The 70,788-nt window shown below is 50.4% G+C and overlaps 1 protein-coding gene across 1 annotated transcript; it reads left to right on the top strand.

Annotated features, from left to right (window-relative positions):
• The first annotated feature begins 2,154 nt into the window (after window positions 1–2,154).
• On the top strand, window positions 2,155–45,031 carry SFRP1 (secreted frizzled related protein 1). Its single transcript, XM_068970120.1, has 3 exons — window positions 2,155–2,680; window positions 7,331–7,408; window positions 41,634–45,031. Exons 1-3 carry the CDS (start codon window positions 2,155–2,157, stop codon window positions 41,954–41,956), a joined length of 927 nt encoding a protein of 308 aa, XP_068826221.1. The 3' UTR covers window positions 41,957–45,031.
• The last annotated feature ends 25,757 nt before the right edge of the window (window positions 45,032–70,788 follow it).

The raw sequence follows: 70,788 nt of genomic DNA on the forward strand, positions 1-70,788 counted from the left end.
CATCCAGAGGGGATGTTATCTGCTAACACAACTCTTTGCAGGGAGTGAGTAAACAGACACATTTGCCTTGGGACCGAGGGCCTGCCTCGAGGAGAGAAAAGGACCCCTACCAAACTGCATTTTTCTCTAACTGCCCCTTGAATTGAGACACAGTTGCCTGGTTTCCTGTGGTCTCTTCTGTGTCTGTGAGGAATGTCTTCCCCAGCTTCTGGGCTGAGCATTACCAATTGTTTAGGGATTAACCCTTTGCCACCCGAAGGCGTCTCCCCCCATCTCTTTCCCTCCACACTGCCGCTCTTGCTTTAGAGCACCGTTCATCAGCTTAGAAGTGATGGAGAAGCTGACCACTGGCACACGCTCCCTGGGTGCACAGTGGCATCACTATATCTTTAGGCGCAGGACTGCTTTAAGAGCCTCTCTTCATTGAAAAACTCCAGTCGTTTGACTTGGAATCTGTCCATCAAGAAATTTGGTCTGCAGGGTCCAAAGTCAGCTTCCCCCAGCAAGGCGGCGCTCCTCTGGTGTCTGCCTTCAGCTCTGGGCTCTGTGGCCCATTTGCCACCTGAGGTAGTGCCACGCCACTCAGATGCGGTCTGCAGCCTTCTCTGCGCCCCGTCTCCACCCCACATTTCGGGACATAAGCAGTGTGGAGACCCAGCCAACCTCAGGGACAGCTGTTGCTCTTGCCTGTCCCTGGAGTTGGTCCTGGTCACACTCCCAGCTTTCTGGAGCTTGGGCCTCATTACAAAGAATCCCCGGGACTCTGAGGCGGAGGGTGGCAGGGGGACCACCCTCTGTTCTGGGGTGGTGGTGCGGGGCGGCGGGGAGTGGGCTGGATGGAAAGAATGGGCTGTTTCTGCTGGGACTTTTCTCTAGCCTTCTGTCTGAACAGGAACCCTTGGTTTTTGACTTGAGGTTCCTGGGCCGGCTCTGAATGTAGCATGTGTGCCTGAGTGATGGACTTGATATTTACACAAGCCACGCTGATAAGTGCACATGTGTTTTTAATGTTTTGGCTTTCTAGACCACAAACATGTCAATGTGCATATGAGTGCACACACAGACGTGCTGTCGGGCTGGGCCTTGAGCGGGGCTCTTTTTTCCCTTCTTCTTTTTCTTAAAAAAAAAAAAACAAACTAAAGAAAAAGAAAACCAAAGCCAAAAAAACAAAACCCAACTGTCCTCCCCAAATCAACACCTTTGTGCGCACCCTTCTCTTCCACACTGCCTCGGGACTGTCGGAGGGCCATCATCCGTTGTCTCACCTGGAAACGCAGCTGCCTTTTAAAGCCAGCAAACAGCCGGTCTCCACCTTCGCCGGGTCTTCGCGGGAACCGAGCCCCACCGGCCGGGAATGGAAAGGCAGACCTCCCTCGGTACAGTCTTCCTGAGCCCCGGTCCGTCGGCAACGGCCCCTTTCCGTACTGCAGCCAGAGAACAACACCGAGAAAGCAGGCTGCTGCTGCGTTAAGTTAGGAAAAGTGACAAAAAGAAAAAAAAAAAGTGTTGATTAGCTCATGGACTTGCAAGTACTGTTAAGCGTCCTTGCTTTCCTGAGATCTGACTCGAGCTAGCTGCAGCGTTGCGCATCCTTTTAACCCTCCGCACACTTCTCTCCATCCCCTCTCTCCCTTCCTTTTTTCTTTCTTTCTTTTTTTGTCTTTTCCTCGTTCCCCCCCCACCCCTTGTTCCTTCTTTTATTTATTTATTTATTTAGGTTTTGTTTTTTAAGGGGTGTTGACCTGCGCTGAGTTCTGGGGAGCCGAGCCCTCCCGCCCGCGAGCCGATTGGCCGGCGGCGCGGGTGACTGACGGGCGGGCCCGGAGCGCTCCCGGCGGCCGGCGCTGATTGGCCCGCGCGGCTCGGAGGGCTCGGCCGCGGGAGCGCCGGGCACTCGGGTCCCGCCGCCTCGGGCGCTTGGGCCGCACTCGGGCCGCGCGCTCGCCTCCCCGCGCAGCTCTCCTGGGCCGCCCCGCCAGCGCCGGGCAGGAGCGCGCGGCCGCCCAGTTGGGCGCGGGTGCGGACGGCGCCTTTTGTCCCCGGAGCCGGGGGGTGGTGCGGAGTGGGGCGGGTGGGCTCCTGCAAGTTCGCGGCGGGACGCGCGCGGGGAGACCACCGAGGACGCCCCGCGTCGCGGGGGCCGGGGCGCCGAGCATGGGCGGCGGGCGCTGGGCCGCGGCGGGCGCGCTGCTGGCGCTGGCCGCCGGGCTCCTGGCCGCGGGCTCGGCCAGCGAGTACGACTACGTGAGCTTCCAGTCGGACATCGGCGCCTACCAGAGCGGGCGCTTCTACACCAAGCCGCCGCAGTGCGTGGACATCCCGGCCGACCTGCGGCTGTGCCACAACGTGGGCTACAAGAGGATGGTGCTGCCCAACCTGCTGGAACACGAGACGATGGCCGAGGTGAAGCAGCAGGCCAGCAGCTGGGTGCCCCTGCTCAACAAGAACTGCCACATCGGCACCCAGGTTTTCCTGTGCTCGCTCTTCGCGCCCGTCTGCCTGGACCGGCCCATCTACCCGTGCCGCTGGCTCTGCGAGGCCGTGCGCGACTCGTGCGAGCCGGTCATGCAGTTCTTCGGCTTCTACTGGCCCGAGATGCTCAAGTGCGACAAGTTTCCCGAGGGCGACGTCTGCATCGCCATGACCCCGCCCAACGCCACCGAGGCCTCCAAGCCCCAAGGTGAGGCGGGGGTCCCCCGGGCTGCGTCCCGGGCCTGGGGGACGTGCCCTCGGCCCTGCCCGACGCCCTCGAGAAGTCCGAGGTGGTGCCCGGCTGGGCAGCCCCGTGCGCGCACCCGCTGCGGGTCGTGGAGCCGCTGCCCTGGGAATCCAGTTTCCAGGAAACAAAGCTTTAGCTCCGGGTCCCAGGAGAGCGCTTTTCTCCCCTGGGAGGGAAGCGAGTCCCCATCGGAGCTTTGAACCCCGTAGACGAGATGCCCCCGGGGCTGGGGGCGGGAAACACAACCCAAACTCTAAATCTGGGAAGCTCTGGAGGGCCGAGCAAATGCTAAGGTGCAGCTTTGTTTATATTAGATTCGAGGAGGATTTTTTAAAAATCGCTTTTCTTAGCTAGTCATTCAGCCCAAGTAGCTCCTGGACTGGTGCAAAAAGAGCCGAGGAAAAAAGTTTAGAAACTGCAAGGCTGTTTCCTCCTTTCAGGTAACAGCTTCGGGGGACTTGAGGGAGGGGGGTGGATGGAAAGACTCTTCTCCCCCATTCTTGCATACCCCCTGCTTCTCTCATTCACACAAATCCTCAGGTAATTAGGAAGATACAATTGTCATTAGCTCATTGTTCCGCTCTCCTTGGGGAGCGGGACCGCAAATTGAAGACTTTCCTAACAGCCCCAGAGAAGGGCAGGAGGTTGTTCTCAGAACCCCCTCCTGCCTAAAGGGCAGCTCTTGACGGGGGAGGAAGGCACATCACCACGCCACCCCCCACCCCCAGGCCACAAGACAGAGCAAAACAAGTTAACAAGCCAAAAAGAAAAAAAAGAAAATCCCCAATAAATCAACACTCCAGCACCCTCGCCTGACTTTGAGAGAAATGAATTCAACCCCGACCTCTTCGGAAGCAGAGTTGAGGTTCAAAGAGCTGCCAGTAATCAGAGAGGGGGAGCCGTGTGCCCAGGGCACCCAGCACAGGGCCCCCGTCTCTAGGGCTTTTGGAGGACAGGGCTTAAGGTTGTGTGTGTGTTGGGGGGCGGTGGCGGGGGAGGGGGCGGTGGAAAAACCTGTTGCTCGCTGGCTCAGCTTATCTCCAAGTGATGCCGGAGGAGGAATGTCTCCTGCGGGGCAGGCTCCCCAGAGTGAGGGTGGGGTAGTCCGGGGAAGGGCACCCTGAAACTTGAATGCCTTTGCTTATTTCAGGGAGGGCGGAGATAAGTCCAGAGTGGGGGATGTGGAGATGGGCTCAGTGGTTGGACAGGGCAGCAGCTCGAGGTCTGGGCCCCGTGCTCGCCCTTTCTGGAGGTCTGCACAGGGTTCACCTTCGGGGAGATGCTGCTGGTACCTGGAGCAGACTAAGCCCTTGGTGTTTCGTCTGGATAGAACCCACGGGATTTTCCTTCTCCTCTCCTGGGAGAGAAGCCCAGCCCTAACCCCAGAGACCTCAGCCAGCTCTGCTGGGGCAGAGCCCACCCCCAGCTGCTCCTGTCTGGTACAAGAGGCGACAGAAACCTTCCGAGAGGGACTGGCAGGTGGGGAGACTGGCTGGGGTGCCTTCTTATGCACGGACAAGAATCCTCTTGGCTCGACCACCCGCCCCCCCCCCCCCCCAGAGACAGGGGTGGTTGAGGGAAGGGAGACCAAAATCCATGCTATCTTCTTGGAGCCATTTACTCCTTGGCTGCCGCCCCCCTTGGCCCCCTCCCTAAGTCTGCCCTTTGCACCGTCTCCCCTCCTCCCTCCATCCCAGGAGTGCTCAGGTAGCCCCTTCTGGATCAGCCACACAGCCGTGAAGGGGCCAGTCTGGGGTGGAACTTGGAACCTGGTTCTCCCCACCGTGTTTTTGGTGACAGGTTCTGAGGGAGGCACTGCTCCTACCTGGGACTGTAGCCCCCTCAGTGGAAGGAACCCCCAAAAGGCATCCCCTGGGGCTGCTGTCAGCTGAGCCTGGAGGTGGGAGGGATGTGTGTGTGCAAGCAGGTCAGGGGGAGAGACCAGACTCCTGGTCCTCATCCCTTACGGCTCGTGTCTCCAGAATAAGAACTGGTACTTCTGGAGGCGACCAAGTCCACATGCTTGACTTTTATTCTTTATTTCTTTTTATTCTCTAAAATTAAAATGGGATTTTCAAAGCAGTGACATGTTTCCGAATGCCGGCTGGCTGGCTTCTGTTCACATACGGAGGCAAGTACTATTTAGGGTACTGGCGCTGGCCTTTGGGGCCACACGTCATTTAAGATCAACTTGATAATGAGATGAGTCAAAGGAGGCTCCCCGCACCCGCAAAAAGCCGAGGCTCAAGCTGCTTTAGCATCGATTATGGGAGAGGCAATTTTGTCATTCCTCCTCCCTGCCAGGTTTTACTGATCAAGCTCCGGGAAGGAGCACATACTTTTAGTTCTATTTTGTTGTTGTTTAGGCATGTTGTGCGTTAAATCAGCCTGACTGTTTTGTTTCTGATTTCAGTGTTGCACTCCTCTTCCCCTTAAATATTGATGAAACACAACACCTTTTGGTTTTTGCTTCTTTCACTTGAAACCTTTTAAATGCCTCTAAAAACAGCCATCCCATCCTGCCTCTCTGGTGGATGACTGGGTGGGTTTGATTTTTTGTCCTCAGGCTGCCTGCTGCCACCCCCCTCTGCCCTCTGCCCCTGCACAGTCCAGAGAGGCCACAGATTAATATTGCCTTTCAGAGCTGGCTGTAAGAAAAGTTGAGGCGGGCTGGGGAACATGCACTGAGCTCATCCCAGCCACCTCCTGCCCCCCGGGAGATGCTGAGGGCCAGACGTGGCGATGGGACTGAGAACAATGCCCGAGTGGCGTGCAGAGCCCTGGGCTGCCAGTCAAGTCGGGGAACTCAGGGTGTCCAGACCAGGTGGTGTGAGTGAGCCGAGGGCACCCGGTGTTTGCATTCGGATAGTCCTGCCCTGCTGCTTGTTTGGCCAGAGTATAGTCATTGAACTTTGCCCCGCGATAACTTCTGTTAATTTTTTTAACCCAAATAAGGAAAGCCCCCCCAGCACAGTCCACACTCCCCAGCCAGGTACCACGGTCCTTCCCATATATGGTGGGACTGCCTTTCCATTTTTCTCCCCATGGAAGCCAGAATCAGAATGCAGAATTCCGGGTAAGTGTTTCCCTTTTATCAGAAACGCGACCTCTGGAATCCAATCTTAAGTTCCGGCTGAGAAGCACAGTTCCAGCCTCTGGGTCTAAAGATGGTCCCACTGTCTTTCGTTTGGAGCACGGCAGTGGTTCCTGCTGCCGAAGGAGTCTGGCCAGCGCGTAGCCCTGGGCCTAGCGTCAAGGTGGGAGAGGGGTCTGCCAGCAAAGACGAAAGCGTGTGGCCTCTGCTGGGCCTCACAGGGACCCTGCCTGGAAGCGGGATGTGGTCAGGCACCCCCTCCCAGGTGCTGGGGGACCAGCTGTGTCCCCGGGGGTGGCACCGGCCCCGGAGTGCTGTAGTTGACTCCCTGTCCACCGTGGGAGGCTCTGCCCATTTCTCTGGACCACAGAAGTGCTCCAAGGCGCAGGAGATGCGGCCATAGGAGCCACGGGGGTGGGGGTGGGGGGTGGGGAGAGGGGAGGAAGCGCCTTGACGGGAGTGGAGGTGCTCAGCCCACCGTCCTCCTTTGTGACTTCCCCAAAGCTTGTGGCCTCCGCTGCTGTGCTGCGTGGAGGCCCCTTAAGATGTGCCCAAGCTTTCCTACATCCTGGATAAACCCCCAAGATGTCTGATAGATGATGGAGGCGATGCTGATGCTGACGGCGGGATGGTGGGATGGTGGTGGTGGCGGCAGTGACAAGCCGCCTCCCCTTCTGGTGATTCCACTGGGTGGCTTTCTCCCAGCTCTTCCACAGGAAAGCCCTTTACCTCCCAGGGGAGGGGCCCCTCCAGCATCTGCAGCATTTGGCCAGGAGGATCCACTGGCCCTGGCTTCCAAAGCCTCCTCCCCCTGGGGCCTAGTCGCCTCCAGTTCCCCCCATGCCTGCGGCACACACACCTCCTCTTCAAAGTACTTCACGGTGTGAAAACGCCAACAGAGGGTCTCCCTGTCCCACTCGGTCCTTCCATTTGGCAGCAGGGCCCCCCCGGCCCCCACCCAGCTCCTCCTGCTCCCCGCCCTGCAGGATCTTGCTGCAGCAGCCCTTTTGGACTGGGGTGTTCAGGGCCTTGGTTGGACTTTGTCAGTTTGGCTGATTTTCTTTCTTGGCTCATGGAGAGCTGGTCAGATGGATCGGGGAGTTTGGGAACACGAATAGGGCAGGAATCAGGCAGGTATTTCAAGGGGAGGAGAGAAAACAGGAGACAAGCAAACAAATAAACTAGGGTAGAAGTGTTTGGTTACAAGTCGGCTTTCCCCAGGGACCCACCACATCAAGACACGATTCACAGGACCCGCCCCGTTGAGCCCCAGATGATGTTGATCTGAATAGCTGTACTATATTCAGTAGCCCTAGTCCCTGAATTTTCAAGGAACCCAATGTCTGCCTGGGTTTCCAGGACTCGTCTTTTCTGGGACCGCCCTTCAGAAATTCCAGAAGACAGTTACCCCCTTCCAGCCTGGTCCCGAGGCTGATCTCTGTCTGCCCCGGGGGCAGTTCCTCCAGCATCCTTGCCTCCCCATCACTCAGCTCCTGTCCTCCCCTTTCCTTTCCTAGGCACGACCGTGTGTCCTCCATGTGACAACGAGCTGAAATCGGAAGCCATAATCGAGCATCTCTGTGCCAGCGAGTTTGGTAAGAAAGTGGCCCAGGCTGCCTCCGGGAGGCTGGGCATCCCTGGCTCCTCCTGATCTGTGTCCCTGGAGCAGAGCCTTTCGGAGCTTCTTTTTGGAGATATGTGTTCTCTCCCTCCATCCTCCCCAGACAGCTGCTTTTCTCAGGCGGATGGAGACTAGATAGGGTGGGGAACTGGCTGCTTTTATGAAAAGTCAAACTTGGCTTCTGCCTTTCCGTGTGTGGGATCACTGGATGGGTTTGGAGGGACCTTCTCTGGGCGTAGAGGGAGGCAGATTTGGGGTGAGCTGGGGGAAACCAGGCTGCTGGGCTGGCTTCCCGCATGGCTCTTTTTCCGTCCACCCCTAGGTGTCAGCACCACGCCGCCCAGGATCGGGGAGGGGGGGTGGTCATTGGTGTTTAGGGCCCTGGGGGCAGGGGCTCTCAGGAACTTCTTGGCAAGTAAAATGACATCCCCACAGTGGGGGGAATTTCCCTCCCTTCTTCCCAAATCTCTCTGGGTTGAAAGGGATTCTGGGTCCACATTTGCAGCCCCAGGAAGAGGGCTGGATGTGGGCCCGGGGCCTGATCTCAGAGGACCTTCCAAGGGTGGCCCCTGTCGTCTGCTCCTCAGAAGACAGAGCCTCAGACACCTCGGAAGTGTGTCCTCTGGGAAAGTAGATGTGAACGGCATCCTTCTGAAGGGTGGGCTCCCTTCAGCCTGCCTCTATTTTGTATGGAGCTGACATATAAAATAGAGGCGGCCGGGGCTGTTTTGCTAAGGACAGGTTCTTATGATTCCAGCCATGGTGTCCCGAGGCTGGATTTGTTGCAGAATTCCTCCCAGGAAACATGTAATGGGCTTCCCTGGTGGGTGGCTCAGACAGTAAAGAGTGTCTGCAGTGCAGGTGACCTGGGTTTGATCCCTGGGTTGGAAAGATCCCCTGGAGGAGGGCATGGCAGCCCACTCCAGTATCCTTGCCTGGAGAATCCCATGGACAGAGGAGCCTGGTGAGCTACAGTCCGTGGGGGTCACAAAAAGTCAGACACGACTGAGTGACTGAATACTCAGGGCTGTTTTGCTAAGGACAGGTTCTCACAATTCCAGCCATGGTGTCCCCGAGGCTGGATCTCTTATAGAATTCCTCCCAGGAAAAGTGTAAATGGTAGGTAAAGGAAATCTTTGTGTCTATCCAGGGCTACCTATTGTGGGTTTTCATTAACCAAGCATAGTAATGCACATGAATGGGCCTTATGCTAGCAAAGTGCCGTTGGAGAGCTGCACACATGTAAAGCTGAAGGAAAGGGTACGTGTGACATTTGTAGTCTCAGGGTACTTGTCACTGTGACTGCAGGCAGGAGTTGGCCCGAGAGCTCCTTGAGAATGCACATGGTTTTCATGCCCCATTTCTGCATTAAGTATCTCTACCTGCCTCTTTGGTTCTTGGTGGACGAGCTCTAGGAAGGTGTGTCTACCTTGCCTTCTGCCGCTTGTGTTTGAGTCACATCCTTTGTTCTGTTTGCCATTTTAAATGAATTTCAAATAAATTGTAAGAGAGCACCTGCAGCAGTGTTTGCAAACTCTGATGACCCTCCTTCTGTCCGACCGGGGTGACAGTTGCTTCCTGAGGCTCACATTCTTGCTCCATCCAGGGGACCCCAATGCCTACGAGGCTGGCGGGTCTGCATGGCCCTAACCTGCCGGAGTGACAAGCTTTCCTTCCACAGATGGCGCAAGATTCCTTCCCAAAGAGGCATTTGGGCATTGAGTAAAAGGCCATAAATAAAATCTCTCAGAAGTCCTCACCAGAAACCTTTTGCTGCAAAGGGTAGAGGGGAGGGACAGGAAGAATCAGCTTGCGTGCGGCCGTGATCCCAAAGCATCTTTCCTTGGGCGGGGGTTGGTGGGGGGGGTGTGTGAGAGTGGGTGGGGGTGGGGGACCGGGGTGGGGGTGGGGCGGAGGGGTTGGATAATACTCAGCGGCTGCTTTTAGATTTCACCTACCCCCTTCTGATAGTGTAAATCACCACACTCTGAGAAGTTGACTCCCTGATGTTTGAGCAAATCCAGGGAATCCTATTAGAGCCGTTTCTGAAACGTGGTGTATGAGCGGATGCTTGATGCCGGGATCCCATCTCCCGGGACCCAGTGTGCGAAGGAGGCGGTGTCCAGTCACTGATTCATGCGTCCAGTCGGTCATTCAGCATTTCTCGAGCTCAGAGCTCTGTGCTAGACTCCATGTACCCAAATATGGACCTAGCATAGCTGAAGATTTAATTTTTAAAAATTTCATTTTTAATTCCGACCACACATGAATCGGTGATTTCCTAGAGAATCGTAGAGACATATAACTCGCAGCCTGAAAGGGGCGCTGTTGGCGATGCAGGGCAAAGGATGTTCCGGCGCTTTGGGAAGAGAATCGGTTGTCTTTCTGCTCTGATTCCCTGGAACTCGCCAACCTGAGTTTGTTGAGGGGCTTTGTGGCAGCTCGTTAATCTAGAGTCATTCCCTAGGTGTAGGCTGAAGAGGCAAACCTTGGGAAAGAATGTGAATGTGAAAGCTGACATTTGAGTGAAGGGCAGGGGTCTCAGGGGCTGGGGTAACCCACCTGGGGAGATGACTCCTCCCCACGCCACAGTGGGTGCCAGTGGGTTCCTTCTGGGTCGGCTGGCCACCTGCTCCCTGCAGCGTGCAGGCGAGTGTCTCTTATTTTAGTAACCAGTCTGGGCTTGGCCAATCTGATTAACAGTTTGGCACTGTGTTCCTTTCGCCTAAAGATGGTTTCCTTCTTGAGTGCCTAGAACTTTGGAGTTCTCCTGGGTCCTCTGGGTCATCCTATCAAGTCCACTTATTTCACAAAGAAGGAATCTGACCTGCTCCCCTGGTGTTCTCTTTCTGACACGCTGCCTTTCCCACTTAAGATGAACAGCCTCGGGGCTGGACGCCAGACTTCCCTATCTGGATGCAGGAGAGACTTTTATGTTTGTGTGTGTGTGTGTGTGTGTGTGTGTGTGTGTGTGTGTGTGTGTATTGTATTCTCAGAAGGCAATAGAGAGGATTTTTTTTTTCTCTCTCTCTCTCTCTGCAGGGGCTGAGTTCAGCTCTGCCCTTCTCAGCACCCTGGAGGATGCAGCCTTGTTGAGAAACTTGTTTCCTAGCTCAGTTCATTTCAAGTGAGGGAGGCAGTCAGCCACGCTGATGGGATTCAGTTAGGAGACAAAGAAATGCAGCGAGGCAAGCTGATACACAGCCGAGAAGAAAAAGAATGCTTTACTCCCCACTCGAGGGATCAAACTTTGCATTAAACGGCCTTGACATCCCCGGTGGGAAGACGTCAGCTTGTTGGAAGGCTCTTTGGGAGCTCGGGGAACGAGGGATCCATTCCTTTGGGGTCAGTACTCCCGAGCCCTCTCCTGCCAGCGGTCATCCTCAGACTCCTTACCCGGCCCATTACTGCCTCCCCGGGAGGTGCGATTCTAACTCTCTGGCAGTTCTGCCTGCCCCCCTCTACACTGTACCTCCCGCAGTTGAGAGTACATTTCCACCCACCCCCCCTCCCCCGCCCCCCGCGACCCGCCTCACCGACAGGGAAAGGCCTCAGTAGAAACACCTGTGGGCTGATGCTCAGGAATGCAGCTGGATCAGCCCGGATCAAGCCCCAGATGTGTGGCAGCCCAAAGTTAGCTGGGGAAGAGGTTCTGAATTAGCTTGGCAGCCAGGGTGCCTGCTGGGCTCCATTCAGGACGCCTGGCCCCCGCCACTTGCTCTATCTCTGCTTTTCCCGCTCCGTGACAACAGGGTGCTGCTGTTTTCTCCTCGACGGGGTCAATATATTATTTGCGAGCTGCCACACTTAGTAATCCTGCTGTTAACAACTCAGCACCCATAACCATCTTTCCTTCAGCCCAGCTTATCCCAGGGGATGAGAGGGTCTGATTTATGATGGCTGTGGGGCTAGGACCACCCCCTCCCCCGGCTCTGGCCACTCCAGCTTCTGGATCTGTAAACACCCTTAAGCTTTTCTGGTCGAAACGGGCAGAAAGCATCATATACTTCTGCTAAGATAGTTCACAGCTTCCTCTTGTGCTGGCTTTTCTGAGATTTCAGGTGGCTGCTTGGTTAGTCCAGTATTTTCTGGCTGTGGAAAAAGATTTCTTGGCCCCCCTAGAAATTTTTCTTGCCTTCTGAACATTTTTTTTCATTTATATGTTTCTCATAAAGAGTAAAACTGTACATTGTAACACTGCTGCTGCTGCTAAGCCGCTTCAGTCTTGTCCGACTGTGTGCGACCCCATAGACGGCAGCCCACCAGGCTCTGCCGTCCATGGGGTTTTCCAGGCAAGAGTACTGGAGTAGGGTGCCATTGCCTTCTCCAACATTGCAACCCTAAACTGAGTCAAAGAGGAAAGAAAAAAAAAAAAGGCTCTCACTGTTAGCAGTTGGGAGTATTTCCTAGAAGAAACATTCTCGGCGGTTCCTGGACCTTCACTAATTCGTTCTCACTCTGCCGCATTCTGCTTTCAAGGTGTCTTGGCTGGGCTACTGTTTGGAAGCACAAAGTTTTACTCGGAATGTTTGATTACTTGCAAAAAGTAGGCTCAGCCTTTCCAAGCCAAACCTTGGGTTTCCTCCTGCAGAGGAGGAGATGTAACTGCCAGCAGGGTAATTGCAGCGTCTGTAAGCTGCTTGAGAGCAGGGTCTGTCTCTGGTACCATATTTTACCTACTGTGAGACACCCATTGATTGCGAGATGCGCCATCCATCACGTGTGTGATACCTTGCCTACAGGGGGACACATCCTTCGTGTTAAAATGTGAGAAGAATCTGTGTCTTAGAATGAACAAAACAAGGCCTGTATGTACTTAGATCGGTGATTGCACAGTTCCACGGTAGGCATAAAATAAAAGTTTGTTGGACTCATGTATGGATGACAGGATATGACTGGGAGATGGAAATTGGCCTTCTTTTTTTTTTTAAAGTGGTTTAATTTTCAGCTTATTTTCTGTTAAGTAACTACAACTTTATTTTAGGATGCATCATCTGAAAATCCACCAAGGTAGATAAATATAGGAATCTTTAACTCCAAAAATATGATAGGAAGTATATTATTCTGAGTATAAATCCTAGATTTTCTACGGTGTGTATAAAGTGCCTTTCCTGAACATTCATAATTGTTAACTGGGCACAAGTACATTTAAATCATAAGACTGGGCTATATTTAAGTGAGAAAAACAATGTCAAAATTATTAAATATTAAAATATCCCTAGATGAATACAAATTGGGATAATTTAGACTTACATTTCAACTCATTGTACAGGGTGGCCTTTTTTTTCCTTGACCTAACCATTGTCTATCCTCTTTTTTGGCTGTTATTACATTCTACTAGTTCTTATGGAAACTTGGAGAATAGACAAATGATATTGTTCTGGCAGTAAATGCACCGTGTAGGCAAAAAACGGAGCATTGGTTTTGTTTTTCAGTTTTCTTCTTTTTTTTTTAAAAAAAAGAAGTGTAGCTGATTTACAGAGTTGTGTTGATTTCCCCTTTACAGAAAAGTGATTCATATATACACTTATATATACTTTATATACATAAGTATACATATATACACTTTTATATATACATGTATATATGTTTTTCATAGTCTTTTCCATTATGGTTTATGTGCTACCCAGTAGGACCTTGTTGTTTATGGCCTTCTTTTTTTAAATAAGGAGAAAGCTCCTTTCCAAACGAGTGTGTGCAATTTGTTTATTAAGTTTGAGGGAAAGTACATGCCCTGTTTTGGGTAACTGAGTGTATATGTCAAAAACAAAACAAAACCCTAACATCCAAAAATCTAGTTCAATTGATTTATCATTACTCAGTTGAAGTAAAATTAAAAAGACACACAGATGATGGCAAGGTAACCCCTGGGTGGAGTTGTTGGGCTGAAAGCAACTGGTTTTCGTTATCCCTGAAGGTCTCTAAAACACACAGCCCGTCCACAGATCTGGTAATAGTTGGAAGGAGTTGTGTGGCGTTTCAGGTTCAAGGAAACACAGAGTCAGCCTTTTAAGTGCCCTGGCAATGCAACTTTCAGCCTGCGGTCCATCCTGAGTCCTCCAGGGACTCAGGGGGTAGCTTGTTCTGTGCAGAGAGCATGGCTGAACCCTCGAGCACCCTTGAAGCCCTTGAATGGGCCTGGTGGGTCGTGATGGTGAGTCCCTGCTCACCCACGGACTCCGAGTGGAGAGCTGGGGGCCTGCCTGGGGGCGTCAGGCCCTGGGCAGATGAGTACCACTCTGCGCTCTGAAGCCGTGTCAAGGAGCTGTGAGCAGAAGCTGGGAAAGGAGCCGACTTTCCCCTCTGTGAGCACCCCATCTGCACATCTCATTGTCTCCTGGCAGGAAATACTTAGATGAGGTGGAAGTCCATGGTAACTCTTTTCTTTAGCATATTCGACCCTGAGGACGTATTCTGAACTGAGACTCAAAAGCCAGGAGGCACCGGTTGGGGCGGCACCCTGGGAGCTGAGTTCATTTCTCCTTCTGCCCCGGTTCGTACACCTGGCAACGCTGGGAAGTCTCGGAACCTCTCCAGGCCTCAGTTTCCCCATGAAGTGGCAGCTGATACCCCAGGATGGGTTTTCAGGAGCAGATGAGCTGGTGTATGGAACCCAAGCCTAGACCCTCACACTGACCAGACTCACTGACTGTCCATCCCGGTGGTCCTGCCAACGGTGGAGTAGCCCAACCCAGCCCAGCCCTCTGTCCCCAGCAGGCGAGGCCTCCCTTCACCGGAGAAGCTGGGGCTGCAGCTCACAGGCTCTGGGTTAAAACCTCTCCAGAACCAAGCGCTGTTTCCAGCTAGCCCTCCTGTGGCTGGCCTCCTGCTGGGATGGTGCTCTAGGTGGAGGCACTGTTGGTTCAGGACGTGATGGCTTCCCCTCTTCGGTGATGAGTGCAGCTCCAATGAGGTCATTTCTTGAGACAGTCAGTTGCCAAACTGCATGGTTTGGGCGCTGTCTGATGTGGTTTTCAACCTGCCATCCTGTGATTCTCCTGTTGAGTGGCTCTGATCCACTGCCTTGCTCTCCTTAAACAAAAACAAACAAAAAAACACTTTGCTGTGATAAAATATACATAACATAAAATGCACCCCTTTCATCATTTTTAGGTATACAGTTAGTTCGGTGGCATCAAAAGGGTTCACACTGTGATACAGGCAGCACCGTCCCTCTTTGGATATTTTTCTTCACCCCAAACTGAAACTCTGTACCCAGGCACTGACCACCGCCGCCTCCCCCCGCCTCCTCCCAGGTCTCGGAACCCCCCACTCTTTTTTCTGTCTCTAGGACTCTGACGATTTCAGGTACCGCATGTAAGTGGAAGCCTGCACTGTTTGTCCTTCTATGTGTCTGGCTTATTTCACTTAGCGTCGTGTCCTCCTTATCATTCGATGTGTATATAAACAGTCATGGAGAAGTCGGGGGGCAAGGGAAGGGTTTACCCTCGAGTTCACCTGTGTTCCTTGGAGTCTTTCTGGGGGTGGGTACAGAAGGAGGGGGGTAAGGGATGAGCTGAGATGAGGCGGGCTGCTCACCCATTTGCTTGGGTGCTGTCTTGCTCCTCCGTACCCCTTTGTCGTTGTGAAGATCTGATGGGCTGGATGGGACCTCAGAGATCAGCCAGTCCAGGACTGTCAGCTTACAGATGGAGGGAAATAAGACTCAGATAAAGGTGTTACTCATCAGATGGCCCAAGGCCACTCCATCTGGCATCCCTTGCCGTTTTTGTTCCCAGCAGCTCTTAGCTGGGTAGCTGGTTCGGATTCCACACCCTTCCTCCTTCATGTTCCCTCATGCCCATCGCGTTCCCATTCTGCCAGGAATGGGAGAGGAAGCTTTCTGGGAAGGGGCACTGGGTGCTTTCAGAGTCTGCCCAGTATAAACGGACTGATGTCTGTGCCTGACACAGGGAAGGGGCTCCGTAATCAATTGGTTTCTTTGTCATGAGGTGGGTCGTGCCGTCCAGGAGAAAGAACATAGGCTTTGGGCCAGAGAGACTGGGATGAAGTCCCACCTTTATACGCGGAGTAACCGCAAGGAGGTCTCTTAGCCTCTCTGAGCCTGTCTCCGTTGTCTGTGGGCAGTGGTTCCTGTGTGGTTGTGTTGAGAAGAGAATTGGGTCAGTCAGGTGGATTCAGTTCTTGGACCATGGCAGCGGCTCCAGCCGTGACCAGTATTATCTCTTCTTATTGGAAAGAATTATTTCGGGGTGGAAACTGGCCTCGGTAGGAGGATTGGAGCGCTAATAAAATCAGCTTGCTTGGCACGAAGTGTTAGGAAATGGAATGGAATGTCCTGGATGTCTGGTTAGTAGAGGATTAAACCGGAGAGACCTTGCACAAAACCCGGTTAGGAGAACTTTTAAAAGCTTTTGACATGGCTTCAAGGTGCTAAAGTTCACATAACCAAAAACAAACCAAACCCCAGACAAACCAAACGAAAAGCAACCCTATACATACTAGAAGTTAGGCAGTCCAGGCTTTAATTAAATGACACCCTAAAGTCACCGTAAGACTGAAGTCATCGGGCAATGATGGCCGCAGGGCACATGGAGCTCAGATTGAGTTTTTGCTAATCCCAGGACACGCCCACAGAACTTTGTTCTTTTGTTCTGGGGTGATTTTTAGAAATCTTATTCCTGATGAGTTTTTCTGCTCGTAATGTGTTGAGTCTAAGGGAGCTCTTTCAGCCCTTGGTGTTGTCCACTTTTCCCAAGCTCTGTCTCTGCGTAGTTTTTCACATTTCCACCCCCCCCGCCACCCTCCGCCAGCAGTTGTGATAGTTGTGATATACACAGCCGTTAGCGAAAACATAGGCCATATTCAGAAGCAAATGAGCATTTAAATATTGGCTAATTTCTTCCAGTTTTGCAGAAATGAGCCAGAAGCTCCCATCCGTATTTATTTTTCAAAGGAGAGCAAGTGGCCAAAGAGACGTCAGGCCTTCACCCTGCCCCAGCCTGCTTGGAGCAGCCAATTAAACATGCATTAGCTTTGGAAGGCTGCTCAAAGACCTATAGGTTGCACTTGAAATCTTTGTTTAGTCTTTCAGGAACACTGTCACATGGATGATTTATCAAAGAAAGTTGTTTATCTGGCAGTAAAATAAACTCCGGGCCTGTTCAGACGAAGGTTTCCCGTGAATTTCTACCAAGGTAAACACTGGTAACTGGCAAATTCCGTGTGAAAGCCAGATGCACGCGATAAATATTTGAGCTACAGCCCCGCGGTGTCCGAGGCCCGGCCTGTCACCGGCTCTGTCACTCTGAGCACAGCCCGGAGGCCCTGGCCTTGCAGCCTGGCCGCCGGAGCTGCCCCACATCGGCCTCCTGGGGCTCAAGTGCCACTTAGTGCTGGCACCGCGGCCTCCCTGGCTCGGAGGGGGCCAGCCTCAGGCCCCTCCCGCCTGCTTGCACTCACAGCCCATCCAGAAGTGGCCAGTTTAGGCTTCCCTGCAAATAGAGACCTGTTGAACCCAACTGGCAGGAGGCTGGGTGTGTTGAAGGATTTGGGAGCTGGGGCGTGGTGGTCAGGGGTGGTGCCTGGTGGATTCTGGTGAGCTAGAAGTAGGGTCTCAGAAGGCTGAGATACTTCCCGGGGGTCTCTGGCTGTGCTCCCTGGGGGTTGGGGGCCTTCATTTGGGATTAAGGAAGGGGCAGGCCCAGCCCTGTGCGGGCGGTGTGTGTGTGCCCTGGGACCTGTCTGAGCGAGGCAGGGACTGAACGGATAAATGGGGATGATGGAGCAGGGGAAGCCAGGCCTTGTAGGTCTTCCTGAGGAAGATACTGCAGCCGATGTTTATATTGACCTTTCAGGGAGGGGCTGAGTTATCAGCTGCTTGTTCTCAGCCCCAGAGGCTGGAGGTTTTGGATCACCCTGGTCTTGGTCGGAGTCCTCGTGGCATGGCTGAGTTGAAAAGTATCTGTGGGCACCACCTGTGACCCAGGCTCTGTCCTGGATCCTGCCAATCCTGATTTCCCTGGTGGGTCAAGGAGGAGAAGCAAGGACCCGAGAAGAGATGACGTTTGTTCACCTGCAAGGGCTTTCGGATGGGGGTCTGCGCTCACGACTCAGTCCTGAGAGCAGATGGCATTGGTCTTTCACCCCTCGCCGCTGGAGGGGCTGTGGGTGTGGGAGGCTGGCTGCTTCGACAGCTCTTCAGGGATTGCGGTGCGGGAAGTGAAATCTTCCAGGCCTGCAGATACTTAGAGGAATAAAGGAGTATTTCTTTAGGGCAGGAATTAAAGGGAATCATCGACCACAGATTCTGAAAGGATGTCTGTGAGCTGGAGAGAGATTCCAAAACAGTACTTTGGCAGTGGGGAAAAATCAGGAAGCAACTTCCCTAAACCAGGCTTGCTCTCATTCAGGCAGGATTACCAGAGGGATTTTTCTCTCTCCTGTTTTCTCCAGCCCTTCCATGAGCGGCTTCCCTGGGACGTTTCCTCCTGGGGGTCCCTCAGATGTGTTTTCTGCGCTCTCTGAGCCCTCGGAAAGTGAGTTCACCGGCTGGTGTGTCTTCCACCACAAATCCAGTTGGCCTCTGGAGCTGGCTTTAGGGCTGAAAGTGAAGGAAAAGTGAAAGTGAAGTTGCTCATTCATGTCCGACTCTTTGCGACTCCGTGGACTGTAGCCTACAGGGCTCCTCCATACAGTGGATTCTCCAGGCAAGAATACTGGAGCCAGTTACCATTTCCTTCTCCAGGAGATCTTCCCGAACCAGGGAATGAACCTGGGTCTCCTGTATTGCAGGCAGACGCTTTACCCTCTGAGCCACCAGGGAAGCCCTTAGGGTTAGGGCTGAAGGAAATCCCTGCTTCTGTGACTGTGGCTGCAGAGTTAGACATGGGGCCTGGAATAAGCATTTGAAACCCTCAGCAGCTGCTGGATGCCCCTCCGCGGAGCGAGTCCCCTCCTGCAGCCTCCACTGGGGCCTCTTGGACCTCAGTTTGTGTCTGTGGCTTCCTGTGGTTTCAGCTCCCGATCGGGTCGGCAGATCCAAGGACCTGGAGGATGAGACAGGCCAGGGCCAGGCTCGTCTGTCCGTTTTCTCACTTTGGTGCCGGGTTCTAACTTGTAGGCCTGTGGGAGGGGCAGGGTCTACAGGGGAGCTGGATACATCCAGAGCGGTTCTCTGGAGGAAATGAAGATGACTGCAGAGAGTCCCTGGTGGCTCAGACCTGGTAAAGAATCCACCTGCGATGCAGGAGACCTGGGTTTGATCCCTGGGTCGGGAAGATCCCCTAGAGAAGGGCATGGCAACCCACTCTGGTATTCTTGCCTGGAGAATCCCCATGGACAGAGGAGCCGGGTGGGCCACAGTCCATGGGGTCGCACAGAGTCACACATGACTGAGCGACTAAGCAAAGCATAGCACAGCAGACAGTGAAGAAAGGCATCCTGATGTAGGAGAGGAGGGTGGGAAAGGAGCTAGGACTCAAAACAGATACCGAAAGTGAAAAGGGTTAGTCACTCAGTTGTGTCTGACTCTTGTGCAACCCTATGGACTGTAGCCCACCAGGCTCCTCTGTCCATGGAATTCTCCAGGCAAGACTACTGGAGCGCGGTGTCATTTCCTTCTCTAAGGGATTTTCCTGACTCAGGGGTTGAACTCAGGTCTCCTGCATTGCAGGCAGATTACCGTCTGAGCACCAGGGAAGCCCAAAACAAATATTAATAGTATTTAAAATTTCCAGGATGCTTGCTCCTTAGAAGAAGAGCTATGACAAAACTAGACAGCATATTAAAAAGCAGAGACAACAGCTGTCAAAGGTCTGTCTAGTCGAAGCTATGTAGTCATGTATGGATGTGAGAGTTGGACCATAAAAAAGGCTGAGTGCTGAAGAATTGATGCTTTCGAACTGTGGTGTTGGAGAAGACTCTTGAGAGTCCCTTGGACTGCAAGGAGATCAAACCAGTCAGTCCTAGAAGAAATCAACCCTGAATATTCACTGGAAGGATTAATGCATGCTGAAGCTGAATCCCCAAAACTTTGACCACTTGATGCAAAGAGCTGACCCATTAGAAAAGACCCTGATGTTGGGAAAGATTGAAGGCAGGAGTAGCAGGGCGTGACTGGGGATGAGATGGTTGGATGGCATCACTGACTCAATGGACATTAGTTTGAGCAAACTCTGGGAGATGGTGAAAGACAGGGAAACCTGGTATGCTGCAGTCCATGGGGTCACAAAGAGTCGGATGCGACTGAACAAATTTTTTTTAAAAGAAGTTACTTTATTGAAATATAGCTGATTTACAATGTTGTGTTAGCTTTCACTATACAGCAAAGTCATTCAGTTATCCATGTATATACATTCTTTTTCATTATGGTTTATTCTAGGATATTGAATATGCTTCTCTGTGCTCTACAGTGAGACCTTGTTGTCTGTCCAGTCTCTGTGTAATAGTTGGCATTTGCTCATCCCAGCCTCCCAGTTCATCCCTCCCCACCCTCTCTCCCCCTTGGCAATGATAAGTCTGTTCTCTATGTCCAGGAATCTGTTTCTGTTTCATAGATAAATTCATTTGTGTCATATTTTATATTCCACATATAAGTCATATCATATGGTGTCAGATAGTATTTTGTAAGTTGACAAAACCTGATTCAGGTAAATCACGGGTGGAGAAGGTCTCCTGTGTTTTGGCAGCTGATTTGGCATCCTGTTAGGGCTCGCATTGGCCAAAACTCAGGGGGCGCTCAAGGGCTGAGTTGAGGCGGGAGGAAGGAGGCAATCCCTTCCAGGTACCTGCCCCTGGAAGGGTGCTGGGATCCCAGAGGGAGCAGGATTTGGAGTGAGCAGGTGTGTTACAGGAGTGACCCACCCAGTGTGGCTGTGGGCCAGAGGCAAGAGGCCCCACCAGCCCGGGGAGTGAGGTGGTCTGCTGTGCACCACTGAGCCCGTGAGGGCAGCCTCCAGACCATGTACAGCCGCCTCCGTGACAAGGAGGGGCTGACCGGAGAGTCACAGGTTGGCCTCGGTTCTGAGATAGGGAGGCTCAGATGCCCACCATGTACCAGGTGCCAGTGAGCACCTAGCCTCTAGGGCGACTGCTCCTTCCTTTTCTCTTAGCTTGCTTTCATTTAAAGACAGGGGTGTGATGTGTGCCCGTGTTTTCCTTTAAAAACTTCAATGATCCGCTGAAGGCACGCACTTTTGCATGGATGTCATCCACGCACTCTTGCACGGAGTGTTGGGGTTCTGCTGAGGACACAGCCCTGCTGATACTCTCGCTGCCTTTGCTGGCTTTAGGATCCGCAGACATCCAGAAACACAAGTGTTTGTTATCGTTTCTTCCCAGAGTCTGGGAGGAGGGAAGTCCCCCCACGGTCAAAGCCAGAGAGAGCAGCTGTCTCCTCCCTGCGGTACTCTGCCCTTGGCAAGGAAGGTCAGACCTCAGCCGGAAGGTAGCTTTTACCAGCACACAGGTGCTTTTTAGTGGGGGCAGCTCCACCCATCTTTTTGTGTGCAGCTTTTCAAATTGCATTCTCAGTGAGAAGGTCTGGGGCTTCCCTGGTGGCGCTAGTGGTAAAGAACCCACCTGCCAATGCAGGAGACTTAAGAGACATCAAAGGGATCAGACACCCAGGGTTTGATCCCTGGGTGGGGAAGATCCCCTGGAGGAGGGCATGGCAACCCACTCCTGTGTTCTTGCCTGGAGAATCCCATGGACTGAGGAGCCTGGTGGGCTATAGTCATGGGGTTGCTAAGATTCAGACACGGCTGAAGTGACTTAGCACACCCACATGAGCTACCTCTTGGAGGCAAGCTGCCCGCGTTTTCAGGCCTCAGTGGAGCCATGTGCTCGAGTTAGTCTAAGGCAAATTGAATTGAATGGAGGCTGTGTCTGGTGCAGACTCAGGACTGGTCATGTGTGGTTGGGCAGGATGACCGGGGTGTGGTTCCTGCCTTCAGATGGCTGACCATCTAGAAGGGGCAGAGGGGAGAAAAGGACAAACATCAGACCGAGTCATCAGTGCTGAGATCCATCAATGCTGAGATCCCTGTAGGAGGGAAGCCCTGGGCTGCGGGCACCCAGAGGAGGGAGCAGGTCTTCCTGGGGAGGAGGTGGGAGATGGGGCGGCTCTAGGGAGAGGACACCTTGTACTGTCCTCCAAGGAGCTGCTCGAAGCTTGGCAGGCTAAAACGGTGGACTTCGGAAGAACATTCCAAGGGGAGGCCTCTGCAGCGGCCAGGGCTCAGAGGCGTGATGTCACCCGGTGCCGGGGAGTGGTGAGCCTCTGTGGTCAGCTTATAAGGCATATGGGGGCGAGTGTCTAGAAATGAGATGACTGGTGTTGGGGAAGTTCAGCTTGGGGCCTTGGATGCTGAGAGGAAGGAAGGGGCTTTTTGTCTTGCTGGCCGTCCTGAGTGTGGGGAGCCCATTTTAAAGTGAAGGCCTGGGGTGGGGAGCAGGGAAAAGAGGAGAAAGGGGGAGGAGGAAGGTGAAGGGGGAGATGCTCCGTCATCCACAGCAGTGACACAAACCTCAGGCGTCTGGGGGAGATGTTGGGGTGGGGGCTGTGGGCTCAGGGCATCTCTGGCCGGGCTGGGCCACCCGCTGGAAGGAGCCCCTATCAGGCTGCTCCGGTGAGCTCAGCACGTGGCCCCGGCAGCCGGGCAGGGCCCTTTGCTGTGGTCAGGACCCCGGGAGACCTCTGGCGCAGCGGGGCGGGAGCCGGAGTCCACCGTTGGTGCGCACGCGGGTCAGTGCAGCGCAGGGTCATTACGAGCAGTCGTAAACCCCCCCAGTTTCTCTGCAGACCTCCTTAGCGGTGGACACGTGGCGCTGGGCAAGCCGGCCCGGGACTGCCGGGCTGCATCGGCCCAGGTGTCTGGGGCCTCCCGAGGGGAGAGGCAAGGGGCTGCAGCCCTGGGACCAGGGGGCAGCCTGGGAAGGGGTGCGAGAGCGATGTGTACTCGTGGACTCACATTTAAGTGTGTGTAGGGGGGTCTGAGGGTGGGTGTAGCTGTGCGCTGCACACGCACGTGTGGGTCTGTGCACAGCATGACTGCCTGGCGAGCATGCGTGCTAGCCGCCCCTCCAGGGGCTGAGGCTCCACGGGTGAACACCAGAGGCCTTCTCCCCCGCCCCCTCCCCATCTCGAGGGGCGCCTTCCATAGCCTGCCAACGATTCCCCCCACCCCGGGTCCGGGAAGACTCTAGAGCCCGGGAGGGACTCCTGGGCAGCTGGCCTCTGGGCACGCCCAACAGCCATCCCTGCGGTCCAGTCCCCCGTGTTTTGTTTATTCCTCCAGACGCTAGCCAGGCCGATTTTGTTAGGTTTCAGTGTTTGCAGCAAGTCCACTTAGAACTGCTCGTTCTCTGGGTGAGAGCCACTTCCTTGGCGGATTCCAGCAGTTCGCAGGGATTGTCGTAAAGGGCAGTGGTGTAATCCCTGGGACAGAAAAAAATAGTCCATCGGGAGGAACAAGCAGGGCCTGGGGCGTCGGATGGACCTGAGTTCAAGGCATCGTCCTACCACTTACTGTGTCAGCTCTGGCCAGCTGCTTCACCACCCTGTGACTCAAGTTTGCCCCCCTGGAAACAAAATATCCACTCAGCCGTAAAACAAAACTAAAGCCTTCTGGGCTTCCCTGGTGGCTCAGCGGTAAAGAATCCGCCTGCCTGTGCAGGAGACACAGGTTCGATCCCTGATCCAGGGAAGATCCCACACTATTAAGCCTGAGCTCTAGAGCCCGGGAACTGCAACTACGGGGCCCCAGCAACGCCTGAAACCCGTGCGCCCTGGAGCCCGAGCTCCGCAACAAGGGAAGCCTGCGCAGCGCAATTAGAGAGGAGCTCCGGCTCGCCGCACCAGCAGCGAAGACCCAGCCCAGCCAAAAATAAGGAAATAAAATTATTAAAACCCCCGAAGTTCTGTGCGAGAGGACGTGGGCTGTGACAGACCGTGATCCGGGTCCTGGAGGCCCTGTGCGCTGGTTTCCTGCGTTGATGCCGCCAAGCGGGGCGAGCGCTCAGCATCTCTTAGGCGGTGGCGGCCGATGGCGGGTGTTGTGCATAGGCAGGAGCTGTGAAGCGTCCGCCCGGGGGCTGCAGGCATCATTGCCGGATGCCACGGGGTCAAGGTTGGGTGTTTCCCGCGTTCCCTGGGGCCTGGAGATTCTCTTCCTATATCCTCTTTAAAATGACAAGGATGCTTTGCCTCTAAGGACAAGGGTCGGGGGACGGTGGCTGAGAGCTGGGACCCGCTTGCTCCGCCAAGGGGAGTCATGTGCTGTGTTGCTCAGATAGAACCCGGCTTGTTGAGGCAACAAAACCTTGACTCACAAGGTGGTGGGGTCCCCACCCCAGGCACTGTTGACCAGTTGGATGGCCTCTTGCCTGCACTGGGCAGGAGGCGGGAGACACAACCCTCTGGTCCCTTCCAGAGGGACCCCGTGGGGTCCTTGGGGCACCTGCTGGCTGAGCTCCTGCGGGCAGGCTTCCCTGGGGCGGGTGGGGGTGAACCTTCCTTCTCAGGAGGACTTTGCGTGATTTTCTGGAGGTCAGTGGAGGAGCAGCAGGGCCCCCCAGCTCACTAGGGCCCCCAGCATCCTGGGGTACCAGCCTCGAGTCCAACCTCACACATAGACCCTTCAGGAGGGCAGGGTTGGCACCACGGAGCCTTGAAGCCGTCTGGAGATGTGCGTACTTGTGATGAAGGCCAGAGGGCTTGGAGCCCCTGACTCCTAGGACTGGTCCTCCGATTGCTAGGGAGGAGGCTGATGGAGCTTGAATGGAGGTGCGGGTGGGCCTCCCTCCTGCCCTTTCCTCCTTGCAGGCGGGACCATTTGGTACCCCCTGCTCTGGGGATCAGCTTTCCCGGGGACTTGGCCTTCCCAGTTGTGTAACTGAGTGTGCAGAGCGGGAAGGCCGTGGAGCTTGGCCGGCTGCTTTGGAAGCAGGCAGCGTGGTGGCCGACGGGGGTTTGCGGGTGACAGACAGGTCTTTGCCTGCAGACCTGATGTGTCTTCTGGCAGGTTTCCTCATTCTAATGATCAGACCCTGCGGAACACCAGCACTTTCCTCTGCTTCTGCTCACATCCCCATCCCAGTCCCCCCTTCCCCAGTGGGTCGGTGGGTGGAATCCCATTCCAGTCCCCCCTTCCCCAGTGGGTCGGTGGGTGGAATCCCATTCCAGTGCCTCCTTTCCCAGTGGGTTGGTGGGTGGAACCCCATCCCCGTCTCCCCTTTGCCAGTGGGTCGGTGGGTGGAATCCGGTCTGGACCAGCTGAGAACTCTCTGTGCTCCTTCCTTGGGCCTAGGGGCATTAGCATGAGGAGCACCGGCCAGAGCTGAGAATCTGCCTGTTCCTCCCAGGGCGCTTTCAGTGTGGAAATTCCAGGGGGGCCCGCACCCCAAAACTCTGACACAGACACTGACATGCAGCTACTCATGTAGTGGCTTTTGGGGTTGCTGGCATCCCCCTGGGTGTGGTCATCAGGGGTGTGAGATCCGACAGCCCATTTCTGTGGGGGGGGGGTCACTCTAGTGAGGAGAGGCATAGGAGCACTTCCCTCTGTTCAAGCCCCTGGCTCACCCCAAAAGGCCCCCAGAGGAAGGCAGGTTGGGGACTCACCCGGGCAGGCCCCAGGATTGCTCAGCAAGGGTGTCCTGGGCTGGGGAGACATGGGGTGACAGGCCTCAGCCCGCTGTTCTGTCTGATGGGTGGTCCTGGGCCAGAGGGAGGGGCTAAGCTCTCCTTGAAGGGGTGGGGGGCCCCGGTCTCCTCCTTCACTGCAGCCACGGCTTCTTGCAGGAAGTGCCAGATCTGAGAGAGAGAAAGAGCTGGGGTTGTACTTTTTTAGCAGCTCGGTTTTCTGGTTTGGGACATTTTGTTCTGGCCTCTGGGAGGGGCAGGATTGCTTGCATTTGGAGAGGAGGGGCCGGGCCTGCGTGATCGCGTGGTGTGGGAGCCCGTGGGGCTGGGGTCCTCTTTCTGAGCTGGAGTGTGTGTCAGAGGACAGTGATTGGGGATCGAGGGGAGGCGGCAGTGGGGGCCCGGGTTCCAGCTCCCGATCAGCTGTGGACGGTTGAGACCAGGGTCCTCCCAGCCCCTGTTCACCAATCTCCGGAACACGGCTTGGCCGGGTGGCCTCTCTGACCCCTTGTTGCTCTCAGACTGTGCTTCTGTGTTCTGACTCTGTGTCCTTTAAACACACCCATGCCACGAAGCAGAACCTTTCTTCAAAGGAAATCTTACCCTGCCCTCCATCATAGAAATGGGTCCACAAAGACCTCTGGGCTGGAGGAGGGGCCCCTGGACCCAGGTGGACTTGGCCACTTCTTATTCCCGGAGCCCGATTGACACTCTTTCTAGAGGTTCCTGGGCGTGTGAAAGGATGTCTAACCTCCAGGAAGAAGGGCTGCGCTTATCCGATGAGATACGTGTCCTGCATTTTCTTCCTGATGGACACTGGGGCCTCCACTCAGGGTGCCCTGTGGGTACGGACGATACCTCCCTCTTCTTACCGCTGTCCACCTGCTCACCAGAGGCGGCGGGTACTCTCCGCAGGAGACTCTGGCTGTGTCTGCGGCGGGCTTGAGTTTGGCTTGTAAGACTTTGCTAGGGCTGAGGGGACATTGACTGCTGGGGTGCTTAGACAACACGGATGTATTCTCTCCCTGTCTAGGAGGTCAGAAGTGCGATTAAGGCTCCTGCTGGAGTCTGTGCTCCGCACCCACCCTCCTGGCCGGGGGTCTCCTCTGGGCCCACTTGACCCTGAGGGCAGCAGTTTCTGCATCCATGGGCGAGTCTGTTGATGATATATTTATTTATTTTTTAAAATCTCCTTGATAAGGGCTTCCTAAGTGGCATTAGTGGTAAAGAATCCGCCTGCAATGCTGGAGACACAGGAGATGAGGGTTGATCCCTGGGTTGGAAAGATCCCCTGGAGGAGGGCACGACAACCCACTCCAGTAATCTTGCCTGGAGAATCGCCTGGACAGAAGAGCCTGGTGGGCTACTGTCCTCAGGGTCGCAAAGGGCCAGACAGGACGTACATGACTTAGCATGCATGCTCTTTTTAAGAAGTGGCTTTCCTGACGCAGCCCCTGAGTGGGGCTCCTCATCCTGTTGCTCTGTTCCCCTCGCACACGTTCCCCCCAGGCTCTCAGGACCCAGATCTGTCCCCATTCCCTGTGTGTGAGGCTCCGAGTGGGTGGAGAGAAAGAAAAGAGACTCAGTGAAGGTCGGAGGATCTGAAAGCAGGAGCCAGTATGCACCCAGCTGGGGGCTGATTCCACTGGCCACCGGGAGTGCCCACCCTCTGAGCTCGGCAGGAGCTGGGACCCTCGACAGTGGAGAGGAGGCCAGCTCTCTATATTTTATCTATTGCTTTATACAACTTATAGTTACTAAAAAATATGGCTATATTCCCCATGTTGTACCTACATCCTTGAGCCTGTCTTACCCCAGTCGTTTATACCACTCTCTCCTCAACGCTTATCATGCACCTACCACTGGTTACCTCTAGTTTGTTCCTGTATCTGTGAGCATGCTTTATTTTTTCTGTTATATTCACCAGTTGCATTTTTTAGACTTTAAGGATCACATATAAGTGATATCATACGGTATTTGTCTTTTTCTGTCTGACCTATTTCACTTAGCATAATGGCCTCCAAGTCCATCCACGTTGCTACAAATGGCAAAATCTCGTTCTTTTTCATGGCTGAGTAATATTCCATTGTATATATGTACAACATCTTTATCCATTCATCCGTGGGTGGAGACTTAGGTTGCTTCCATGTCTTGGCTATCGTAAACAATGCTTCTATGAACCCTGGGAGGAGGGCGGACACATATCTCTTTGAATTAGTGTGTTTATGTTTTGGGGGGATGTATGCCCAGGAGTGGGATTGGTGTGTCATATGGTAGTTCTATCTTTAGTGTTTGGAGATACCTCCACACTGTTCTGCACGAGGCTGCACCTCTGCACCTGCCTGGCAGCTTTGGGAGCCAGGAGAGGGAGAGGGGACTCCATCCCTTCCTTCCCACCAGGGCTTTCCCTACCACTTCCTCTCCAGCCACATCTGTGAAGCACGCATCCCCCCTTAACACACGGGCCACCTCCTTGTTAGGGCGGCCCCTTATCCTCCTTGCCCAGGACCATCCCAGTTTATTCCTGTTGTCCAGCATCTGAATGAATGGCCCTCTTTCTGTCTCCGAAGTGTCCTGTTTTGTAGGCTCCGTTGTAGAGCTCTCACCTCCCCACCCCATAACTTGGGCTTTCCCCTGCTGGACACCTCAGGAAATTTCACGGGATGACAGGGATTTGAAAAACTTTTTGGATGGAAAATCTGGTTGAATGCACTCTGGGTAGATCGATGTTTAATTTAGTGTCTTGTGGGCTCACTGTGGAGCCTTGCTTCTGCTCCCGAGGCAGCAGCACCTCTTAAAGGACAGAAAGCAGCCTCTGAACACCCGCAGGAGTCATTATGAACTGTAGGCTGTGAGGATCTTATTTGCTCAAAGTGAGAAATGATTTCCCAGGTGGCTCACAGGTAAAGAATCCACCTGCCAATGCAGGAGACATAAGAGATATTGATTCAGTACTTGGGTTGGGAAGATCCCCTGGAGGAGGGCATGGCAACCCACTCCAGTAACCTTGCCTGGAGAATCCCATGGACAGAAGAGCCTGGCGGGCTACAGTCCATAGGATCACAGAGTCAGACGTGACTGAATGACCAAATGCGCGTGCACATGCACGCGCGCACACGCGCGCATACACGCGCGCACACACGGTGCAGTGGCTGCCTCCCCAGCCCGAACACAAGGTTGGTTCACCTGGACCTTAGCTGAGCATGCCTGTGCTTCAGGTGGGGAACGGTGCCGGCCAGGGCCCCACTCCTCCTGGCATAGTTAGTTTCCCCTTGAGATTATTTATGAGTTGGACTCCCAGGAATCAAACCCCAGCTCTGCCATTGACCCGTGGGACCTCTGCCAGCTTCTCAAGTCATCTCGCCTTACTGATCCGGATCAGTAAGATCAGAAGTGTCTGCCCCATGGGGTGGCTGAGGGTTCGGCGAGTTAACGTGTGAAAGAGCTTGGACCAGGGCCTGGCCTGCCGAGTATATCTGTTGGCGACGTTGTTTCCACTGAAGCCGGGGTTTGTGTGATTAACGTCAGTCTCACCAGTGAGGCCGTGACCTTCGGGACAGCCTGTGCTGTTTACATCTCTTGGTTCATCGGTGTATCCCGTCAGTATTAGCCGAGCTCTGGGGTGTGTGGGGCACCCTCTAGTCCAGGGATGGGGCTGCAGGAGCTCACGTGGGAGGGTGCGGGAAGGCACGCTCACAGCCACGCCCACCTGAGCCGGGTCACCGTGCAGACGGTGGGGGGCGGGCACGGAGGTCAAGGCTGGACCGGGCCGGGGAGGCTTCTGGAAGAAGATGGCCTGGAGCCTGACCGGAAGGATGCCTAGGAAAGGAAAACGGCAAAGGGCTGAGGTATGCCTCTCGCCGGCTCTCAGACGGGAAAGTCATAGCCGATCTGGGGATCTCCCAGCTGAGGGGTCAGGGCCTCTCCTCGTATCCGTGAGATGGGATTCTGTGAAGCCTTCCCTGCCACCAAGCTGGGACATGCTCTGCTGGGGCTGTCTTTTGAGTTTAGACCGTGCCATGGCCATCGCTGGACTCTTGAGCCATTGTGTTCCCTGTGGGCTGACCTGTGGCCACTGTCAGCGGGGTCCCCGGACACTGAGCAAGCGAGAGCAGCCCGTCCCACCTGAGATGGAGGGTTCTTTTCCTCGGAGGATCTATGCTGGATTTCAAGACAGAGAAAGGGGACGTGAAGGTTTAGACAGATAGCCTAATGGAATGGAAATCGATACGAACTGGTCCAAGTGGCTCCATGAAGACCCAGAGAAGTCAAGTGATTGGTACAGAGGTTAGTGATGGAGTCCCAACCAGAGGCTGGAGTTGGCCGATTCTGGGCTTAGAGTCCTTTCCTCTGAAATGTGCTACCTCTTGCTGTCAAAGCCTTGGTTTTCCTGACTTTGCAAGATTCCACTCCTGCAGGGTAGCAGCCCCCGAGACCTCAGTGATTCTGAAAGTGGCACTAGACCCGCTTGCTCGAGGTCGGCCGGGTCTTGGACATGCCCATGCTGACTTCAGCCTGAGCTTTAATGCGTTTGGAGGGCTGTCCTGGGCCTCCAGAAAGTTCAGACACCATCCAAGAAAGAGTCCTCAGAGTGCAACAGTATGAATAACCAAGGTGATCAACCAAACAGCCCACCCTTTCCCCAGCCTCCCACCCTTTGAAACTAGTGGTTCTCAAGTGTGCTCCCAAGACCAGCAACATCAGCATTGCCTGGGGACAGGTTAGAACTGCAGGTTCTCGGGCCCCATCCCAGTGCCGCTGCGGGGGCTTCTGGGAAATCTGCATTTTAACCAGCCCTCCCCCTGAAGATCCCGAGGACCCCTCTCTGGAGCGTCTTTCAGAGTCCGGACTAGCTCACAGCTTTTCCTCGTCCTGTTTCTGAAACCCAGTCTCCTTCTTTTTCTGTCCAAGAGACCATTGCACACTCCAGCATGCCATGTGGGCGAACCCTGGGGGGTGGAATGCAGGGGAAGGGAAAACCAGTGACCCCTCCAGGAGGAGGACTGCTTGCCTTGGCCAGTTGGCCCGGACTTGGAGCCAAGATTCCGTCAATCCTCATGATTGACTTTATTTAAGCGAGTCTCCTGTTCTCCTCTGCCTCCTGCCTGGGGACGTGGTCCTCCTGGGAAGGCGAGGGTCCCGGGCCCCTGCTGGCTGGGCCGCTAGTGCACACGCTGTCCCAAATAAAACCACGCCAGGCAGCCCTTTGCTCTCATAGTGGGGCTTGCATTTTGCACCATTAGCTTCAATCAGTGGGGATTTAACACAATCCATGAAATCAAGCAATTAGGCAGTGAGATTCTGGATGGCTGACAGGGACGCTGCACGACTGGCTGTGTGTGTGAGGGCCTTGTGAGTGTGTCGGCGCTGGGGGCATAAAGTTGCGAAATCCACTCTCCTGCCTTAACTGCCCCCTCCCCCCACCAACTCCGCAAGCTATCTGGGGTCCAGAAAACAGGACAATTTCAATGAAATAATTTGCCCCAAATAAATTGCTCAGGAACATTTTCTACGTCTGCTGGGTTTATTTATTTATTTTTTTGTAAGTGAGAGAAAAAGAAAAGCTGCTTTCAATAATTTTTTGTTTGTTTTCTTTGGGTTTTTCTTTCTTTTTTTTTTTGTAGCGTCTGTCCTGTAGTCAGTAGATGCATGTAAATATGCCACATGTGGTTTGTGGTCGGGGAGAGAGTCTGCGTTACTGTGACCAAGCACAAGCCCCTTTTCTTTGCTCAAGGAATTAATGATGCAAACCCCGGCCCCTGCTGGGAACGGAGGTCTGTGGAGCGGTCTTCGCGGGGCTTTGTCAGCAGGACTCATTTGGATCCGTTGCTGCAGCCTGGACCCTGCTGAGGGTTGGAAGGAGCCTCAGCTTCTCCGGGCCCCGCCCTTACCCATCGCGGTGACCGAACCTCATTTGCCCAGTCGGCTTTGGGGATGGCACTTGCTGCCTCAGGGTTGCCCACCCAAGAGATTCGTGAAAATGGGGCCAGAATGTAGAAAATCAGGTCGTCTCTGTCTTACTGCACAGTGAGGTCCGCTCTCTGAACAGGTTTTTGCCCCCCACCCCCACCGGGAGGATGGGCGGGACGGGGGATGTAAACTGTGGTTCCTTCCTGGTCCTGGGGGCAGGGAACGAACAGGACACTTGGGGAAAAGAATAGTCAGTCTTGTCGTCCCGGCTGTGTGTGTGAGGGCCTTCTGAGTGTGTTGGCGCTGCTCAGATCCTCTGTTTGGGAACTTCAGCCCTGTCTGCCAGAGAAAGGGATTTTGGAGAGCAAGTCACTAGGAATCGGTGATGTCAAGGGTTACTTGCCCCAGGAGGATTTTTTTATTAGCATCTCTTGGAGACAGTGTATCTGATGGCTTTGCCAGCGGTCCCCAGAATCTGCAGGGACCCCGTGCCATCCTCCTCCTTGCTGGGAGGCCCTGTGACCTCAAGTAAGGAGGTCTGACTGAGAGGCAGGGAACAGGGTTCCCAGCAGAGCTTGTGGGTACCTTCAGCCTTGGGGAGGCAATTCAGCTGAACCAGGTTGAACATCCCATCCTGTTCAAAGTAAATAATCCGAATGCTAACGTAACTGGTTTTTTAAATTTTATCTGAAAAATGATCGAGTTGACATACCCTATAGGCTACCTCCTCCTCTCAGATGAATGGTGGAAAAAGTAGAATTCCTACTCAAAAAAACTCTTCCTGAGAAGCCCCGAGTGAAGCCAAGCTGCTCTAGCTGAATAGGAATTGAAGGGCCTGGAATTGTAATCTTTGTGTTTCTTTTAAGAGCTCCCATTTTGTGATTCATTGACATTTTATATACATTTCAGCTCTTTCCTAGACAGCAAGCTTTTTTTTTTAATTAAGGTTTTTTTGCTTCAGAATAAATGCAATTTAAAATGCCAAATAGTATTAAAAGTCTTTTAACAAAAAACTGCAGGCCTCTGCCCAATGCCTTCCAACCACTGATACCCACAACCCAGAGGAAGTAATTTTCAGCTTTTTTTTTTTTTTTTGGATAGTTAGCAAAATGGAGTAAATAAAGACCATACTTAATTTTTAAAATTTATTTTTAATTGGAGGATAAATGCTTTACAGTATTATTCTGGCTTCTGCCATACAACAACGGGTATCAGCTATAAGTACACATGTCCCCTCCCTCTTGAGCTTCCCCCCAACCTCCCACCCCATCCCACCCTGCTAGGTGGTCACAGAGTACCAGGTTTGAGCTCCTTGTGTTATGCAGCAGCTTGCCATTGGCTATCTGTTTACACTTGGTAATGTATGTTTCAATGCCGCTCTCTCAAATTGTCCCTCCCTCTCCTCCCCCTGCTGTGTCCAAAGTCTGTTCTCTACGTCTGTGCCTTTATTCCTGCCTGCAAATAGGTTTATCAGTACCGTTTTTCTAGATTCCATATATATGTGTTAGTATACTATATTTGTTTTCCTGTTTCTGACTTAACTTCACTCTGTATAACAGGCTCTAGGTTCGTCCACCTCACTAGAACTGACTCAATTGCATTCCTTTTTATGGCTGAGTAATGTTCCATTGTAATGTATGTACAACTTTCTTATCCATTCATCAGTCTATGGACATCTAGGTTGCTTCCATGCCCTGCTAAGTCACTTCAGTCGTGTCCGACTCTGTGTGACCCCACAGACGTCAGCCCATGAGGCTCCTCCGTCCCTGGGATTCTCCAGGCAAGAACACTGGAGTGGGTTGCCATTTCCTTCTCCAATGCATGAAAGTGAAAAGTGAAAGTGAAGTTGCTCAGTCATGTCCGACTCTTAGCGACCCCATGGACTGTGGCCCACCAGGCTCCTCCGTCCATGGGATTTTCCAGGCAAGAGTGCTGGAGTGGGGCGCCATTGCTATTGTAAATTGTCGGCTTCCCTGGTGGCTCAGATGGTAAAGAATACAGGGGACTCGGGTTCAGTCCCTGGGTTGGGAGGATTCCCTGGGAAAGGGAATGGCTACCCACTCCAGTGTTCTAGCCTGGAGAATCCCATGGACAGAGGATCCTGGTGGGCTACAATCCATGGGGTCGCAAAGAGTCAGACATGACTGAGCAACAAAGCAGGGACATTGGGGTACATGTGTCTTTTTCAATTATGTTTTTCTCAGCGTATATGCCCAGTAGTGGGATCGCTGGGTCATATGGCAGTTTTATTCCTAGTTTTTTAATAAATCTCCATACTGTTCTCCATAGTAGCTACATCAATGTACATTCCCACCAACAGTGCAAGGGCGTTCCCTCTTCTCCTCATCTTCTGTAGCATGTATTGTTTGCAGCGTTTTTTGATGAGGGCCATTCTGATGGGTGTGAGGTGATACCTCATTGAGGTTTTGATTTGCATTTCTCTAATAATGAGTGTTCAGCATCTTTTCATGTGTTTGTTGATCATCTGTATGTCTTCTTTGAAGAAATATCTTTTTCGGTCTTCCGCCCACTTTTTGATTGGGTTATTTGTTTTTTTTTGTTATTGAGCTGCATGAGCTGCTTGTAAATTTTGGAGATGAATCCTTTGTCAGTTGTTTCATTTGCAAACCATATTTAATTTTAACTTAATATTTAGACATTACGTATTGATGCTCTACGATTGAGGACAAAGATTTATCTTTTGCTTAATTTTCATTTTTAAACAATTTTTAGTTTTTAATCAAATTCTTAACTTTTAGACACTATTGATTTTCTGTTATTGGTAATGTCTATCTTATAGTCTATTCTCTCTTCTTCCCATTCTTTGCAGTTTAACATTTTTGGTTAAATTGATATTCAGTGTTTAATTTGTTGTAATTATGTAAATATAATTCACAGTTGAGCCGTGTGTGTACTGCATTTATATTTTCTTTCTTATACACTGTTTCCCTGAGATAGTAGTTACCTCAATTTATTTACCTGGTTCCTTATGTTATGAATTCAGCCCCAAACATTCCTGCAGGTCTCCATCCAATCTGCCTGGCCCTTCTTTCCTCCTGTTTCTATCTGCACTGGTTGAGCTTTAAGCCCATCACACAGTTGTCCTGGAAAACCATTCTAAGGCTTCCATTACTTTTATCTTATGTTAGAGCTTTAGTTTCCTGATCCTGGGTTGGATTCTGCATTTTTAGAGCAGTTTCCCAAGAAGAGATACATGGAAGACTTTTTATTTAAATCATTGAATGTCTGAAGTTGTCTTTCTTCTCCTCAGCCCCACTGAGTTTGACTCAGTACTGAATTTTTTAAAAAACCTTTTATGTTGTGATAGTGTCAGGTAAACAGCAAAGGGACTCTGCCGTACATATACATGTATCCACTCTCCCCCAAACTACCCTCCCACCCAGGCTGCCATGTAACATTGAGCAGAGTTCCCTGTGCCACACAGTAGATTCTTGTTGGTTATCCATTTTAAATATAGTGGTGTGTACCTGCTGATCCCAAACATCCTAACTATTCCTTCTTCCCTGAATTTGGGAATTTTGAAAGCATGGCTCCATGATCTTTCAGCTTCTAGTGTTGCTGTGGACGAATCCTGTGCTATTCTGGTGCCTGGTGCTTTCCAATAGATGTATCCTGTCTTTTTCCCTGGAGGATTCTTGTAAGATCTCTTTATCCCTGTTGTTTCTAGATGTCATGATTCATTGACCTGTGTGTGCTCAGTCACTCAGTCATATCTGACTCTTTTCGACCCAATGGACTGTAGCCGCCAGGCTCCTCTGTTCATGGGATTCTCCAGGCAAGAATACTGGAGCAGGTTGCCATTTCCTTCTCCAGGGGATCTTCCTGACCCAGGGATCGAACTTAGGTCTCTTGAGTCTCCTGCTTTGCAGGTGGATTCTTTAGTGCTAAGCTGCTTGGGAAAACCCATTCATTGACCTGTGCGTGTGTACTAAGTCGATTCAGTCATTGCTGACTCTGTGCAACCCTACGGACTGTAGCCCACGAGGCTCCTCTGTCCATGGGGATTCTCCAGGCAAGAATACTGGAGTGGATTGCCATGCCCTCCTCCAGGGGATCTTTCTGATGTGGGCACTGTTTAATCTGAGAGCTTGTATTCCTCCTTCCTGGAAATTTTTCTTGTATTATTTCTTTGGTATTTTCTTGGTTCTCTGTTATTTGTTTTCTTGGTTCAGACATTGGGCCTTCTGGACTGAGCCTCTCTTTTACCTTTCTTTCTCCTGTTTCCATCTCTTCGTCATTTTGTCCAGTTTTCCAGGAAATGTTTCCACCCTTATCTTAAAGCACACACGTTTCATTCTTTATTTCTGCTCTTACCTTTTGAAATTTCAAATACTCTTTGGGTTCTCTGAACGTTCCTCTCCACAGAATTCCGTTCTCATTCCGTGAACACAGTATCTTCTGTTATTTTGTAAAAAAGCTTCTTCCGCAGCCTACCTTGTCTCTGTCGTCTCCGACTTCTTTTTCTTTCCTGTGTATTTTGTACGTTTTAGTCTCTTGTTGACATTTAGAGGCTTGCCTTTAAATGCCTGCTGATCCTTTTGAGTTTAAGAGTAAATCACTAAGTTGGAACTCTGTGTGTATGCATGTCCTGTGAGTGTGGAGCCTCATTTTGGAATTTCGTTGGAGGGAGCTGTGGGTCTTCTCTTTGGGGTTGCTAGTTTTTTCAGATGGAACCCTCTGGGATCCTCTGATTGGGGCTGTTGCTCAGAGTCCCACTCTTCACTACAGGCTTTCACTGAACCCTTAGCGTCAGGGCTGTTCCTTCCCACCCCATCTTCTTGTGTGTCTGGTGTACCCAAGCCCAATCTGTCTGGATCGAACTTTCTGTACCGAATAAACCTCTTGGCTGCTGCTGGACTGGGTGAGGGGTGGTCATCTGGACTCACAGCCTGGGTCATGGATCTCAGTGCGTCGACCCACGCTTATCAATTCCTATATTTAATGGAGTCTCCGTAACCCTGCTCAGAAGCACCCAGTGGCCCCTAGCTCTCGGGCACTTCTGGGTCCTGCCGTGTGAATCGGTGCTTTCTTGCTCTCAGCCCCCTCTGTCAGCAGCTGGGTTTCCGCTTTTCTTCTCTTCGTCAAGCTGGGATCCACCATCCATTTGCTTTCTGTTATATGAGACGTGATGTCCTCGTTTCTGTACCATTTTCTTGCATATGTTTATAACTTTTCTTAAACTGTAATTTTAGCAGAGTGGAAATGATCATATGCCCAATCTTCGGCAAGATGTTTGGCAAGAAGTGGCCAGGGGTAACGCTTCACAAACATTCCAGATGCTTGCTGGTTGAGGATGCAAAACCTTCTGTCTTTCCATCCCATTGGTTTTAAGCTCTCTGGGATTCTCCCTCAACCCCTCTGGTTCTGGCTCCCACAGGTCATCAGCAACACCCAGGCCCCCGCCCCCCAACCATTGCCAAGGCCAGTGCTCCGGTCCCACACTCATCTTTAAACTCAACAGCAAGGGAGATCAAGGAGCGTTGCTTCCATGTGAAAGCACCTTCCCCGAGAGACACCGGGCTGCCTGGTTTTCCATCCATGCTTCTGATGACTTTGCAGGAACTCCCCAGGGAAGTTCCCTCCGTCTCTCCTTTTCTCTGTACTCTTCACTGTAACGATTATCATCGGTGATCAGATGAGTCACAAAGCTGGGGACTGACTCAGCCTCCTCCCCATCTTCCCCCTCGGGGCCCTTTCTTGCATTCCTGCCGCAGTTCCTCTCTGTGGATCCTGTAAATGCCTGGCCCTTGGCCAACTGTGGCCTCTCATCCAGGCTTCCTGTCCGGGTGATTGGAAGGATGGCGGCCTCATTAGCATAAGCAGGTCGGGAGAAAGAGACAGTTTTGAAGCCAGTGTGGGTTTGGGATGAGTGTAATGAACTTCCTCTGCTCATTTCAGCCTCAGAAAATGTCCAGGCCTTGTGGGGAGGCTACCGAGAGAGGATCAGTTGTGAGCAAAAAAATATGGTTTCGGTGACTGCACATGGAATGAAGCTTTCAAAATCTATCTGAATAGAAGGGGATTGTGTTTGTTTTTAATTTTTTTTTTATTGGAGTATAACTGCTTTCCAATGTTGTGTTTGCTTCGGCTGTACAACAGCGTGAATCGACTGTATGTACACATATATCCCCACCTTCTCGAGTCTCCCTCCCACCCCCCACCCCCATTCCACCCCTCTAGGTCATCACAGAGCATCGAGCTCTGCGCTCCCTGTTAGAAGGGGTCATTTAATTTTAAGGCTGTGGAGAAACACCCAGATGGTCCTAATTGTGACCTTAAGTTTAGGGTTTTCATAGTTTCTGGTCTCTGAATTCTTGCTGGCAGTGACCAGCCAGGCGAGAGGCAGGAGTCCCATTCTACTGTCAGAGGATGTTAAGTTGTTGCTAAAAAAAAAAAAAGAAAAAGCCAAAGAAGGGTTTTGTTTTTGTTTCGCTTTAGCTCAGGGAAGCTGATATCAAGGGCCCGAGGCAGACGTGGACTCATCACCAGGGGAGTCAGCTCCCCGAGGAGACAGAGAAGCATAGGGACGGGGTGGGGGGTGCGGTGCTGGGGGTGGGCGTCGCTGTCAGCCCAGGACCACCCAGCACGGCCTTCCGGATGGTCACCCTGCCAGGCCCACAGGTAGACGGCACTCTGCGCCTTACAGAAGGAAAATGCAGACTCTGGGAGCTCGAGACCAGCCTCTGTGGTTGAACATGGACCACAGTTTGAACCCAGGACCGGGGACTCCAGCTGCGCCCCAGCTGTAAGCCCAGCCGCTCCATCCTTGGGCTTCTCCTACTCGCACACCAGCGCCGTATGTAATGCAAATGCAGTCAACGGGCGAAATCCCTGGGGCTCCGGGCTGTCCCCGCGGTGGAGGCTGGTGGAGGCTGGTGGAGGGAGGAGTGGAGTGGGGGGCAGTTCCCCACCCCCCGGCCCCCCGGCCCAGCAGCCCCTGGTTGTGGCATGGTGGGGGTCTGCACACATAGCCGCAAGGCAGGGGGAAATCAACCTGGGACGGCTAATCGCCTATCCAAACATTGTTGGTAATCTGCATGGCTAAAATAAACCCCTGGAAGATGGAAAAGATGGTAGTAATTTCTGGCCACATGTGCCTCCTCTTTCCCACCTCAAAAAAAGAAAGTGAGCCAAATGGCAAGAAGCGGAGAGTCTAATGCAAAACACATGTCCATCACTGGCTTCTCCCTCCCCTCTCCCCACCTATGTAAACCAAATTCCTTGACACGGTCATGGCAAAGGAACATTAATTTTTTGATTTGAGTTGTGATTAAAAGCAACACAATCAAAAGAAGGAAATAGTTTCCACTGGAGCACTAGCATTTGAAACCCCGTCATGGTGTAGTGGGAACCAGAGTGCTCTTCGGGGTCAGGTGTGGGTTCGAGGCCCAAGTCTCTTCTTACGGAGCCTGGCCTTGGTTGTCACCCTGAGTCCTTCGTCTTGATTGTCATCAGTAAGAACGACGGTTGCTGTGCATGCTGTTGGAGCCACATAGAGAGTGACTGTCACGTGGGTTCTTTCCCCCAGATGATGGCTCACTTCTCTGCAGATAAGGAGGTGCCCAGTTGTCCCTGGAAATGCACTCATTCCTCGCCCTCCCCACTGCCTCGGTGATGTCATTGATCACTCCCACAGCAACAGTGGAATCGTGGCTTTAGACCTTGGGAAAGCAGTCCAGGGTCACCTGACATGCGTCCCCATCGCCTCACCTCCCTGGAGTCCTGGTTGCCTTCCTTGGGTCAGTGGGTCCTTGCGGTGCAGGGGGTGGGCAGAAATGGAGCTGAACTCACCAAGCCTGGCAGAGAGTATCTCGGGCTCGTCCCCAGGAGAACTTTCTTGTTCAGTGAGCTACAGACTCACACAGGTGAAGTCATTTCTCAGGCGACCCACCAGGTACAAGGATTATAAACCAACCAGGGGACCGAGCTGAGTGGGCCTATTTGGGCAGACATGGGGGCTTCCCTGGTAGCTCAGCTGGTAAAGAATCTGCCTGCAATGCAGGAGACCCTGGTGTGATTCCTGCATCAGGAAGATCCCCTGGAGAAAGGACAGGCTATCCAGTCCAGTATTCTTGGCCTTCCCAGATGGCTGAGTCAGTAAAGAATCCGCCTGCAATGCGGGGGACCTGGGTTGGGAAGATTCCCCTGGAGGATGGAAGGGCTACCCACTGCAGTATTCTTTCCTGGAGAATCCCCATGAACAGAGGAGCCTGGCAGGCTATACAGTCCACGGGTTCGCACAGTGTTGGATGCGAGTGAGCAGGCAGAGTCCCCAGAGGCTGACCTGTGCTGCTTCCTATCTGATGCTCTCCCACCTGTGGGTCCTCCTGCCTCGTCCTCAGGGTCCGGGTGGGTGGGGGAGTCAAGTGAAATCAGAAGGGCTGGGCAGTGACTGGTTTGGCGGGGGGTGGTGGAGGTAAAGCCAGGAGCTCTTTGGGAGACTGTGCTCAGCACACTCCCGTGTGTGCGGGTCTGTCCAGCCTTCCGGTGAGGGCTAGCCCTCTGCTGCTTGGACTAGTCCCCAAAACTTCTGCCACTCTTGGGACTGAAGTCTTTCATCCAGGCCGAGGGCCTGGGGTGTTACATGGGGCCCAGAGGCTGGAGATCTAGAACCCTTTCCGTAAGAGAAGGTGATGGGAGCACATTTAGTTTCCTGACTTTGACACATCCCCTGAAGGTTTGTTCTAGGATTTCTCCCTCCTCCTAATTCTTGGGTTGGCCGAGAATGTGCTTTTACTCAACTAAACATTAAATAATAAAGCCATCACGCGTGCAGTGTTACTTTGGCCGGAATAGCTCCTTTCAACCGGGAGGAACTCTTACCATTTCATTAAGTAAAAGCCATTTTGAAATGTGGCTGAACCTGGGAAGAGAGCCCTAACTGTTTTCCCTTATTTCCTTGGTCCATTTAATCAATGCTTGAAATGTCAGCTACATTATAAAGAATGTTGCAATTCAGCCTGCACAGCACGGTAATTACAAGTGGACACTCAGTCCATGAGTTTAAGTTTAGGATCAATGACTCTGGGCAAGTAAAGGAAACCCTGACACCTCAGTTTTCTCATCTGTTAAATGGGGGGAATAATTAAGCCTTCTGTGTGGAGTTATTCGGTTTCATGGAGGAGGTGCATGGAGAATACTCAACATGCTTGCTGACATCCAGATGCTTTCCTAATCACTGGCTACTGTTCTGTAGCTCAGATTCAAGTCTTTCTTCATGGAGTGTGGGTGGAAGCTTGGAGCTATTTGAAAGAGAGGGCTTGGTGATTTGGAATTCAGAGGAGTTCAGAGGATGGACATACCATCTGGTGACCAGGATCTAGAAATGGTTTCCAGCTCCTTTGGGGCATTCCCTGACCGGCCAGTTTCTGAGGGGAGCTGATTGCTATGGAGATGCTGTTTGTGTTCTTGGTGCATTTCCAATTACAAGACGCCTCCACGCTACTTTACCCTCCCCAGCTAACCCTGTGTAGCCAGCATGGGAGCGTGTTGTCCACACAGTAACACCCAAGCACTGTCGGCTCGGGCTCCGTAGAAACAGAAAGATGAGGAGGTAGGGTTGGCCGGAGGGTTGGCTTTCCCTCTCTGCAGGGAGCCAGGCTGAGAATGGAAGAAGGCCGGGTACCATGTTGGAACTGAGGAACCGCCACCTGGATTTATCCATCAGACGCCCTCCAGGACTCTCTCCAGTGGGTTGAAAGGTCCAAGTCGAGTTTAGTTCTGTGGGTCTACGCTGTGGATAGGATAGCCCATTAGTGGCGCCGTCTAGTGGTTGATGAGTGGTGGACAGCCTGTCAGTGGTACCTGCGGTCTGAACTTCCTAGAGGCACGCACCGTGGTTGGAACTACAGTCCCGATGCTGAAGTCGGACACTGATGTTTGATGCAGTTAGCTTTCCCTTGCTGGCAGCACACACATAGGTCTTGTCTGTCTTATTTCCAGAGCCTGACTTTTAGGTCCTTTGGATGTTAAAAAAAAAAAAAAACTAAACCAATAACTTTCTCCTAAAAAAACAAAACAACAAACTCAGGGTAAGTTTTTTCTTGGAGTGCTGAGGCCTGTACCATTAGATTATATGGCCTTGATTGGTTTAGAGGGTCCCCTTCTTCTCTTGAAGCATTGTATGACCGTCTGAGTCCCAGAGTTTTTAAAAAGAAACACATGATTTGGTTTTGAACATCTGTTTGAGCCACTCATGACATCCTGTGGCAACTATTAAGATACCATCAGATACACCAAAAATAAGGGGCAGAATCTCTGTGTGAAGGTCGCCTGAGACCTTGGTCCTTATCTATAGAATAGATACATATAGCCTCCCTATTTGAGGTGCTCTTTGCTTTCTATTTCTCCTGCTCTTCAGCCCCCAGGTGGGTTGTGGTTGCGGATGAAAAGCCATGTTTGATTTTTTTTTTTAATTGGAGTATAATTGCTTTACAATGTCATGTCAGTTTCTGCTGTACGACCAAGTGAATCGGCTATATGTGTACATATGTTCCTCCCTCTGGGACCTCCCTCCCCCCAGCCCCATCCCACCCCTCGAGGTCATCTCAGGGCCCTAAGCTGAGACCCCCATGCTATCCAGCAGCTCCCCACTAGCTTTTTGAAAAGCCGAGTTCTAAAACTCTCTCCTCTCCTCTTCCCCTCCCTGCCCTCGCCCCTCTAGCCCTGAGGATGAAAATCAAGGAAGTGAAAAAGGAAAACGGCGACAAGAAGATTGTCCCCAAGAAGAAGAAGCCCCTGAAGCTGGGGCCCATCAAGAAGAAGGAGCTGAAGAAGCTGGTCCTGTACCTGAAGAATGGGGCCGACTGCCCCTGCCACCAGCTGGACAACCTCAGCCACCACTTCCTCATCATGGGCCGCAAGGTCAAGAGCCAGTACCTGCTGACGGCCATCCACAAGTGGGACAAGAAAAACAAGGAGTTCAAGAACTTCATGAAGAAGATGAAGAATCACGAGTGTCCCACCTTCCAGTCGGTCTTCAAGTGACTCTTGGGCAGGGGGGGCGGGTTGGGGAGGGAGCCTGGGGGGCAGGGGAGGGGTGAGGGCTGAGCGGGCGCCCCTGGACCCCCGGTGGTTCCCCCTGCACCCCCGTGCTCCTTTGAGGTGGAGGGCGGCGAAACCCAGTTGCTTTGCAGCATCGTAACCCTCCCGCCTTCCCCAGGCTCCAGCCCCCCTCCCCCCCAACAGGTAGAGCCGATATTTAAAGCCGCACGCCCAGGTGAGAAACCCACTTAGATTAGGAAGCTTCTCAAGACCTACACGTGGAGCAGCACATCCCCCGGGGGAGAAAGGGAGATACAGGCCTGCCAGGTCCACCAGAGACACAGTCACTAAACAGGCAACGCTGCCGGCCCAGAGCTCGCGAGGGCAGCAGACGCCAGCTTCCGCCACGCTCTGCGTGTCACTGCACACCATTTATGGACCTATCAGCTAGTCTATGCCTGTGGAACTAGAAACTTCTAACTCTTGGCAAAATGCTTTCCGTTCCAGAGGAGTTTTCTCTTTCTGTCCATTGTTCAGACAGAAACAAACACACCACCACACTCACCATGAAGATCGGCTCCAGAGAGTGACCGGTGCGGGGAGGGGGAGCTTGAGAAATAGCCCAAGGGAGTACAGTGCCTGGCCCCCGCCTCCGTGTGGTCCTTGACGCGGACCAGCCTGTCTCGGATGCCCTGGAGGTGGTTACCATCAGACCCGGCCGTGATCTCGCCTCCTGACACGTGGAGGGCAGCACAGGCCTGCCTTGGGTGACAGAGGTGATGACTCATAGACTGGGAAGGCAATTGTTAGTGGTTTTCAAAAAAAAAAAAAACAGTTAAAGGAGAAAAACAGAAAAAAAAAAATTTAGAACAGTCCAGCAAATTGCTAGTCTAGGGCAAACTGTCACTGGGTGAAGAGTTTATTAATCTAATTCCTTTGTTTGTTTGTTTCACATTGTTTTAAAGCAACCAACAAACCCCCTGACTCTTCAAGGGTTTTTGTTTGTTTGTTTAAAAAAGTCTCCATGGAGCATTTGGAAAGGTGTGGCAAGATGGGGGACTCTGCATGCCTTTGAGATCACTTTCTAGCTGAGCAGCAGTCTTTCTGGGTAGTTTCTGTGGGAGGTGGATTCTCCTAAGCATAGCTGTGGTTCTCCTTCATGAGGGGTTCTGGGTTACCCTGGGCCCAACACCACGCTAATTTAAACTCACAGTGTGCCCCACTCCTGTCTTTCTTGTGAAGAATGGATTCCTTTGAACTTGATTGCCTAGAGATCAGAGACAGTCAGAATAGGCTGCCTGCCTGTCCTCCTGCACTTAACAAAATATTTTGTTTTCATTTCTGCAGAGGGAAAGTTAAGCTACAAAGGTCCCCATTCCAAGGAGGGAATTTAGAAAGCAAAGCAACTGTGGTTTTTCCCCAAGGGCCCTAAGATAATTCTCACACCCGTGTGTTAATAAGTGATGTACATAAACCCATTCATGGAAGCAACTTGACTCCTCTTGTTCAATGTATAGGAAATAATTACCCCCCCGAAAAAAATTAATGTTGATTTCTTCCTCACATCAGATTCTTAATTCTCTGTAACACCTCGAGGACTTTCGTAATTGTCCCTCTGGGTGAATCTGATGCTGCAGTGGAACTCAGGCTCATCAACCCCGTGGCTCCTTCTGTTAACTTTCTAAAGTACAGTCTGAAAACCAGCCTGCCAACCTTGTTAGCTACTTGAGGGTTATCCTGATCTAAATGAACCCCTGGCAATTAGTGACCCACCGTTTAATACATTTTTTAAATTCTCTCTGACCTTTAATCATAAAGTGTTGGGGATTGTATGTGATTTGCCTGTAATTTTGGATGATTTTTTCAAAAAAAAATGTGTGTATATATATATATTAGTGAATTAGAAATATCCTTCTTTCCTATTGTCAACTGAAATTCAGAGCAATTCATGAAAGCCTGGATCTGGGTCTTAGTTTTGATTGATTAACCCAAAAGCTCAGTGTTCTTATGTATCTGCTTGTTTGGACAGAGGGTGTCATGTCACAGGGCCTCTTCAGGGTGGGGGCCTTGGGAAAGCTTCACGTGGGGCACAGCGGTTACTCTAGAAAGGTTATCAGTGAATAGGTAGACTCTAAATGGAAATTCTCAGGTAGGAAGTGGTGTTTTCAGATGAGAGTTCAGAATAAATTGGAAATGTGAATTGCAGCTGCAGGTTTTACCCGGGCCACAGAGCCCCGGACCTGAGGTTCCCTGTGGACATGGGACAGCCTGGGCTGTGACCCGTCAGCCAGTTTAGGGTGAAGAGAGGCTCTGGGTCCAGAGCTGCATTTGATCACAAACCATTGTTTTTCTCAACAAAGGATATGCCGAAACCAACTTGGAGATTCGTGGGCTTGCTCACTCCTTCCAGAAGAGCGGTGTAGGTGATTTGGTGATCATCCCTAGTGCAAAGATCGTCTTCATAAACGTTTAAAATCATCATCCTGGGTGGAATCCAGAGGGGTCATGGGCAAAACTCAGCTAAATCTTTGAGGAATATCAGTATTTTCCTTAGCAGACAGAAAGTGAGGTGAGAATTCCAAGAATATTTTATTTGTAGAGCGCCCTGTGTCACCCTTGGCTTTGGGTGGCTGTGAATTAGCACCAAGGGCTCCCTAAGGCATCTGGGTCTGTAAATGACTGAGACCCCATTGTGCAAACCTAGAATCTGTCTTTTTCAGCAGACTCCAAGTACCCAGTTGCTGTGCCGTAAGTGTGTGGATGTCTTGGGCTTAGGAGCTCTGTTTTAGAAAAGGTTCCCCTGGAACAATGTGCTGGTCCCCTGACCTGTCACCAGCAGATACATAGGACACAGACGAGATTCCTGTTTCCTCTAGTTCCTCCATGTAGCATTCCTCTTATAGAACCTAAATCTCTTATAAATGCTTTGAATACTGTGAAAATGTTTTACATTCCATTTCATTTGTTTTTTTAAAACTGCATTTTACCAGATGTTTTGATGTTATCACTTATGTTAATAGTAATTCCCATATGTGTTCATTTTATTTTCATGCTTTTCCTGCCTTGTATCGATATTCACTTGACTAAAATCACTCAATTAATCAGTGGCAGTGTGCATGGTGACTTCTCCCCCCTCAATGGCACACCGTTCACCCTCCTCCGCCACACACATACCCCTTCTCTTCATTTTTTCCAGGGATGTTTTCTGGCCCCCATTCGATACTTTTCACATGGTAATGGGGCATGGTGGGATAGCAGAGTACCTGGGGGCCCCAAGGCACCAGCACCCCATCCCATGTATACCACCTGCTCCCCTGAATCACTTCCAGAAGTTTCTCCTGTCTGTGTGTTCCAGATCAGAGAGAAGGTTAAATACTTGCTCTCCAAGAATGTATTTTCCAACCCTGCCTGAGTTTCTTTTCTGTTGTTGGTTTCAGATGCTCTTTCCCCTCCAGGAATTCAATGTTAAAATTCCAACTAAGATTTGAAAACTCTTTGGTATCTGGAGTGAGCCTTAGAGGAAACCATCTCTTCCCTGTTAACAGATGAGACGCTCAGATGGGAGATGGCTAAGTTTGCTCAGAGAGTTTGGGGCTTCCAGGTCACCGGCGTTGCTGGAACCAGACCCAGTCCTGGGGCAACAAGGTCTGAATCAGAAGGTCTGGGTCCTCCCTCTGGACCCAGGCGGTGCACTTGACAAGCCCAGCTTGTCTCATCTAGGCTACAGGTTTCTTGCCTAAGGAGTTCTTCAGTGTGACTTTGTATTCTGTGAGCAATGACAGTGACAACTTCATCTTGTTTCCTGATTAACAAGGCACTTCCAAACTTCAGTCAACTGGCCGTTTTGTCCAGAAGTGACCAAGTTCTCCCAAGTGACCCCCAGACCACACCTAAGCACAGAGATACATTTTTAAGGCTTGGTATGAGGACTTGCAAAAATTCCATTAAGTTGTGCTCCAGTAGCAAAGATTTCCCCATACTTATGCCAGCCTGACCAAGGAAAAGATTGACATTTCCTTTCCGTTCCCCTCTGGCTGATACAGAGAATCACTTAAGCTGGGTGTGGGTGTCAGTGTCATCCCAGTGGAACCCCACCACTATGACCCATACATTCTCTTTGCTGTTGTGAATATTTAAAAATCAGATCACCAGAAAGATGGTGAAGTGTGTGTACAAAGGCATTCTAGAGTCAGCAGCTGGTGTCGTCCTGGAGTTTGGGGTGTACAAGGGTCAGGACTGCTTGAGTCTCATGTATAAAAGACGCTCTGGCACCAAGAAGAGCAGCTTTGCCCTCAGGGTGCATAGCACTCACACCTCTTGGAGGAATCGTACAGGTGCTTTTCAACTCGGGCTGAAAGAGATCAAGGATCAACATGTTATCCAAGGTAGGTGGGTCGTCTAAGGCAATGATGAAGCCAGAAGTGCTAGCAATTCAGTTTCTCTCCTGAGAAAGAAATCTGTACCAGCCATCCTACAGAACTCAGAGGAAATAAGGAGACTCATTCTTCAGTCTTAGCGTGTGTCACCGAGGGGAGCTTGCTAACGTGTGATTTCTGCTGTCCAGTCCCAGATATTTAGATTCGGGAGGTTTGCCCTGGAGCCTTAGGATCTCAGCTTTGAGCCAGTGATCCAGGTTTACCAGACGCCAGCAGTCCATGGGATCGTTCTTTCCATAACATCCTGTAGGACATAAGTGGCTTGGGGTTGAGAGATGGACAATTATTGTGGCATCTCCTTTCCCTACCAACAGGGCTTCCCAGATGGGGCAGTGGTATAGGCAGGGGACAGGAGTTTAATCCCTGGGTCAGGAAGATGCCCTGGAGTAGGAAATGGCAACCCGCTCCAGAATTCTTGCCTGGAAAACTCCATGGACAGAGGAGCCTAGTGGGCTACAGTTGCAGTGTTCAAGGGGACCGAGCGTACACGGCATCCCTCCATTTTCCTACTCACGCGCTTCGGATTGCTGCAGCCCAGTACGAAGTTCTATTCTTATTAGGTATTAATCAAAAGAGGTACAATCAGGGAGGGGATGAACCTGCTGCTGTTCCTGCTAAGTCGCTTCAGTCCTAACTCTTTCCTGCACTGCGGGTACATCAGGCTCTCCCAGAGGGCTTCTCAAAACTCTGATGCGCGTGTGAGTCACCTGGAGACTGCGTTAAACTGTAGGTTCTGATTGGACAGATCTGAAGCCGGTTGGAGTTCTGCGTTTCTGATTGGCTCCAGAGTGAGGGGCAGAGCTGACGCTGCTGGTCCTGGGAGGCGCCAAGCTACACCGAGAAGGGCCGCCCGCTGAGCAGAGTCCTGGCTCCCAGCGGTACTAATGCCGTCTTTTGGATCAGGACTCAAAATATTAACCAAACTTTGGGATGGAAAGAAAAACTGCAAGAGTCGCAGTTAGAAACTCAAAGCTACGAGCCCATTCTCCGTCCACTCAGAGTTCACTTTTGTCTTAGCTTTCCAGGGGGTGATTCTTTTTCCCCCGAGTCCTTTCCTTAAAAAAAAAAAAAAATTGCTCAGCAAACTATTAGCCATCCTGCCTCTGCTCTTTAACCAACATTCCCCCACTCTTCATGCTCCACCAGACCCGGCCCACTGCGGGGCCTTGGAATTCACCTCCAGCTGGTGTTCCCCTCCACCGCCCAACATTATCAGGATTTGAGAACAGAATGGGAACCTTCTATGTTGGGATGCTCACATCTGCGCAGCTTCAAGCTCAGGTTATGGAAGAGGCCACGAAAAGAGGGGTGGGGTTGGGGGATGAAGTGTTTGGAGGGGAAATCCCACCTCTTTGATAAATTGAGGCCAGCCTGCCCAACAGGGCTGATTTACTGGGGGACCAGGCGTGAGGAATTTCTGTCAGTGAAGGCCCAGGAAGGCTGCTCTTTGTAGGCTTGGGGAAGATGGGTACCAGAGCAGGCTGCAAATAGGAGCCCAGAGCGCCTGTGTCTTTATACATCTGTGGACTATTTAGATAAGTGGAGGCTGTACTTAATCACGGAGAAAGTTGTTTGCTTAAATAAAGGGAAGGAAAGTTGCATGTGTGTGTTTAAGGGGAGGGAAGGAGGAGGTGGGAGGTAGGAGACAGGATCCAGCAATTTTTCCACAGCTGAAACCCCACCACGTGGTTTAAATTAGGATGACCTTCCCATCACCTGAGCGCTGGAGCTGGTGGATGGGGCAGGGGTGAAGGATCTGAAATCTCGAGGCCCTGCCCTCCGGCATTTCAGCAGAGCTTTGCCGTAGGCATCCACCAGCTACAAGGACTGGTTTTACCTTCTCTCTTCCTCGGATTTCCCGAGTCCTGAGCCCTGAAACGGCACTCTCCAGGAGCCTAGCAGTTCATCAGCCAGCCAGGTGGAATCCTGGGCTGGAGGCTGCTCTGAGATTCCCTGGAAGTCAGGACTTAAATAAAGCCATCAGACCTCAGAACTGCACATTGCTGCTGCTTCAGTTGTGTCCAACTCTGTGCGACCCCATAGACAGCAGCCCACCAGGCTCCCCTGTCCCTGGGATTCTCCAGGCAAGAACACTGGAGTGGGTTGCCATTTCCTTCTTCAATGCGTGAAAGTGAAAAGTGAAAGTGAAGTCGCTCAGTTGTGTCCAACTCTTCGCGATCGCATGGACTGCAGCCTACCAGGCTCCTCTGTCCTTGGGATTTTCCAGGCAAGAATACTGGAGTGGGGTGCCATTGCCTTCTCCGAGAACTGCACATTAGATTTCCTTAAAAAGAGAGAGGGTGAGAATTAGGAAGAAGAGGATACCCCGTCTTGAACACGGTCCCACCTCTGTTGTACCTTTTAACAATTCACACCAACCATCACCATCACTCTTTGTACCTGGCAAAAGATTGGAGGTGGAAGGTAGTTTAAGGGTCTCAGTTTCCATTTTTGCCCTCGAATCCCCCAGAGAGTTTGTGCAGATCTGGGTAATTTAGCCTCTTTGCTTAGAAGATTGAGCCCATTGTCTGAAGGAATAAAGGCATCGTATGCCCAAACCCAAGTGCGTATTTCCCAGTGTGGCCCAGAGACAGCCAGGGTGGTTTCCCCAAAATTAACTGAATTCCTCAGGGGTCATCACTCCCTCCCAAGGGTGGCGGCAGAGGCCACTGGGAGTCCAGCTCTGGCTGCCCATCCTGGCAGGTTACTCAGTGAGATCTAGCAGGAGTATACCCCCCTACCCCCCTGCACAGCAAATCAGACCCTGGGCTGGGCCAGGCTTGGGGGAGACCCCCAAGGCCCCTGCAGAAGAGGAAGTGGAGGAGGAAGAGGCAGCTTGGAGATGGTTAGAGGAAAATTGAACCCCAGCCTGTGATGCTCAGTTAAGTGATGCTCCGACTCTTTGTGACCCCACTGACTGTAGCCCACCAGGCTCCTCTGTCCATGGAATTCTCCAGGCAAGAATACTGGAGTAGGTAGCCATTCCCTGCTCCAGGGCATCTTCCTGACCCAGGGATTGGACCCAGGTCTCCACATTGCAGGCAGATTTTTTGCCGCCTGAGCCGCCAGGGACGCCCCTAGCTTCCTAGAGCTTCCCAGCTCTGCCTTTGGCTCACGGACCCCTGCCACGTGTAAACTCTCCATGCCCTCCCATAACTCCCTCGAGCTCCCTCCATACATTCAGATGCCACCTCTCTGCGGGCTGTTTAAGATGTGGAGGTGGAGAGGGATGATGAAGGCATCCCCTGATGGAGAACACACAGGGACTGTTGAGGTGGACAGCAAGACCGAAACACTTGCTTTTACTGCCCTTTAATGCGTTGGAAGGAAAGAACTCACCTTTAAAACCCTAGGAACTAGCTTCACCGTGTTGTGAATCTTGATGAAAAGTAGGACAGCAGTGGCCTTTGTCAGGCCTCTAGCAAAATATTCAATAATTGCAACCTAGACCCTCCTCCCCTGTGATTCTACCTCCAGTCTTGAGCCAGAGAGCCCAGCTCTGCATTGGGGATCATTCTTCTCTGGGTCCGAACCTTTCCTTTCAGGATTTCACTGGACCTACAGCAGGCCCAGAGAAAGTCCTCCTTCTTTTCTGACTCACTGTCTCCTTCCTGCCTGGTAGATAGAAATGCAATTTTTTTTTTTTTAAGAGAGAGGTTTCAACTGCAGGGGAAAGAGATCCAGCTTGAAATCAAGTCAAATGAAATTCATGTGTTTCAAAAGCACCCCTGTCCCACCCCCCCGCTACACACACAGTCACACATGTGCTCGGCGAGGGTCACAGCTCCCTCCCAGGAGAAAGGTTTTTTTCAAAGTGCAAACAGCTCCGGGTCTCAATTTGTTGCTCTCGTTTCTATAATCACTGTGATGTGTTGGGATGATTGTGAGTGGCGTTGGGAATGTTTGTTCTCGTGTAATTGCTTGTTTCCTACTGAAATTTCCATGTCAGACCCTTTCATTGTTCTCTTTATCGCCTGCCTCCTATTCTGCCTGCCCGCCTGCCAGGGAGGCCGCCTGGGTGCTGTTGGTATTCTTGGTAGTTGGTATTGTTGGTATCGATTATGCAGCCCGGTGTCCCCCACCACTGCCCCCCGCCCAGGCAGGCTGTCAGGCGACTCTCACCCACCAGCTACAGGATGTAGGGCTGTGAGCTCCTGCTGTCTCGCCCACCTGGGGTCCCGGATGCTGGGCCAAACGTGGGGACAATGGAGACACGACAAGGGCCTGGCTTACTTCCTGATTTGGGATTAAGCTAAATGCACCCCCACCCCAAGTATTTCAGAGGAATGTGACCCCTGTGTTTCTTACTGTGTACTTAACTCATTAAAATGTTGATTTACAAGGGATGGGTGATGTACGAACAAGCCTCAGGGCCTCTATTCTGAGCCAACCATTTTTATTTTTTTCATATGACCTTTTGTGAGGAGGGTAGTTGGGAAGAAGGAATGGAAGCTCTTGACTTTGAACCCGGAAGCCGTGCGCCATCAGGCATGAAAATTGGATCAAAGGCAAAGAATTCCTACCTTTGGAATCAACCAGGTCTCTACTGGATAAGCCTTGTGTTTCCAGACCTGATCAGAACCACCTGGATTTTCTTACGGCCCAGTCACTGTCCAGGCAGCATGAAACATTTGAACTTGACCTGTGCTGAAAACGAGCCAGAGTCCATGAAAAGAGAGGCCAGCACCTGTTCACAGGAATAAACACTTATCCATAAGAACACAAGGAACTCTGGGATGGACTCTCCATGCTTGTCTCTTTTCTCCTTCATCTGAAACTCCAGAGACCACCCCCCAGGGACACTGATTTACTCCTCCAAGAAGCCCAACCATTCCAGGAGTTTAGGGTGCATTTTCTTATGGGTTACACAGACAACATATTTGGAATAAGGCAAAAGGATGATGACTTATCATAAATTTAGCCGATGGAGAGGGTTTGGAGAAAAAGGAACCCTCCTACACTCGGTGGGAATGTAAATTGCTGCAGCCACTATGGATTACAGTATAAAGGGTCCTTAAAAAAGTAAAAATAGACCTAACAAATGACCCAGCAATCCCACTCCTGGACATATATTCAGAGAAAACTCTAATTCAAAAGGACACATGTATCCCAGTGTTCATAGCAATGCTATTTATAATAGCTGGAACATGGAAGCAACCTAGATGTCCATCAGCAAATGAATGAATAAAGAAAATGTGATAATACATACAATGGAATACTCCTCAACCATGAAAAGAAGGTAATATTGCCATTTGCAAGAACATGAATGGACCTAGAGATTATCACACTAAGTGAAGTAAGTCAGAAAGACAAATACCATATGATATCATTTATAGTGGAATCTAAAGTACGATGCCAATGAACTTGTTTACGAAACAGAAACAGACTCACGGGCGTAGAGAACAAGCCTGTGGTTACCGAAGGAGGAAGGAGGTAGGGGAGAGAGAAATTAAGAGTTTGAGATGAAGAGATACAAGTGTATGTAGAATAGATAAACAGCAAGATTCTACTGCGTAGCACAGGGAACTGCATTCAACATGCTGTAATAAATCATGATGGAAAATGATATGAAAAAATAATGTATGTATGTATAACTGAATCATTTTGCTGTACAGGACTTCCCTAGTGGCTCAACGGTAAAGAATCTGCATGCGATGCGGGAGACCTTGGTTCAATCCCTGGGTCGAGAAGATCCCCTGGAGGGAGGGCAAGGCAACCTCCTCCAGTATTCTTGCCTGGGAATCCTCACGGACGGAGGAGCCTGGCGGACTGCAGTTCATGGAGTCACAAAGAGTCGGACACGATTGAGGAGCTAAGCACAGCACATAACTGATTACCTTTGCTGTACAGCAGAAACCAACGCAACATTACACATCAGGAATAATTTGATAAAAGTAAAATCAGCCAGGCGTGCCTTCTCGGGCCACCAAACCTCTTTAGGAAGCCATGGGCTTTTGTTCACTTCTTATTTCCTTCAGCGGAAGAACTTGAACATAATAAGCCCTGAGCTGGTGTGTGGAGAACACATCTCTTTTCAGGGTGTGTATGGATGATGTGCAGAGACGGCGATGGTACCCCACTCCAGTACTCTAGCCTGGAAAATCCTATGGATGGAGGAGCCTGGTGGGCTGCAGTCCATAGGGTCGCTAAGAGTTGGATAAGACTGAGCTGCTTCACTTTCACTTTTCACTTTCATGCATTGAAGACGGAAATGGCAACCCACTCCAGTGTTCTTGCCTGGAGAATCCCAGGGGCAGGGGAGCCTGGTGGGCTGCTGTCTATGGGGTCGCACAGAGTCAGACACGACTGAAGTGATTTAGCAGCAGCAGCAGCATGGATGGTGTGTGTGTGAGTGTCAAAGTGTGCAGGAGTTGGTTTGGGGATGTTTGTGCTTGCATTGGTATTGGTGTCTGTGTGTGTGAGGTGGTTCCACTACCAGGCCGGGGGGGGGGTCCCCCCCACCACAGACCCCTCTTCTGCTAGTGTCTGCCACACCTGATGTACAATGGGTGTTAAATTGTGCAGGGCCAAGCCTGTCTCATATGGGTCCCTCTTGTTCCTGGAGTGTCTTTTAAACCCTTTAGCGTGTTTGTAGGCCCGTGAGGGGTGCTAGTGTAATATACATTGTGCCCTATATTACACGTTATAATACACATGACACCTGCCTGACGGTAGTTCTGGGTCACCCCCTCCACTGTATTGCCAGCACTTGGGTAACTTGTCTTCATGGTTGAGAAAGAGAATGGGTGGAAATAGCTGGACTTCTGAATCAGCAGATGGGACCCTATATGGGGTCCCCCAGAAAAAAAGGAGAGTTACTCAGAGGGAGCGCTTCCTCACTTTCTGGGGCACCATTGTGTTGAAGCTAGTTCAATTAAACTAGCTTTGCTTTTTTTTCCATTATGAGAGGAAAGTGGTGAATTCATGCCAGTAGATTGGAATGTATTAAAGGTTGGTCTGGCTTCACAGAAAGTGTCCATCAGTTGCTGACATACCAAGTAAATTAGAGAAAAGCTGGCTTTCCAGTGTTTCTTTGGCAGAGGACCCAGCAACTGACACCGAACAGAGTTAGGACTCATAAAGCACAGAGCCAGGACATTCACGCTGAGCTCTTTCTTCAAAGATGCTTTCAGCTCCTTATCTTTTAAAGCCATTAAATGTCCGCGTTTGGCTCACTCCCCTGGGGACCCTTTATTGATTTTTTTAGAAGGATCCCATCTGATGATACAAGTAATGGAGATCTGAACCAGCCAGAAAGCCTGGGATGTTTTCTCCTAAGTAAGTGGCTTGTTTTGGATCTTACATGTGAAGTTAATTCTTTAGAATTTCATGCTGTACCACTTGAAAATGTGTACTCATAAGGCACAGAAAAAAAAACAAAAAAAACCAACCCAGCATCAAAACAAAACCCAACCAGCAACAACAAAACAAAGAAGCCAAAAACCAAACTCCTAAGTTTAACACAGGTCTGCAAGAAAAGAAAAGAAAAGGAAAAAAGGATATCTTAGAACCTCATGAAAATTCTGACATGGGAAACAACAGAAAGAGAAGGTCAGCTCCTGTCCTGGTCCACATCTGCTTGTTGGGGCTGCTCTGAGATCCAGGACACATGTCAGCACAGAGTGTTATCTTGTTCTCTCCCTTAAAGACATCTTGAGAAGAGCCATGGTATTGCAATTGGCTAAAATCCTCTTCTTACAGGAAACCAGAGGGAAAAAAATGAATGAGTTGGATTACATCAAAATTTTAAACCTCTGTGCACCAAAGGACATGGCAGAGTGAAACGGCAATCCACGGAATGGAAGAGTTTGCAAATCATACACATACGGGGTTAAGAGCTAGAGTATATATAGAACTCTAACAACTCAACAACGAAATGAAGAACCTTAGTAAGAAATGGGCAAGGGATTGAGTAGTCATTTCTCTTTCCAAAGAGACATTCAAATGAGCACATGCAAAGATTCTCAACATCACTATTATCATTAGGAAAATGCGAATCAAAATGACAAGCTGGGGGGTGGTTGTGGGAAATAATATGGCAGTTTCTCAATAAATGGAAAATAAATTACCATGTGATTCATGCAATTCCATTTGTGGGTGTATACTCGAAAGGGCAGAAGGTAAGGTCTTGAACAGATATTGGTGCACTCATGCTCACACGTTATCCACAAAAGCCAAAAGGGAGATGAGTGGATAAACAAAGCATGGTGTATTCATACAATGGAATATTTCAGCCTTTAAAAGGAAGGAAATTCTGACACACGCTCCAACATCAATGAAACTTGAGGACATTATGTGAAGTGAAATAACAGAGGAACAGAGTGTGAGTCACTCAGTTGTGTCCGACTCTTTGCAACCCCAGGACTGTAGCCCCCCAGACTCCTTGGTCCATGGAATTTTCCAGGCGCAAATACTGGAGTGGGTTGCCACTTCCTTCTCCAGGGGATCTTCCCAACCCAGGGATGGAACCCAGGTCTCCTGCATTGCAGGCAGACGCTTTACTGTCTGAGCCACAAACTAACCACAGAATGACAAGTGCCGTGTGATTCCATTTAGAGGAGATCTGTAGAACAGTCAAGTTCATAGAGACAGAAAGCAGAATGGTGGTTGCTGGGGGCTGGGGGCCAGGAAAGCGGAGAGTTGTTTCACAGGTACAGAGTTTCAAGTTTGTCAGATGAAAAGGGAACAAAGTGAGTGGACTCAACCCGACTGAACTCTACACTTAAAAATGGTTAAGATGGTAAACTTTGGGAATAGACTGGTGGTTGCCAAGGGGGATGGGGGAGGGGAGGGATGGGGTGGGAGTTTGGGATTTGCAGACGCAAACTGTTATATACAGGATGGATGAATGAAAAAGTCCGGTGGTACCGCATAGGGAACTGTATACAATATCCTGTGATAAACTTTAATGGAAAAGGGTTTGAAAGGGAATGTATATATGTGTATAACTGAGCCACATTGCTGGACAGCAGAAATGAACACAATGTTGGACATCAATTATACTTCTATAAAGAATAAAAAAAAAGATGGTCAGTTTGGGTATGTATATTTACCGCATTTAAAAATAGTTAAAAAAAATACTGTTCCATCTCTTCTGGGCATTTCTAGGACAAAGGAGGGTTTCCAGAGCCCAGGAAGATATGAGTTGGAAGCTACGGATGCAGCCGCCCCATATTTCTGAATTCCTTGCACATTTTCGTGGCCTCTTTGACGGAAGAAAGCCTCCCGGGGTGCTTTTTCCACCCCCTCTGCTCACCACACTGGGGATTGCAAGAGGAAAACAGCTCCGCCCAAAGTGAAAGTGAGCAGAATTCTCAGGGGGCAAGATTTTCCAACCCCGGCGGTTGAGCTCGTCCTCTCCATCCCTCCACACACACATGCATGCACACTCACACACACACACACACACACACACACTCTCTCTTACACGCACACTGCACGTACTTCCCAGCCAGCTTCAGCAGACGTCCTGTCCTGTGAGAGATGACACCATTTCCCAGCACCCTGGCTGGACTGGGGTGGAGCCCTGAGCGCACCTCCTGGGCCTCCAGGACTTGTTCTGGGAAGAGAAGGGAATCGGACTGCTTTGGGCTTCAGTGAGAAGCTCACAGCTCACCTGTGTGGCCCTGCTCCTTGCTGGTGGGAGAAAGAGGCTGAACCAAGGGCCCCTCCTCGGAGGGGACACATCCAAGCAACACTGTCCCTCAAGATGTAATAGGCTCTATTAACATTGCCTCCTATTTGCTATCTCTTCCCCACAGCTTCTGTTTATGTCTTTATTTTCCTTGCTGATTCTTTTCTGTCTTTTCTCTTTTCCATTCTTATTTTTTAAAAAAAATTTAATATGATTCTAAAATTTTAAATTTAAAATGAAGATGATTAAAAAATAATCTTCCATTTTCTTATTGGCATATAGTTGATTTACAATGTTGTGTTAGTTTCAGGTGTATAGCAAAGTAATTCAGTTGTGAAAGTGAAAGTCGCTCAGTCGTGTCTGACTCTTTGCGACCCCACGGACTATACAGTCCTTGGAATTCTCCAGACCAAAATACTGGAGTGGGTAGCCTTTCCCTTCTCCAGGGGATTTTCCCAACCCAGGGATCGAATCCAGGTCTCCCACATTGCAGGCAGATTCTTTACCAGCTGAGCCACCAGGGAAGCCCAAGAACACTGGAGTGGGTAGCCTATCCCTTCTCCAGCAGATCTTCCCGACCCAAGAATTGAACTGGGGTCTCCTGCATTGCAGGAAGATTCTTTACCAACTGAACTACTGCTGCTGCTGCTAAGTCACTTCAGTCGTGTCCGACTCTGTGTGACCCCATAGACGGCAGCCCACCAGGCTCCCCCGTCCCTGGGATTCTCCAGGTAAGAACACTGGAGTGGGTTGCCACTTCCTTCTCCAGTGCATGAAAGTGAAAGGTGAAAATGAAGTTGCTTAGTTGTGTCCAACCCTCAGTGACCCCATGGACTGCAGTCTTCCAGGCTCCTCCATCCAAGGGGTTTTCCAGGCAAGAGTACTGGAGTGGGGTGCCATTGCCTTCTCCGAACTGAACTACTAGGGAAGCCCAATTCAGTTATATATATATATATATGTTTTTATATATGCTTTTCAGATTCCTTTCTATTATAGGTTATTCCAAGATATTGAATACAGTTCCCTGTGCTATACAGCAGGTCCTTGATGTTCATCTATTTTATATATAGTAGTGTGTATATGGGAGAAGGCAATGGCACCCCACTCCAGTACTCTTGCCTGGAAAATCCCATGGACAGAGGAGCCTGGTAAGCTGCAGTCCATGGGATCGCGAAGAGTTGGACACAACTGAGCGACTTCACTTTCACTTTTCACTTTCATGCATTGAAGAAGGAAATGGCAACCCACTCCAGTGTTCTTGCCTGGAGAATCCCAGGGATGGGGGAACCTGGTGGGCTGCCATCTATGGGGTCGCACAGAGTCAGACACAACTGAAGCGACTTAGCAGCAGCAGTGTGTATATGTTAACCCCAAATTCCTAATTTATCCCTCCCTTTTCCCTTTGGTAACCAGAAGTTTGTTTTCTAGGTCTGAATGACTTTCCACTTTTACGAGTTTGGCTTTTCCAAATTCCACGTCTCAGTGATATCACACACTGTCTTTTTGTGTAACTCATTTAGCATGATGTTCTCATGGTCCACCCTGCTCCCTGGTGGCTCAGACAGTAAAGCGTCTGTCTACAATGTGGGAGACCTGGGTTCGATCCCTGGGTCGGGAAGCTCCCTGGAGAAGGAAATGGCAACCCACTCCAGTACTCTTGCCTAGAAAATCCCGTGGACGGAAGAGCCTGGTGTCCATGGGGTCGCAAAGAGTCGGACACGACTGAGCGACTTCACTTCACTTCTCATGGTCCACCCTGTCTTTTGTGTTGAGAGATAGGATGAGGTTTAAGGGTATAAAGTTACAGCGAGTAGTAAATAAGCCCTAGAGCTCTAATGGCCGGTATAGCGAATATAAACAGAAGGGGCATATGATAATCATCAAACTTGCTGAAAGACTAGATCTTCATTATTCCACCTACTAAAAAGCAGCTGTAATTATATATAGCATGATTGAGGTGCTAATTATTGCTACAGTGGCAATCATATGATAACATACACGTGGACCGAGTCAACATGTCACACACCTGACATTTACACAGCGTTATATGTCATATGTATTTCCATAAAAATGTTCAAAGGCACAAAAACATGGTCTTCCCTTATCGCTCTCCCTCTGGTCCCTCCCATGCCCCCTCCCACAGGCAGGACGGCAGTCGAGAATCTGTCCGCGTAGGTCAGAATCCTCGATAGACCGGCTCCTTTCGGGGCTGCCCTGCCTCTGAGCCTTCTCAGGCACCCTCTTCCAACGGCCTTTGACTCGAGCCCCTTCAAGCAGGCTGGGCAGCGGAACTCAGGGGTGGCAGTCTTTCTGAGTTGCAGGGGGATGCGGGTCAGCTCCCATAGGGTTGAAATGTGGCGCGTTTTGCCCGCGTGCTGCCCTCTGTCCTGGTGTATCCGCGGATGCTGGGGAAAAAAAAAAAAAAACGAGCCACGAGGGCTCTTCCAGCTCACGCGGCACATTCCTCCCCCAGCTCAGCACCCTGTAATCAAGCCTTGTGCGTGCGGTGCACACAAGATTCTGGGCCTCCTTTCACACACCGCCCACCCGTCTTCCAGCCGCCAGGTCTGCATCGCCAGCTTGGGCCAACCGGGCCTCGGTCCGGTCCCTGACCCTCCGCTGGGCAGGGAGGGGCCGGCGGGAGATGAAAGGAAGCGTCCTGCCTGACTGAGGCGGGGGGCCGCTCGTGGCCTCACTTTCTGGAGAGCTCCGGGAGGCGCAGAGCCCTTCCTAAGTGTTCTCGTAGCACTCCATCCCTTTCCTTAGGGCTGCTGGCTTCTTCTGGCGTGCGGCCATTGGGGCCTGGGCTTTCTCGGCCCTGGAGGTAGGAAGAACCGACAAACGACCATTTCTCTCTGCCCGGCCTGCTCCAATGCAGACTGAGGGAGATCGTTCTGTTGTTTTCAGCTGTTGATAAAAGCCAACTCTGCTGGGTAAACACTGGGCACTGTCATGAAGGCAGCAAAGGTGAAAGTGGCAATGAGTCCTGCCCTCGAGTGTCCCGCCGTCCCCCAGGAAAGGACAGTGCGTTCAGTTGCTCGCTTGTGTCCAACTCTTTGTGACCCCATGGACCGTAGCCCACCAGGCTCCGCTGTCCATGGGATTCTCCAGGCAAGAATACTGGAGTGGGTTGCCATGTCCTCCTCCAGGGGATCTTCCCGGCCCAGGGATGGAACCCACGTCTCCTGTGGCTCCTGCGTCGGCAGGCGGATTGTTTACCACTGAGCCACTTTATTTCTGGGGGCTCCAAAATCACTGCAGATGGTGACTGCAGCCATGAAATTAAAAGCCACTTACTCCTTGGAAGGAAAGTTATGACCAACCTAGACAGCATATTCAAAAGCAGAGACATTACTTTGCCAACAAAGGTCCGTCTTGTCAAGGCTATGGTTTTTCCAGTGGTCATGTATGGATGTGAGAGTTGGACTATAAAGAAAGCTGAGTGGTGAAGAATTGATGCTTTTGACCTGTGGTGTTGGAGAAGACTCTTGAGAGTCCTTTGGACTGCAAGGAGATCCAACCAGTCCATCCTAAAGGAGACCAGTCCTGGGTTTTCATTGGAAGGACTGATGTTGAAGCTGAAACTCCAATACTTTGGCCACCTGATATGAAGAGTTGACTCATTTGAAAAGACCCTGATGCCTGGAAAGATTGAGGGCAGGAGGAGAAGGGGACAACAGAGGATGAGATGGTTGGATGGCATCACCGACTCGATGGACATGGGTTTGGGTGGGCTCTGGAAGTCGGTGATGGACGGGGGGCCTGGAGTGCTGCGGTTCATTCGGTCGCAAATAGTTGGACACGCCTGAGCGACGGAACTGAACTGAGCCACCTGGGAAGCCCCGGGGAGGGAGGACACGGACTTAAATGACCACAGGGCTGGTGGAAAGAGGGGGGCACCAGATCAGAGCAGCCTCAGAAAGATGCCACCCACCATGATGGAAAGAGAAGTGCAGGTGGCATGAAGTCAGGCCCCAGAGAACAGCAAGGATGGGACAGACCGAGTCAGGAAGAGGGTGTCCCAGCAGAAGGGATAGCTTGGACACAGAGAGAGTGTCAGGGGACAGAGCCGATGCTGTGAGAACCACTGATGCTCCGGAGCCGGACCTAAAAAGAACTTAGAAGGAGAAAGAACTTGAAGGCGCTTGGAGGGGCTGCCAGGGAGGAGGGAAGACACAGCCTGGGTCTGTCCACTACTGCTTGGGAAGCGAGTGGCTACTATAGAGCTGACCCAGCTAGTGCTATGTAGAGGAAGATCCTGGAGGGCTGTCACTGGACGCGTGAAATACCTGCAGAGAGAGTAACAGTTGATGGAGTGACTTCACGGCGAATCTAAGGATATGAATGTTGAGCTTGTATTTTGTACTCTTTGTGTTTATTCACTTTTTTCTTAACAATTTGTTTCTATGATAGCTTTCAAAATAGAGAGTTCCCTGATAGACCAGACCCTGCAATCCCACTCCTGGGCTTCAACCCGGAGGAAAACATGGTTTGAAAGGATACATGCAGCCCTGTGTTCCCTGCAGCACTATTTACAACAGCCAAGATGTGGTCGCCGTCCAAGTGTCCTCAGATAGAAGAATGGATACGGTAGAGGTGGTCTTCATGACAGAGACTTAAGAGGGGCAGCCCGTCAGCTTACCCCCGTGGTCCTTCCCGAAACGAGCCCCCTTCTCCCCCACAGTTTGAGGAGGTCTGGTGTCTGAAGCCCGGCCTGATTCCCCTCTCCGGATGGACCACATGTGGCACATGCTGTGTCTGCTCAGCTGTGTGGAGCCGCTCAGTGGGGCTGGCCTATATCTCCGGTGTGTGTGACAGCAGGGGCTGCCGTTTTGGACCCCCACCTCGGGGGTGGGCGCTGTGGGCCGTGATTCAGGTCTGGGTCCTGGTTTGGCCACCGGTGGACTTGGGGAAGGCCCGCAGCAGCTGCTCCGTGTCTGACTCTCTGGAGTCCCAGCTCTTTTCCCATAAACCATTTCCACATATTTGTAACTGGTTTGCTGCGTGAACTGGATTTGGTTTGAAATCAGGAAACGAGACTCTTGTCTTCTGACTGTTGCTTTTCCTACCTGCCCGGTTGGATCTGATCCTGAGAACTCAGGCAGCTTCCATGGTTTTCTCGTCCCTTGTGGAGTCCCTATAGACTCCTCCTTCATAGGAGTCTTGTTTTCACGATCAGAGTCCAGATTATCTAACAGTGCTAAATGCTTATTCAAATTCAACTTCTCTCCCCCAACCTCCCCCCGCCCTCCTCAAGCCTCTGCCACCTACAGGGGAGAAAGGGCAGGGGTCTTCCCCCAACCTTGCCCTGCCTCCTCCCCCGCTGGGACCCCCCAGAGTGTGAAGTTCTTGTCTTTCTAGTGTCTGCAGTAGGGGCCCTCTAATTTGGATGGTGCCTCCAACTAAACTCTTCCTCTCTCTCTTTTTTTTTTTTAATGAATTGCTGGGAATCCTCCTCCTTCCCCATGGAGACCCCTCATTTTCCAGCTGACAAACTATCTCCATCAGATACTGCTTCTGCAAGTAGAGCCCAGAGCTGTCTGCCTGGATCTCCTGAAGCCCAACCTCTAGGTGGGGTCCTCCAAGTCACTTTTTCTGGTCCAGAGGGAAAGCCTGGCCTTCGAAGGCACTCCCAGGGCAGCCCTCTCATCACTCCACCTTTCTGAATGAATACCCACCCTCCGCCCTCGAAAGTCTACTGCTGAGAGTCAGACATGCGACCCTAGGACTTCTCAGCTCCAGGGGACACTTCTTAAGCTCCTCTGGGAACTTTCCGACTGACCTCTGCTCGCAGCCCAGAGTCCCTCTGCTTGACCCTGGAGAGAGAGAGAGAGATCACGTCCATATCTATACTTTTATGAAGCCACTAACCTTCTTCAAGATATACAACCCCAGTCTAAACATGAGACACGCCAATGGAGAAATGTTCTAGACAGTATTTCACCAGTACTCTGCAAAACTGTCAAGATCATGAGAGCAAGGAAAGGTGGAGAAATATTGCACTGTGGTCCAGAGGGAATGAAGGAGCTGCTATGACCAAATGCAGTGTGATATCCTGGACTGGATTCAGGGGAAAAAAAGGCATTAGTGGAAAAACTGGTGAAATCCAGTAAAGTCAAGTCTGGAGTTTAGTCCATAAAATGTACTAGTGTTACTTTCTTAGCTTTGACAAGCGTACCGTAGTTATGTAAGATGTTGCTTTTAAGAGAAACTGGGAATTGGGAAACTGGGAATTTGTGATTGTCTTTAAGCACAGATGTGCTTTACTTTTCTGTAAATTTAAGTTATTCAAAATAGTTTATTTAAAGAGAAAGGCTATTGTGAATATGCTCAATATGCTCAAAGATCTCGTGGAAAATAAGAAGAGAATGAGGAGAAAGATGCCAAATAGAACTTCTAGAGTTGAAAACCAGATGCTGTCTACTAGAGATGCACTTTAAAAAGTCTTACAGAAAATCGGAAAGTATTTTGAACAGAGTGAAACTAAAGCCGCAACAACGCCAACATTTGTCAGGTGTAATGCAACTAAAGAAGTATTTGGAGGAGAATTTTTAGCTTTAAATAGCTATATGAGGAAGGAAAGGTCTAAAATCCTAAGTGTTCATTTTGAGAATGTAGAGAGGAGTAAGTTATACCCAAAATAAGTAGAGGGAAGGAAATAACAAAGAGAAGAGTAGAAACTGATGAAAAATAAAGAATAAAAAAGTGAAATATGATAAACTCCAAGCTGGTTCCCTGCATAGAACAATAAACTGATATACCTCTAGGTGGACTGATCAGAAAAAAAAAGAGAGAAAGACAGAAATGATCAATATCTAGCGTGGAAGAGAAGACACTAGAGGCCCCATAAGCAATATGAGAATAATAAGAGGATATTACCTCTTAAAGTTTACACCTATACATTTGATACCCTACATGACAGGGAAAGTGCAGTAAAAAATCACTAACAACCAAAACTGGTTCAGGAAGAAGGAAAAACCTGAGTAGATCCAAATCAATGAAGGAAACTGAATTCATAATTTAAAGCCTTCTCACAAAGAATGGGAGAAGGCAATGGCACCCCACTCCAGTACTCTTGCCAGGAAAATCCCAGGCTGTGGTCCATGGGGTCGCTAGGGGTCAGACACAACTGAGCGACTTCACTTTCACTTTCACTTTTCACTCTCATGCATTGGAGGAGGAAATGGCAACCCACTCCAGTGTTCTTGCCTGGAGAATCCCAGGGACGGGGGAGCCTGGTGGGCTGCCGTCTATGGGGTCACACAGAGTCGGACACGACTGAAGCGACTTAGCCGCAGCAGCAGCACAAAGAGTACTTCCGACCCAAGTGGCTTCACTGGAAAATTCTATCCAACATTTAAAGAAGAAATTACATGACTCCAACACAAATTTAGAAAACAGAGGAAGAGGGGACACTTGTGAACTCGTTTTATGAAGCCTGTGTTATGCAGGCGGACTGGTTGTTGTCCCTTGTACTTTGTGGTCTTAGCTCCTCTGGTCTCAAGTAACTTTTGCACATCTAGAAATCTGATTAGAGCACTTGACTGCCTCCTTTTCACTGTTTCTTTTAACATCGTTTTCATTTACTAGTTTATTTTTGGCCGCGCTGGGTCTTTGCTGCTGCATGCGGGCTTTTTTCTTAGTTGTGGCGAGTGGGGGCCACTCTCTGGTTGCATTGCGTGGGCTCCTCATTGTGGTGACTCCTCTTGTTGGGGGGCATGGGCTCTAGGGCGTGTGGGCTTCTGTAGTTGTGACTGGTGGGCTCTAGAATGCAGGCTCAGTAGTTGTGGCCCATGGGCTTAGTTGCTCTGAGGCCTGTGGGATCTTCCCAGACCAGGGGAAGATCCTGTGTCTCCTGCTCAGAGGCCTGTGTCTCCTGGCTTGGCAGGCAGCTTCTTTATCACTGGACCACCAGGGAAGGCTGACTGCCTCCTTTCCTGAACCCTGGTTGCACTAAACAGCCTAGGACCTCTTTACTCATTACTCATGTGAACCAGTGTCACTCAGACTGAAAACTCATCAGGGGGACATTTCCTGGCATCACATGGTCTCACATACACCCTGCAGGTCTGACCCGGGCTCAAGTCCTTGTTTGGATCTCAGGGAAGAGTTGACACGGGAAGACTTTTTTCCCCATGTGTGGACATCTGCAGTGCCAGCCTCTCCCAGCCTTTGGCACTTCCCAGGCACTATTTCCTGCCTCCCCCCACCCCCTATTCTGTGCATTTCTCATCTTAGGAGAGGGTGTGATTTTCAGCCTGGTGCAGAGTGACCAGCAGGGAGCAGGACCAGAATCCTGAGCCCTGCTTTCCAGCCTGTGGCAGACGCCTCTGCTGGACCCGACAGGCCCAATGGGGACCATACTTCCCAGTCTGCCTGGGTCCATTCCCAGTTACGCCTGTTGTCTCTCATAATTGTTCATGGTGACACTTGTCATTCTCAAAATGTCCTGTTTGATAGACATTAAGGTCCACCTAGAGGCCCATGGGAGGAGTAATTAGAGATTCAGGATTGTCATTAGGGGTTGAATTGTGCCCCCCACCCAAATTCATGCTGAACTTCTAACCTCCTAGCATCTCAGAATGTGACCTTCTTTGGAAATGGGGTCATTCTGGTGTAAGTGGTTAAGATGAGGTTATACTGGAGTACAGTGGGCCCTGAATCCAATAGGACTGATGTCCTAGGAAAAGAGTAACTGTGTGAACACACACACACACACTCTCTCTCTCTCTTACACACACACACACACACACACACACACACACACACACACACACACAGAGGAATACATGTGAACATGAAGGCAGACATTGCGAGAGGTTTCTCTAAGGAAATCCAAGCAAACCACCAGGAGCCTGAAGCAGAGTCTGTCACAGCCTCAGAGGAAACTGTCCTGCTCACCCCTTGATCTTGCACTTCCAGCTTCCAGAACTGTTTAGTTCAGTTGCTCAGTTGTGTCTGACTCTTTGCAACCCCGTGGACTGCAGCACGCCAGGTTTCCCTGTCCATCATCAGCTCCAGGACCTTGCTCAAACTCATGTCCATCGAGTCGGTGATGCCATCCAACCATCTCATCCTCTGTCGTCCCCTTCTCCTCCCACCTTCAATCTTTCCCAGCATCAGAGTCTTTTCCAATGAGTCAGTCCTTTGCATCAGCTGGCGAAAGTATTGGAGCTTCAACTTCAGCATCAGTCCTCCCAATGAGTATTCACTGGTTTCCTATAGGATTGACTCCTAAAGGGACTTTCAAGGGACTTCTCAAGAGTCTTCTCCATCACCACAGTTCAAAAGCATAAATTCTTTGGCACTCAGCTTTCTTTATGGTCCAACTCTCACATCCATACATGACTACTGGGAACACCGTAGCTTTGACTAGACGGACCTTTGTTGGCAAAGTAATGTCTCTACTTTTGAATATGCTATCTAGGTGGGTCATAGCTTTTCTTCCAAGAAGCAAGTGTCTTTTAATTTCATGGCTGTAGTCAGCATCTGCAGTGATTTTGGAGCCCAGGAAAATAAAGTCTGCCACTGTTTCCATTGTTTCCCCTGCTATTTGCCATGAGGTGATGGGACTGGATGTCATGATCTTAGTTTTCTGAAGGTTGAGTTTTAAGCCAGCTTTTTCACTGTCCTCTTTCACTCTCATCAAGAGGCTCTTCAGCCCCTCTTGGCTTTCTGCCATAAGGGTGGTGTCATCCGCATATTCAGAACTGTCGGGCGTTCCATTTTTGTTGTCCTAAGCTCCCCAGTGGCCCCTCAGTAGCCCTGGGAAATGATCCAGTGATGAGAGCTGCGGGGCCCCTGAGAGCTCCAACTGTGTCTTTTTACCAGTGAAGAAACTGAAGCCCAGAGAGGCTAAGCGCTTGCCCAAGGTCACCAAGCTCGTTAGCGGCAGAGCTGAGACTTAAACCCAGGTCTCTGACTCGCTGACAAACTCTTTCCTTCTCCAGGCTGATGCTCAGTCTTGCTGGGAGCAGCCAACCACCCTGGGTGAGCCTTTGAAATAGTCCTTCCTGAGCCAGAAATTTATCTTTTTTGAGTGGATGTTTTGAGTTTGGAAAGTTATGGCTGAGGCCTGCTGCTCCTGGGGGCTGAGGCTGCGAGGGCCCAGGACGTGGGGGAATTAACAATGTTTAAGGAAGAGACGCACAGGTACTTGAGTTGGGCAGGAGGCGAGGACACCTCGTAATTCTCCCAGGTTCATTGCTGTCTGGGCCCCAGGGCCTCCCGTCTCTGCTGGCGGGGGCTGGGCTGGGTTGCTGGGAAGATGGGTTCTCTAGTGCGGATGTCAGCACGCTTGTTCAGAAGGGTGAAGTGAGTCAGAAAGAGAAAGATAAATGTTGTCTTCTAACGCATTCTTCCAGAATCTAGAAAAATGAAGAATTCATTTATAGGGCAGCAAAGGAGAAACAGACAGAGAAGATAGACTTATGGATATGGGGAGAGGGGAGGAGAGGGTGAGATGTACGGAAAGAGCACCATGGAAACTCACATTCAGTTCACTTAAGTTCAGTTCAGTCGCTCAGTCGTGTCTGACTCTTTGTGATCCCATGAATTGCAGCACGCCAGGCCTCCCTGTCCATCATCATCTCCCGAAGTTCACTCAGACTCACGTCCATCGAGTCCGTAATGCCATCCAGCCATCTCATCCTGGGTCGTCCCCTTCTCCTCCTGCCCCCAATCTCTCCCAGCATCAGAGTCTTTTCCAATGAGTCACATTACCATATGTTAAATAGATAGCCAATGGGAATTTGCTGTATGGCTCAGGACACTCAAACAGGGGCTCTGCATTGACTTAGAGGGGTGGGATGGAGAGGGAGGTGGGAGGGAGGTTCAAAACGGAGGGGATATATGTTGATTCGTGTTAAGGTTTGACAGAAAGCAAAATTCTATAAAGCAGTTATCCTTCAATAAAAAAATAAAAAAAGAAAGCATTTGTTGAACCAGCTGCTGAATGAATGCTTGTCACAACTAATTCGCGAGCTCTTTAGGGGCAGGGAACACACCATCCAGTCTCTGCTGAACTTGGCTCAGCTGCAGTGCGAGGCCTGGAGCAGGATTCCCTTCTTTTTCGTCCTGATGCTCCACTGCTTGGGTCACCTAGATGCAAAACCCCACTTGCCTCTGCAACACTGAGCCTCCCTGTCCCTCTCCCAGGACCTTGCAGGTTGAACTGGCCTTGCACTCCAGTGGGGTGGCTTCGAGCTCCCCCCTCCCCTGCCCCAACGCCTCCAGGCCCTCATTAGCTGTCAGCTGTTTGCTTCTCAGACCGGGGCTTCTGCCCCAGAAGCAAGAAGGATGCAAGTGACAAGGGGACGGTTGTCTGGCCCCTGAGTCTATAGCAGTGTCTGACAGCTGATGGTCACTGGATGAATATGGAATGGAAACATCTTTCCCCCAATACTCTCAGTTATACTCTACAAATGAAGTGCATTTATCTTGACTTGGCCCAGAAGACATGACCTGTATCCTGAACGTGATATTCGTCATTTTCATCTTCACCATGTAGACGTGTACATGCATGCTCAGTCACTTCAGTCGTGTTTGACTCTTTGTGACCCTGCGGACTGTAACCCTCCAGACTCCTCTGTCCGTGGGATTTCCCAGGCAAGAATACTGGAGCGGGTTGCCACTTCCTTCTCCAGGGGTATTCCTGACCCAGGGATCGAACCTGTGTCTCTTTCATCTCCTGCATTGGCAGGCAGGTTCTTTACCACTAGCACTACCTGGGAAGCCCCTGGGATCCCCATGGGTACCAAACTCTGAGGATGCTCAACGATGGTTGAATTCACGGATGGGGAACCTGCAGGTGCAGAGGCCGAGCATATGTAGAACCAGACAAGGGGAGTGCAAGAACCAGAGAATGAGACCCTCAGAGCTGGCAGGAATGCTTGAGGACCCTAGGTCCAGACCATAGGCCTTTAGGTGGCAGGTCCAGCTGAATCTGTGGGAAGGGGCAGTCTTCTTCCATAAATACTCTCAACAGGGAAGCCTTTCCCACTGGTTTTAAGAGAACCATTCTCTGAATCCAGTATCCGGGAGAGTAAAAGCAGACCCATTCTCTTATAATAATAATAAAAACTGACCACGTGTCAAGTCCCGTTCTAAGCGCTCTATTTGTGTTAACGCGTCTCCATGATAACCTAATGGGTTGGTGCAGATGAGGAAACAAGGCCCTGAGGGGTGATGCAAGTTCCCCAAGTTTACACAGCAAGGACACGGAGGAGCTAGGATTTGAACTCGATCTCTTAATGCTTGGATCTCTAGGGGCCAGCATGGTTGAGTATTTTTTAGAATCTGATTGCAAACCCTAGCTGTTAAACACTCATTTATTCAATGATCCAGCAGTTCCATTCCCAAGAGAAATGAAATCACATATATAAACAAATACTTCTATAAGAATATTCACATCAGTCTTTTCCAAAAAAGCTCCAAACTAGAAACTACTTGATAACACTGATAAATAGGAGAATGAAAAAATGTACTAGAAAAAATGTACTATATTTACATAGTGTATTCTTGTGATTAATTACTAGTACATTTTCATAGTACATTCAGCAATGAAAAAGAATGACCTACTTACAGGCTAAGCAGCATGAATGAATCCTAAACATTTTATACTAAGTAAGTAAACAAAGGGAGTCACAAAAAAGTACTCTATGATCCCATTTTTATAAAATCCAAAAATAGGCAAATATAGTCTATAATGAAAAGTCATATAGTGGGGAATGTTGATGGTGGACAAATTCTGTATCTTGGTGTGGATGGTAGTTACAAAAGTTGTACAATTATTGAAACATATCAAGCTGAATATCAAAGATTTGTGACTTTCATTGTGTGCTAATTATACTTTTTTAATTGGAAATAAAATCTTGGCTGTGCTACTCACTGGCTGTCTTTGGGTTTTTGAGTTATGTTACCTCCTAAGCTTGAGTTGTCTCGTTTATAAGATGAAGAACATAGAGTTTTTCCAATTCTTATATGTTATGATTTTATAAATCTTCTTAATTATTTAAAAGAAACAACAGAGGAACATTTAATTGATCTTGGGTTGGGGAGAGCTTTCTAAACAGAAAGCCATGGAATCAATCATAGAGAAAACTGTCAGATTTAACTACATAAGATGAACAAGAAACCCCAAACTGTCTGTATTATGTTTTAATCCCTCTATAATAAACATTAAAAGAAAGATGAAAAAAAATAGCAAAAAATATTCACAATAAAATTTGACAAAGAATTAGAGCCTTAATTACATCAAGTCAATAAAAAGATACTAACATCCAAACTGGAAAATGATGAAAGAAAGTGAACAAGCAATTCACAGAAGAAACCCAAATGGCCAGCAAACCTAAGAACTGGTCAATAGAGTCATTAATCAAAGAAATATCAATCAAAATAATGAGATAGCATTTCCTCCTATTAATCTGGAAAACATTTAAAACAGTGACTTGTTTTTGCAGTGCTTCCATATGAACCCATTGCTGTTAGGACTATAAATTGATGCAACATTACTGGAAACAATTTAACCGTAAGAATTTTCTTGAAAATATTTGTCATTTGTCACAGTAACGCCACTTCCAAGTAACTCCTAAAAAATAATCAGAATGTGATTAAAGACTTATGTCTAAGGATGTTCATCACAGTCCTTGTCTAATTGTTAAATTATAAACAAACTGAAGGTTTAAAAATTTTATTCAGCTATAAATATGGTATTTTGAAAAAGCATTTAACGGCAATAAAATATCTATCATCGGATGTTAAGAGAACAAAGCAGAATAATAAAACATACCATGTGATTTGATTTGATTTTAAAATTTGCTGCTGTTGTTATTTAGTCACTAAGTTGTGTCTGACTCTTTGCAACCCCATGGACTGCAGCATGCCAGGTTCCTCTGTCCTCCACTATCTCCTGGAGTTAGCTCAGATTCATGTCCATTGAGTCAGTGATGATTTGCAACCGTCTCATCCTCTGTCATCCCCTTCTCCTGCCTTCAATCTTTCCCAGCATCAGGGTCTTTTCCAATGAGTCACTTCTTTGTATCAGGTGGCCAAAGTATTGGAGCCTTAGCTTCAGCATCAGTCCTTCCAATGGATATTCAGGAATGATTTCCTTTAGGATTTTTAAATAGCTTGTATTTCTAATATCCACTGAGAAAAACCTAAAAGGGAAGACACACAAATGTTAGTGGTAGAAATCTTGGGGAGGGGAGAGAGACCTTGAGTGACAATCTTCTTAAAAAGTTTTCTTCTTAAACTTCTCAGGATACAGACACAGCTCACTTTATTGCTTTTCATAAACAGTGTGATTTTTACAAAATAAAGTTCGGTGGCAACACTGTCTTGAGGAAGTCTAACAGCATATTTTCCCAACATCCCTTGCTTACTTTACATCTCTGTGTCACATTTTGGTAATTTTCATGGTATTTTCAACTTTTTTTTTTTTATCACTTTATTTGTGATGGTGGTCTGTGATCAGCTGTCTTTGATACTACCATTGTAATTATTTTGAGGTTCCACAAACCACGCCCATATAAGATGGTGAACTCAACTGATAAATGTTGTGTGTGTTCTGACTGCTCCACCCATGGGCCATTCTCCCGTCTCTCCCCCTCCTTGTTCCTTGAGACACAACAATATTGAACTTAGGCCGGTTAATAACCCTACATTGACCTCCTAGTGTTTCAGGTGAAAGAGTCAAATATCACTTGTGTTAAATCTAAAGCTGGAAATGATGAACTTAGTGAGGAAGGCACGTTGAAAGCCAA

Source organism: Capricornis sumatraensis, chromosome 4, assembly GCF_032405125.1.
Source record: "Capricornis sumatraensis isolate serow.1 chromosome 4, serow.2, whole genome shotgun sequence".
Lineage (NCBI taxonomy): Eukaryota > Metazoa > Chordata > Mammalia > Artiodactyla > Bovidae > Capricornis > Capricornis sumatraensis.

Excerpts from the sequence above, each read along its gene's own strand:
- SFRP1 (XM_068970120.1), top strand. The coding sequence starts at position 2,155 with ATGGGCGGCGGGCGCTGGGCCGCGGCGGGCGCGCTGCTGGCGCTGGCC. Across the intron at positions 2,681-7,330 it reads CGAGGCCTCCAAGCCCCAAG|GCACGACCGTGTGTCCTCCA; the intron begins GTGAGGCGGGGG and ends TTCCTTTCCTAG. Across the intron at positions 7,409-41,633 it reads TCTCTGTGCCAGCGAGTTTG|CCCTGAGGATGAAAATCAAG; the intron begins GTAAGAAAGTGG and ends TCGCCCCTCTAG.